The sequence below is a fragment of the Drosophila ananassae genome, assembly GCF_017639315.1.
Source record: "Drosophila ananassae strain 14024-0371.13 chromosome Y unlocalized genomic scaffold, ASM1763931v2 tig00000120, whole genome shotgun sequence".
NCBI lineage: Eukaryota > Metazoa > Arthropoda > Insecta > Diptera > Drosophilidae > Drosophila > Drosophila ananassae.
Genome location: NW_025319074.1, coordinates 25,801 through 97,889, shown reverse-complemented (window position 1 = coordinate 97,889; position 72,089 = coordinate 25,801). Strand labels below are relative to the sequence as shown.

At 43.5% G+C, this 72,089-nt stretch overlaps 1 pseudogene; it reads left to right on the top strand.

Annotated features, from left to right (window-relative positions):
- The first annotated feature begins 16,436 nt into the window (after nt 1-16,436).
- Nucleotides 16,437-53,776, top strand: LOC116656488 (annotated as a pseudogene).
- Nucleotides 53,777-72,089: the final 18,313 nt, after the last annotated feature.

Below are 72,089 nucleotides of genomic sequence, written 5' to 3'. Positions count from 1 at the left end.
TAGGAATGTTAAAATTTAAGCGTGTTAGTAAATGCTGGCTGTCTATATTTCCATAAATAAGATTATATAAAAACATGACACCCAGCATCGTTCTACGATTTGTTAATGATGGTAAGTTGATTAGTAAAAGTCTACTATGATAAGAGGGGAGGAAAAGATTTGCATCCCAATTAAGTCCCCTACAGTACAGATTCAATGTGATCTTGGTGTACTCCATATTGAGGACTCCAGACACACGATCCATACTCAAGAATCGGACTGACCAATGATGTATATAACGTTTTAGTTATGTACGGGTCATTAAATTCTTTTGACTATCTTTTAATAAAACCAAGCACACCCATAGCTTTATTAACCATGGTAGATACATGGTCGGTAAATTTAAGTTTCAAATCTAATAGGACACCTAGATCGTTAACCTGAGTTAATCGTTCTAAGGCGTTCCCATAGAGAGCCTGGTGAGGACTAGATCGGTAAAAAGACATAAGTTTACATTTCGATCCATTAAGCTTTAGGTTATTTGCTAAACACCAATTTTGAAGTTTATCCAAATCGGATTGAAGTCTAGACTGGACGCTAGTGAATTTATACTGAACGGCGCTTCATGAAGCCATGCTGGCACGGAGTTATTATTTAACTACTTAGGTGTTGCAAACGTGGAGTGATAAGTTTTTCAAAAAGCTTTTGAATTGCTGACAATTTAGAGATGCCTATATAATTTGCAGGGTCGAATTTTTCCCAGTTTTTATGCAGCGGATTAATGAAAGATTCCTTCCACATAAGGGGAAAGATCGAAGTTTCCAGCGATAGATTAAAAAGTTTAACGAGCGGTTTGCACAGAGCCTCGGCGCAGTTCTTCAGAACAGAGCCTAGTACTCCATCAGGGCCTGGCGAATACACGGGCTTGACCTTAAGAAGATCCGATAACACACCACTTTGATCGAAAGATGGGCAAAATATAAGGTTGGCTGATTGGATATTATAAGTGTAAGGCTGAGCTAAACTGCTGCTAGGTGAATAGGTAGTTTGAAAAAACTGTGCAAAGAGATCGGCCATTGCCTGATCGGTGTTCGCATAAGAGTTCTCAAACGTAAGCAGAGGGGGAAAAGATACATGTTTACGCTTAGTGTTTACAAAGTTATAAAACTGCTTCGGATCCTGAGTAAACTGAATCCTGCAGCGGCGAATATAACTCCTATAACATTCTGCGTTATGCACGGTGAAATTGGACCGAGCTACTAAGTATCTTGAATAACTAACTGTACAGCCAGATAATCTATGTTTGTTTAAAAGTCTACTCATACTATTCTTTAAATTTATAAGGTGCCTTGTATACCAAGGCGGATTCGTTGAAGCGGACGGATATTTCCACGGCACGCAAGCGTCGAAAAATATGTTCAAAGCGTAATAAAATTTTTGTAATGCGATGTTTATATCCTCGCATGCCAGTAAATCGGACCAATCAAATTCCAAAATTAACTTATTTAATTTCGTAAAGTCAGCCTTACGAAAGAAACGAACTTTCTGAGATTTAACTGTAGACTTAAGGTCAAAAAAGTAATTATTTTCGATTGAAACCTCAAGAGTGGGATGATATGGATCCTCAGGGTTAGAAAGGGGCAAAGTTCTGGAAAGAGTAATTCCATCAGGATCAGATACGAAACATAAGTCCAACAGCCGACCTAAAGAATTTCTAACGTGGTTAATTTGCCCGAGTGACATGTCCTCAGGAAAGTCATGGTGGGAGTGAGTTAAGCTGTAAAGACGGTGAATTATCAACATTTGACCACATAAGTTCTGGGATATTAAAGTCACCCAGAGCTATCAGCTGGTCACCATCAGACAGACGATCGAAAACCAAACGAATAGCGGACAAATGTTGCCAGTATGTTGGCGGTTCGGACGAAGGTGGTATGTACGAACAGGTAACATACAAAGATTGATCGGACAAAGTGATTTTGATGCAAAGAAATTCAATGTTACCAAACTCTTGTGATTTTACCTCTTCAGAAGCGAATTTGGAGTCTACAGAAATTAGCACTCCTCCTCCCCTTCGCAAGGTTCTATCACATCTAAAAGTGGTGTACCTACTAGGAAAAACTTCGGAGCTTAAGATCTCCGGCTTTAACCAAGTTTCTGTAAATACTATAATGTGGGATGCAAAAAAAGAACTATCAGAATACAGTTTGAGAAGTTTACTACGTAACCCTCTTGTATTCTGATAGGTAAGTGTTAATGAAGATATTAGATTTTTGAGATTGAGGAAGATGAGGTGGAAGGTTGATCAGTGGCCTTAACATGTGGGAGTTTTACACCCACAGGTTTGGTTATCTTTTTTTTCACCGTACTTGGTTGATGTTCTTGGACGAAAATGTTCTCTGGCCAAAAGCTGGCGAAACAGACCGTCTTGAACATCTGCAAGGGCACACGTATTTTGAAAGATGACGTGTGCCTGGTGTAGGAATATTTGAATTTTGTAATATCCACCACCTTTATGTCGGCCCTGATGTAAGCCGAGATATCAATCTCCGAAGTATCAGGGGCAAGCCATTACCCCATTTAGATAGCCATTACTTTTTGAAAATACTGCTTCTGCTTAACTGCAAGGTTATATCAACATCGGCTCCGCTCGAAGTTAGCTTTCCTTTTTTATTTTTATACCCTTGCAGAGGGTATTATAATTTTGGAGACATCTCGGACCCTATAAAGTTTATATATTCTTGATCAGGATCACCTCCTGAGTCTATATAAACATGTATATCTGTCTGTCGGTTTCTACTTTCATTGTCTCTCAGTTTTAAAGCTATCGAGTTGAAACTTTGCACACATCCTTCTTTTCCTTGCAGGTAGTACATAAGTCGGAACGGCCGGGATCGGTCGACTATATCCTATAGCTGCCATATAACTGATTGATCGGAAAGGCCATATCTTTAGTGTTTTTTAAGTTAGAAAGATGGGACTTGGTACTGATACCATTTTGGGCAAAATAATTTGCCAAATTTCATAGGGATCGGCCAACTATATCCAATAGCCGCCATATAACTGAACGATCGAAAATGGCAAACTGAAAGGGTATATCAACTTCGGCTCCGCCCGAAGTTAGCTTTCCTTTCTTGTTTCTGATAATTTATTATATAGAGAATTTTGGGCAAATTTTTAATTAAAATTTTTAAACTAATAAAATTCCAAAACCTTTGCTATCGAAAAATTCTTTACGTCTTTGGAAAGTGTAGCACTTGCCATTACGTAAAGCGACCCCTAGGAGCCGCAGTTGGCGGAGGGTGGCGCCATCTATGGAAAGGTATAGCCGTAGGTATTGAGGGAGCGGCTGGAACAAATGAATTCCGGTAGTTCGCCATTTGTGGACCCCAGGAGCCAGCCCGCCTAAAATCCGGCGTCGGCCTGGTTATGGGTGTAGGTAGGATCATCCCCAAGCGAGAGTCTCAGCTGGCTAGACGGTTGGAGCAAGGCTGCTTTGAAGATAGCACAAATATCCGAAGATCCCGCTGGCATTTAAGCCATTGAGTCAATTATTATTTGGGACGCGCAAAGGCTCCCAATTGTCCTCCGTCTTACTGGAGGTGTGAAAGTGGTGGATCGGAGAAAACCCCGGGGTGAGTGTTCTAATGGTCAAGGGATAGGACTTAGTCACCAATCCGAGTGTTAGCAGGCCCGAGCAAAAGTTCGTATTGGCTATTCCAAGTGTGGAGGCCAACGAAAAAGGACTCCATGTGGCTTGACGAAGACAGCCCAATTAAAGGCAATAGAGTTTTAAACGGAAAAAAAATACAAAAAAAAAGAAATCGGGAAAAAGTTAAGGAAAGCAAAGTACAAAAAAAAAAATGATTAACGTAATTGTCCTAATGGTTTAATCGGGATACCAGCCCTAATCAAAAATGTATTGTCTCTACAAATTGTGAAATTTTTTCTTGGTTTTATTTATTGATTAAAATAAGCCATAAATGATTGTAGAAGTTAGCATTCGTTACATAACCTTCTTAAATGTCAAAATCTATGGAGCTAAAAAAAAATAGTTTTGGTGTTTATCCTTACAATTAAAGTATTGCTATATATAAAAAATATTCTTGTTCGGCACGTGCAAAAAAAACAAAAAAAAATCAGTCACGTGCCGAATTAGAATATTTTTTATATGCAATTTTGTACACCTATCGTGCATATTTTCGTCACTAAAATTGATATCAGATATTTTTGGTTTTGCATGCAGGTTCGTCTCGCCTTTACCTCGTCAAGACGTTTTTTATATGATCTATTGTATTGGCAAATATTTACAATATTGAAACCGAGGGATAGGGGGCGACAGCGAGTTTCGAATAATTTATGCGTCTTTTGGCAATTGTTCATATGTATTGGCAATGTTCAGTTACCGAGCGTTTCGGGAGCTATATTTAATGTACGAAATTTTGGTTTTAGTAATTACTTAGAATTAGAATTAGAATTAATTAGAATATTTTTTATATGCAATTTAGTACACCTATCGTGCATATTTTCGTCACTAAAATTGATATCAGATATTTTTGGTTTTGCATGCAGGTTCGTCTCGCCTTTACCTCGGGAGCTATATTTAATGTGCGAAATATTGGTTTTAGTAAAAACAAGCACAGTTCAATTTCATACAATTTATTTAGAATGTTTTGTCTTTATACAAAGTTGTTTATGGATAGATTCGACTTCGAGTCGAATTAGAATAGAAAACGGGAGCGCGGCTCAAAGCTTGATGCTGCGGAGCGATCGAGAGAGCCCGGGAGAGAGCGAGACAAACGCTAGCGCATGACGGCAGGTGGCCGATCGAATGCACGAGAGCGGGCGACGCGAACATAAATATAAAAGAAAGTGACGTCACGAACTCAATAAATTATTGTCGGCCAAACTTCTTTCCGGCGGCTGCTTGACACGGCATACTCCCTCCGTTGGAAGATGGGCTTTAAACAGCATCATGAAGGGGCAGCAGACACAATTTGTTGACTGCCCGTCTCGTAGCTCCGGACGCCGTCCTCAGCAGCGCCACCCGACACACTCCGTCATCTCCGACGACCATTTTCGTCACCCTCGCCAGGGGCCACACTTCATTGGAGGCAAGTTTTCGTCCTTCACCAGCACAATGTCAATTACTGCTATGCCATGACCAGGGATGCGCCATTCGGACCGTTGCTGCAACAGGGTTAAATAATCTTCATTCCATCTGGACCAGAAACACTGCTGAAGAAAGACGACGCGTTGCCAAGCATCTTGTTGCGAACCTCCGACATATAGAAGAAAGGACCGCAAAAATCGATGCCGGTTACATCGAAGACTTGATAACCTTCCACTCTCTCCTTCGGAAGATCACCCACTACATGCTCCAGCAAACGAGGTTTCATCCGAAAGCATCTCACACATTTTTTTGTCGCTTCGCGTTACCGGGTGGCTCCGGAAAATTTACTGGGTGACGACCATCGTAATCCAAGGATGAATTCTTGAGACGCCCGTCTACTCGAAGCAATCCAATCTTATCCAAAAAGGGGGATAACGAAGCCAGCGAATCGGAGGAGGCAACCATTCCCTTTGTCTGCAACGTCCTTATTTCCTCACCCAAATGAGCGCGCTGAACTGCCCACAAAAGCATGCGAGTCCCCGCCTTGAGATCCTGAACGGTAATTCCTTTATGCCGAACCCGTCTGCCAAACTTATAGATAACATATAGTAAGCAAACATTCGCTGGAAGAGCTGGAAAGGAGTTAACGTACTTTCATGTCGCCACGATGTCTGTATATGGCGACTTCACCAATAAAACTGAGAGGCGAAGTTCTAATTCTGGCTTCTCGACTACTACCGCCACAGGCCAGTGCTCCTGTGTCTTTAACAGATAGGCCGGACCCTGACACCATAGTCTGGATCCGATCAACTCAGTAGGAAGGGCTCCACAAGACAAGATATCTGCTGGATTTTCCAACGTAGGTATATATATCGCCACTCCATGGAACTCGTCAGATTTTGGATGGTTGACACGCGGTTAGCGACAAAAACATTAAACCTGGCAGGCACATCTCGAATCCACGATAACACGGTTGAAGAGTCGCACCAACAAAAATACTTTCCTCTGTAAGCGCCTAGACTATGAACCTCTGCCATCATTCTCGCCAACAACTCATCTCCAGCCAGCTCCAACTTCGGCACAGTTAACGTCTTAAGAGGCGATACAGCCCCTGGCGACCTGGAAACTATGCTGACACATGCTCCGTAGGCTTTAATGCTGGCGTCACAAAATCCATAAATCTCCACAAGTGCTCCAGACGTAAGTGCCAGCCGAGGAAATTCTGCACGTTGGGAGTGACTGAAGCTCCGGCAGATCTCTTGCCACTCGGTGTAAAAACCCTGAGGTAAGCTTTCAACCCAAGAAGAGCATCTTTCTTTCGGCACAGCTTCTGCAAGAATATTTTTGCTTTAGTAACCACTGGACCAACAAGGCCCAGCGGATCGTATAACCACGCTATTGATGACAGGACAGAACATCGAGACGGCTTCGATGTGGACTGAAGAGAAGAAAACGAAAGCAGTAGCTGATCTGTGGAAGGATCCCAAGCCAATCCTAACGTTTTCGTGAAGTTGCTGCCGTCATCAAAAGTTAGATAAGACTCCCGATCCTCTTTAGGCCCGCCGTCCAACACGCTAGGGCCATTTCCATTTCCGAAGCACCATTTCCGCAGCTGAAATTCGCCCTTGGACAAACCAAAGTCCAGGTGCTAGCAGCACCACATCACCAAAACGATTTGGTTACAAAAGAATTGACGGAAGCGGACGCTGACCGAGAAACAGCCTCGCTAGATGCAGAAACCTCGGGAGAGGAGTGTTGGCCTTGAGCTGGCGAATTTTCACCAAAATGCAGCAAATTATAATGCCTGCGTCCACAAGCACGGCACCTTGACGAATTGCAATGCCGAGATAGGTGCCCAGCTCCAAGGCGTTTCCAGCATAAATCCAATCGCCTAACTTCCCCTAAACGATCCTCAGGCGACAAGCTTAAAAACCTTGGGCAGGAGTTTATTATGTGAGAATGGCCATCACAAATCATGCATGCGGACGAGTTGGTAATCACAAATGCAGAGTTACCTCGTTAAAAGGGTCTACGGTGGCCTACCGCAAGGTTTGGTGCATACGATGTCGTCGGCAAATCCATGCTCTCCAAAGTCCGGCATCTCTGCTCTAGAAAACTGGCGATGGACTCCCACGTTGGAATGGAATCTAAGGAATCCGAGTCAGCTTGTATTTCCACGTCATAATTTTTGTCCGTGAGCTCCAAAGATCGAACAGTCTCCAAGGCAGATTCACGAAGGCAGGACCGCAACCGTTGAAGCTTCTCGACCGGACTGATGAATGGGTTTGTGTCCGAAATTCAAGCCACTCAGTGGAAATTCAGTGGCAGTGGCGGCAAAGCCTGAAAGGTTCTGCCAAACGATGGAACGAAACTGGTGGCAGAAGATTCGTTGATCAGCGTCGAACTCGCCTCCGGAAATGTCTCCATTGATTTCAAGGAGGACAACAATCCTTGAAGATCCTCAAAAAGGACAGCTGCACTTTGGCTCAGGAATACTTTCCTTTCCGGAGAGGCACAATCGAAAAACGGATTCATTTTTGCACCAAAAAAATTATTTTATTTTGTTTATTTATTGTCAGCTCACGACCCACTGTGCCACTTATATATAACGGGGTAATATATGTATGACCGATTGTAGCACTCTGCAAACAGCGTATGTATGTATGTCAACAGTTGCTAATAATTAGCACAAATCACAAACCGAATAATGTTTTTTAATTTGTTTATGTTTATATGTTTTAAGCCGCGCAGCTCAAATTTTTAACGGAAAATAATTTAACAACTTATTTTCCTATGCACAATCACGTGGGGGTTCACCAAATGTTCAGTTACCGAGCGTTTTCGGGAGCTATATTTAACGTTCTAAATATTGGTTTTAGTAAAAACAACCACAATTTAATATCATACAATTTATTTAGAATGTTTTGGCTTTATACAAAGTGATATGATGTGATGTATAGATGCGACTGAGAGGGGGTGAATACCGGAGTTCCGGAGCGATCGAGAGAGCCCGGGAGAGAGCGAGACAAACGCTAGTGCATGACGGCAGATGCAGGTGGGCGATCGAATGCACGAGAGCGGGCGACGCGAACATAAATATAAAAGAAAGTGACGTCACGAACTGAATAAATTATTGCCGGCCAAACTTCTTTCCGGCGCACAGTAGTCGGGATTGTATGGAGCCGCGGCCATAAATACTTCTAGGTGTGCTATCGCTATGAAACTTTCACCAAAAATCTAGAAAAATATTATAAATATATTATAAAAAAATTTACCAGATCGTACCACTATATCCTATAGCTTCCATAGGAACGATTGCATCAGTGGTAACGCTTTCATGAGAGAGCAGTCATAAAAGCACTTCTAATTGTCAGATCAGGCTTATATTATATTATATATTATACTGTAAGTTATTTACAAACTTAGAACTATAACAAAAATATTGGAGTGATTGCTCAACTCCACACCCTAGCCAACCTCCTCAAAACAAAACAATAATAATATATTTAAGTAGAAAACGAACAATATTACAAAATCATAAACTCGTACATATGTAATTGTTAAATTGTTTCACTTAGTAAAGAAATGGTTGTTTCTAGTAACGGTGATCCCTCCAAGATAGAGCTACTGAAAAATGAGGTTACGTTTCATTTTGTAATGGCAAATGCGCATCCGCAGGCTTCCGCAGCTGAAGTAAACATTTTTATAATCTTTAAATATTAGTAAATCTCGGCATATATATTTCATTTGGGGGCAACCGGGGGAAAATACTTAGAACCTTACATAAACCTTGTAACGCCCAACGTATACAAACTAAAAAGACGCACTTTTTTAACAAAGATTTATCCGAAGCACAGCATAAATTATTTATATATTTATCAGTACAAATAAACTTTATACCTTTATTTACAATATCCATTCCAATCGTTTTTGGTTTAACAACGTTTTATGATATATTTAAGAATTTTTAATTTTGCGTGTGTACTCCACTGCGGACAAATTGAAAGTGCATAAATTTAAGTTCGCCTTTGCCATTCTATTTCTAGAAAGTCTCGTTAGAAAATCCAAGCAGACTATTTTGCATCGTAAATTTTGGAATAATTAGCTAATTACAATTAGCTAATAGTAAAACCGGTATCCGCTAGAATAACTCAAAATCAATTTTTTTATTTTTGGTCTATGGCAGCGACCACTGTGCGGCGGCTGCTTGACCCGACATGATTTCAATACTGTCTTTTTCAACAGTGTCCTTTTCATTACTGTCTCTTTCAACAGTTTCCTTTTCAGAACTTTCTCATTTAAGAGTTTCTCTTTACATACTTGCATTACTGTCTCGTTCAACAGTGTCTTTTTCATTACTGTCTCTTTCAACAGTTTCTGTTACAATTTTATCATTACTTAAATAACTATTACAACTTTCAAATTCAACTGGCATTTGCCCATCTGGCATTTTTCTGATGTCATCATGAGCATTTTTATATTTTCTATTATTTGTCAAAGACCTGAGCATATATCTATCCCCCTCTATCCCTAGTTATTTGAAAAGGCGCCCTAAACTTTGGATTTAACTTTGTTTGATGCCTCTCTTCATTTTTTTAACAATACGAAATCTCCAACCTTGCATCTCCAACCTCCAACCTTGCAAGTCGACTTATTCTACCATATCGCAGGGTTCAATCCCAATGGGAGGGCAACTTTACATATTAACAATTCTAAAAGGCATGCCTTTGTCACTCGACTAACCGTACAGTTCAAAGCTAATTGAGGCATCTTGCCAAGATCGATGCAAGTTTCAACGGCAGTTAATAAGTTCTTCAAGGTGCTCATAATGCGTTCAACTTGACCACTTACTCTACTTGAAATTGTCGGAATCAAATGCAATTTAATGTTTGTTGCTGTTTGGTACTCCAAACAGAGAAATAACCTTCCACTCTCTCCTTCGGAAGATCACCCATTACATGCTCCAACAAACGAGGTTTCATCCGAAAGCATCTCACACATTTATTTGTCGCCTTGAGCACAGCTTTTCTCCCCCCAATCGGCCAATACTGAGAACGTATCATCGCCAATAACGATCGAGGTCCAGCGTGCAGGTTGCGCTCATGAAAGCTAAAGATTATGCTTCGCGTTACCGGATGGCTCCTGGGCAAAATTACTGGGTGACGACCATCGTAATCCAAGGATGAATTCTTGAGATGCTTGTCGACTCGAAGCTATCAAAACTGATCCAAAAAGGGGGATAACGAAGCCAGCGAACTGGAGGAGGCAACCATTCTCTTTTTCTGCAACGTCCTTATTTCCTCACCCAAATGAGCGCGCTGAACTGCCCACAAAAGCATGCGAGTCCCCGCCTTGAGATCCTGAACGGTAATTCCTTTATGCCGAACCCGTCTGCCAAACTTATAGACGTAAGAAAACACTCGCTGGAAGAGCTGGAAAGGAGTTAACGTACTTGCATGTCGCCACGATGTCTGTATATGGCGACTTCACCAATAAAACTGAGAGGCGAAGTTCTAATTCTGGCTTCTCGACTACTACCGCCACAGGCCAGTGCTCCTGTGTCTTTAACAGATAGGCCGGACCCTGACACCATAGTCTGGATCCGATCAACTCAGTAGGAAGGGCTCTACGAGACAAGATATCTGCTGGAATTTTCATATCACACAATTTCAGCAGATATATTGTCTCGTACATATCGCATACTCCATGGAACTCGTCAGATTTTGGATGTTTGACACGCGGTTAGCGACAAAAACATTAAACCTGGCAGGCTCCTCTCGAATCCACGATAACTCGGTTGAAGAGTTGCACCAACAAAAATACTTTCCTCTGTAAGCGCCTAGACTATAAACCTCTGCCATCATTCTCGCCAACAACTCAGCTCCAGCCAGCTCCAACTTCGGCACAGTTAACGTCTTAAGAGGCGATACTCGAGATTTCGCACATAGAAGGCGGCTCTCAGCTCCTGGCGACCTGGAAACTATGTAGACACATGCTCCGTAGGCTTTAATGCTGTCGTCACAAAATTCAGGAATCTCCACAAGTGCTCCAGACGTAAGTGCCAGCCGAGGAAATTCTGCACGTTGGGTGTGACTGAAGCTCCGGCAGATCTCTTGCCACTCGGTGTAAAAACCCTGAGGTAAGCTTTCAACCCAAGAAAGATGCTCTCGGCACAGCTTCTGCAAGAATATTTTTGCTTTAGTAACCACTGGACCAACAAGGCCCAGCGGATCGTATAACCGCGCTATTGATGACAGGATAGAACATCGAGACGGCTTCGATGTGGACTGAAGAGAAGAAAACGAAAGCAGTAGCTGATCTGTGGAAGGATCCCAAGCCAATCCTAACGTTTTCGTGAAGTTGCTGCCGTCATCAAAAGTTAGATAAGACTCCCGATCCTCTTTAGGCCCGCCGTCCAACACGCTAGGGCCATTTCCATTTCCGAAGCACCATTTCCGCAGCTGAAATTCGCCCTTGGACAAACCAAAGTCCAGGTGCTAGCAGCACCACATCACCAAAACGATTTGGTTACAAAAGAATTGACGGAAGCGGACGCTGACCGAGAAACAGCCTCGCTAGATGCAGAAACCTCGGGAGAGGAGTGTTGGCCTTGAGCTGGCGAATTTCCACCAAAATGCAGCAAATTATAATGCCTGCGTCCACAAGCACGGCACCTTGACGAATTGCAATGCCGAGATAGGTGCCCAGCTCCAAGGCGTTTCCAGCATAAATCCAATCGCCTAACTTCCCCTAAACGATCCTCAGGCGACAAGCTTAAAAACCTTGGGCAGGAGTTTATTATGTGAGAATGGCCATCACAAATCATGCATGCGGACGAGTTGGTAATCACAAATGCAGAGTTACCTCGTTAAAAGGGTCTACGGTGGCCTACCGCAAGGTTTGGTGCATACGATGTCGTCGGCAAATCCATGCTCTCCAAAGTCCGGCATCTCTGCTCTAGAAAACTGGCGATGGACTCCCACGTTGGAATGGAATCTAAGGAATCCGAGTCAGCTTGTATTTCCACGTCATAATTTTTGTCCGTGAGCTCCAAAGATCGAACAGTCTCCAAGGCAGATTCACGAAGGCAGGACCGCAACCGTTGAAGCTTCTCGACCGGACTGATGAATGGGTTTGTGTCCGAAATTCAAGCCACTCAGTGGAAATTCAGTGGCAGTGGCGGCAAAGCCTGAAAGGTTCTGCCAAACGATGGAACGAAACTGGTGGCAGAAGATTCGTTGATCAGCGTCGAACTCGCCTCCGGAAATGTCTCCATTGATTTCAAGGAGGACAACAATCCTTGAAGATCCTCAAAAAGGACAGCTGCACTCGGTGTAAAACCCTAAGGTAAGTATTATGCTATTAGTAGTTTTTAATAGCAGCCGAATAAATACACGCGTTTCAAATCAGGGTTCAATATATTTATTTTTGGTTCAATTTAACCCTAATCTATGCGGCTCAAATCAACTCCAAATCACAACACACGCCAAACCAAGAGCTTGCGCAGAAGCTCAACCAAAGCTCCCCAAAGCGCATACGCTACAAAAAACAATAAAGCGCATGCGAAACTGGGGACAAAACAGAGACGAAACATGCTGATAACAACAGCTGCAGCTTAGCATATTATTATCATTTTATAAGCAATCTTTGGTGGCTGCTTGGCCCAACATCCTCCCCCATTGAAGGGTGGGCCTTCAATAAGAATTTTGGAAGGGGCAGCAGTCACATTATTGCAGAGGTTATTCCATGGGTTGTCCTCCCTACCACAGAGCGCCGACACATCCCGTGATAGTCCACCGTGGCCAGAAAACACCCAGCCAAATCGAGTGTTCTGAGCAATTGGGAGTCCGTGACCTAACTGGATTTGGCCAGCCGACAACAGGTCAAAGAATAAGCCGGCTCCAATCAGCAGGTCCACTCGCTGCGTTTTGTGGAAGTTGGGGTCAGCTAGGTCCATATTGCCAGGAATCTTCCAGCCCGAAGCATCTATGTACTGGCTAGGCTGATAGTCCGTTATATGTGAAGCCACAACAGCCTCAATTTCCACTGAATATGTGCTAAGGCGGGACTTCAAGCACACATTAACGGATGCTTCATCTGTTTCAAATCCAGCGCCGCCGAAACCGGCCACCGTTGTGGAGCATTTGGAGCGGCCAAGCTGAAGTTCATTCGCCAGCCGCGACGAGATGAGATGCACTTGTGAACCGGAATCCAATAACGCTCGGCAAGGCAGGAAGTCTCCAGATCGACCACGAACGAGTACATTTGCTGTTGGCAGGAGCACTAGCTCAGCATTGTGATCCTGGGTCACAACAGTGTTAATTGAGCGGGATGGGTTCGCACCAGCAACTGCACCGATGGGACGTGAGACTCGTGCGGGTGAAACCTGCCCCCGAGGGTGCAACAGAAAATGATGACGGTGATTGCACGTCGAGCAGCGGGAAGCTGAGCATCCGCGAGCGAGATGGCCATCCTCCAGACAAACAAAACAGCGAGCCAGACGCCGCACATCGTCGTACCGTTCCTCAATTGTCAAAGCACTAAACTTTGAACAAGAAGGAAGCTCGTGCACCGAAATACCACAGGGCGCATAGAGCAGGACGGGCGTTAATAACCATGCACGACGATCGGTTATTCGAATATCTACCACGGCCAACTTGGTTAGCTGGTGGATACGCCGCCAAAGAAAAGTCGACGCATTCAAGAGTCCGGCACCTTTGCTCCAAGAATCGTGCCATGGACTCCCAAGACGGAAGGCTGTCGTTGCTTCCGGCGAGAGTGTCTTCCCACTTGGCCCTTGTGGCTGGATCCAACTTCTGCAGGATAATCTGGATAAGCAAACATCCTTGGATCTCGGCAGCTGATCCGGAACTCATAAGAGCCCGCATATGCCCATTGAACCGATCCGATAGCTCCCGCAACGTAGCAACAGACCCTGGCTCGACCACACGAAGCTGCAGGATCTCATTAATGTGAGACTGAAATATTAAACGCCGATTACTAAAACGATTGCGCAATAGGTCAAGGGCCACATCGTAGTTCGCGTCAGTAATTTCCAGAGCTCTCACCGTATCCAAGGCTGACTCGCGCAGGCATGAAATGAGCCACCGGAGCTTTTCCGTTCTCGTTAGGTGGGGATGGCTGTCAATCGTGGTCTTAAAAAGGGCGCAGAAAGCCGGCCACTCGGCATAGTCGCCGCTAAATGTTGGCATCGGCAACGGTGGCAAGGAGGGGGCTGGCTTGTATGGCATTGGCGATACGCTGGCACCGTCGAGAAGTGTGGAGTGGGCAGCGATTCTAATGGAGCGCTTGGCAACCTCCACCTGAATTTCCACTTCCACATCAGTCGCCAGCTGCGAGAATTTCCAATACAGATCACTCCCGATCTCGCTAAAATTAAGCTCCTCCAACTCTTCTTGAAGCGCTGTGAACCGCTCACGCAAACGTCTCTCCACCGACTCCAGCGCCATAATGGAAGAATCGTCAGTTCCCGCTGCAGCCTTCACCTTATGATGCAGCGCCTCCATTTCCTGGCAGGCCACCTCTGCTCTTCTCCGCAGCATCCTTTCCCGGTTTGCGGCAGCAGCTCCAATAATCTCAGCTCCAGACTCCATTCAATTCAATTAAAATGCAACTTGTAGCAACAACAACAAGGGCGTTTTCTTTGCACTTTTAATGCTGATCACAATATTAAACCGGGATGAGATCACGTCGGGGTCACCAATATTATGCTATTAGTAGTTTTTAATAGCAGCCGAATAAATACACGCGTTTCAAATCAGGGTTCAATATATTTATTTTTGGTTCAATTTAACCCTAATCTATGCGGCTCAAATCAACTCCAAATCACAACAAACGCCAAACCAAGAGCTTGCGCAGAAGCTCAACCAAAGCGCATACGCTACAAAAAACAATAAAGCGCATGCGAAACTGGGGACAAAACAGAGACGAAACATGCTGATAACAACAGCTGCAGCTTAGCATATTATTATCATTTTATAAGCAATCTTTGGTGGCTGCTTGGCCCAACAGTAAGCTTTCATCCCAAGAAAGATGATGCTCTCGGCATAGCTTCTGCAAGAATATTTTTGCTTTAGTAACCACTGAACCAACAAGGCCCAGCGGATCGTATAACCGCGCTATTGATCATCAAAAGTTAGATAAGACTCCCGATCCTCTTTAGGCACGCCTTCCAACACGCTAGGGATATTGGAGCACCATTTCCGCAGCTGAAATTCGCCCTTGGACAAAAGCGCTGATATCTGCCCTAAAATGCCAACAACCTTCTCCTTGGAGCTGCCACCAGAAATGAGATCAACGTAAAAATCTCGAAGCAAGATTTCGGATCCCATTGGAAAGTCTTCCACCTCGTCCTTAGCCAATTGGTGCATCGCTCGTACGGATAGATAGGACGCAGGCTTTGTTCCATATGTAACAGTGTCCAATTTATATGTTTGTAGCTCCTCCACAGGGGAATCTCGCCACAGAATGCACTGCAAGAAGCTGTCAGACGACGCCATCCTCACACAACGGTACATCTTACAAATGTCGCCAGTCAGCGCTACCGGATGCGAACGAAACCTCAGCAGGATGTGAAAAAGCTTAGGTTGGATGACCGGCCAGCCATTAATATGTCATTCAAAGAATAACCGGAGGTGGTAACAGTCGAACACCACTCTAAGTCTCGTCCTTCTTTAGCACACAGTGATGTGGCAGAAAATATTTGCAATCTCGATGCCACTCCGGCGGAACCAGGGACATATGACCTAGGTTAAGATACTTCTTTATGAATGCCGAATACTGAGTGCGCAGTTCGGTCTGGAGTTGTGTTTAATTGGTAACCTGACTGTATAGGCAGCACCTTCTAACCGCACAAAGTTTTTAACAATTCGATCGTTGCAGGTTTCCACTTCCCAGAACTGTCGAAGAAGTTGATCGAACCGCTCATCTAAAGGCCCTTTGGGCAGATCAGTCCCGACCGCTCAGCAGCCATGAGAACTTTGCCATTGTCAGGACCTCCGCCTCCACAAACAACTCAACCGGGCCGAGTTTTTTTTGGATTGAGGGCAACCCAGGAGACAAATAAATTTGACCGACACAAAGCAGCTCGTAAAATAATCCAGCTCCAATTAGAGAGTCAACTCGCTGCGGCTGGTGAAAATTAGGATCTGCTAGCTTTACATTGACAGGAATTTTCCAAGAGCTGACGTCTAATGCAAAATTGTGCTGAAGGTCAGTGATGTTGGAGGCTAAGATCGCAGTTACTTGCGCTGAGTAGTCAGAGCATTGGGATTGCAAGCTGACTTGCACAGAAAACCCATCAGTGGAAAACCCTGCGTCACCTATGCCGGATACAGAAACCGGAGAGCTTATCTTCCGCAGCTGCAGCTGGTTCGCCAGCCTTGAGGTGACTAGATGGACCTGCGAACCAGAATCGAGCTGCGCTCGGCAGGGCAGTAGAACTCCGGAGCTGTTCCTGACCAAAATATTGGCAGTGGCTAGCAGCACCACATCACCAAACCGATCCTTGGCTACAAGAGAATTGACGGGAGCGGGCCCTGATTTGGCATAAATCCAATCGCCTAACTTCCCCTAAACGATCCTCAGGCGACAAGCTTAAAAACCTTGGGCAAGAGTTTATTATGTGAGAATGGCCATCACAAATCATGCATGCGGACGAGTTGGTAATCACAAATGCAGAGTTACCTGGATAAAAGGGTCTACGGTGGCCTACCGAAAGGTTTGGTGCATACGATGTTGTTGGCAAATCCATGCTCTCCAAAGTCCGGCATCTCTGCTCTAGAAAACTGGCGATGGACTCTCACGTTGGAATGGAATCCAAGGAATCCGAGTCAGCTTGCATTTCCACGTCATAATTTTTGTCCGTGAGCTCCAAAGATCGAACAGTCTCCAAGGCAGATTCACGAAGGCAGGACCGCAACCGTTGAAGCTTCTCGAACCGACTGATGAATGGGTTTGTGTAACCTCCACTAAAAGTGGGCAGTGGCAGTGGCGGCAAAGCCTTAAAGGTTCTGCCAAACGATGGATCGAAATTGGTGGCAGAAGATGCGTTGATCAGCGTCGAACTCGCCGGCAACTAACTGGAGCGCCTCAAAATCTCCTGATTCAGGATGAAACGTGCCTCCCTAGCCGCATCGTTGACAGCTCCTTATGTATGCTCTTGAAATCCCCAACGATTCCCTCTAATTCGCTGAGCCGCACATTTAACATCGCCTCCGGAAATGTCTCCGCTGATTTCAAGGAGAACAACAATCCTTGAAGATGCTCAAAAAGGACAACTGCAATTTGGCTCAGGAATACTTTCCTTCCCGGAGAGGCACAATCGAAAAACGGATTAATTTTCGCACCAAAAAATTTATTTTATTTTGTTTATTTATTGTCAGCTCACGACCCACTGTGTCACTTCTATATAACGGGGTAATATATGTATGAGCGATTGTAGCACTCTGCAAACAGCGTATGTATGTATGTCAACAGATGCTAATATTTCGCGCACAAATCACAAACCGAATAATGTTTTTTAATTTGTTTATGTTTATATGTTTTAGGCCGCGCAGCTCAAATTTTCATCGGAAAATAATTTAACAATTTATTTTCCTATGCACAATCACGTCGGGGTTCACCAAACGTTCAGTTACCGAGCGTTTCGGGAGCTATATTTAATGTTCGAAATATTGGTTTTAGTAAAAACACATTAAGTACTGTAAACACAGTTAGTAAGTAAAGCACAGTTCAATTTCATACAATTTATTTAGAATGTTTTGTCTTTATACAAAGTTGTTTATGGATAGATGCGACTGGGAGGGGGTGAATACAGAATTAGAATACAAAACGGGAGCGCGGCTCAACGCTTGATGCTGCGGAGCGATCGAGAGAGCCCGGGAGAGAGCGAGACAAACGCTAGTGCATGACGGCAGATGCAGGTGGCCGGTCGATGCGAACATAAGTACAAAAAGAGTGACGTCACGAACTCAGTAAATTATTGCCGGCCAAACTTCTTTCCGGCGGCTGCTTGACCCGACAGGCAATATTGTTATAAAATTTATATATAACTTTATTATTCACTTTAGCTCTACTATTTTTAAAGTATGTTTGCGCCAATAATTGAAAGGAGGGTGCAATATTCCAGCACAAGACGAATATTATTTTGTCTTTTCTCGACTTTCAATTTGTTGCATAAATACCTGCAGTTCTGATTTTGAATCCTTTAATCCTGCGGCTACTTCCCTAGGACAGTCGATGGAGGTGCAGGACATGGGGATGACGATGACGCCAGTTGTTGTCCAAATTGTTGTTTCGCGACGCGAACTTTAAATTGTTTTTTAAATGTTCACAACACTACCGTCGCGATCATCTTTTTATTATACACTTTATACTTTATGTTATAATTCGCTATATTTTAACCAAAAGAACTTAAGCCTAGCTAATCTATCGCGACGAAGCGGGCCGAATTCGCCAGAGAGCGCAACTGAGCTTTTATTTCGCTCCCGCTCCGCCCTATGCTAACTTAGACTAGACTTAAATTTTTTCTCGACTTTTAATTATGCTACTAATCTAATCTAATTATTCTACAACATTTGTTTACTTGTGACTGCGAAGGGTTGAAGACCGAATAGAATAAAGACGCGGGAGCGAGGCTCAAATCTTGATGCTGCGGTGCGACCGAGAGAGAGCGAGGCAAACGCTAGCGCATGACGGCAGATGCAGTTGGCCGATCAAATGCACGAGAGCGACGCAAACCTAAATACAAAAGAAAGTGAGAAGTGACGAAGTCACGAATTCAATAAATTATTGTCGGGCAAACTTCTTTCCGGCGGCTGCTTGACCCGACTTTCATATTTCTTTATGTAGGTGCTTTCTATATTTATGGTTCTTGTATTTTGTTGTGTGAAAATTTGTGATCTTGAGTTTTTTTATTGAATACTCATGACTAATCAAGGAGTAAGAATAACAGAAAGATATTTTCCCTTATATTAGATATTTCTCTTATCATTATACCCTTGCAGAGGGTATTATAATTTTGGTCAAAAGTGTGCAACGCAGTGGAGGAGACATCTCCGACCCTATAAAGTATATATATTCTTGTCCGGGCATGTCCGTCTGTCCGTTTCTACGCAAGATAGTTTCAAAGCTATCGAGTTGAAACTTTACACACATCCTTATTTCCTTTGCAGGCAGTATATAAGTCGGAACGGCCGGGATCGGTCGACTATATCCTATAGCTGCCGTATAACTGATTGATCGGAAATGCCATAACTTTGGTGTTTTTTAAGTTAGAAGGTTGGGACACACATTTTATATTTGTACAAAATTTCATAAGGATCTGACTCCGACATTTCATAAGGACGACTATATCCTAAGGCTGTCATAAAGCGATCGAAATTGGCATAACTTTGGTGTTTTTTAAGTTAGAAAGATGGGATTTGATACAGATTCTATTTTGGGAAAAACAATCTGATTTGTCGAATTTCATAAGGATTGGCCGACTATATTCTATAACTTCGTTGTTTTTTAAGTTAGAAGGATGGGAGTTTCAATGGATTCCTCTTTTGGCAAAATAATTCGATTTGCCAAATTTCATAAGGATTGGTCAACTATATACGATCCGCTATAAATCTAATAATATAAGATTCGTGGTTCCACCTAGCGGATTGCGACTCAACTGCAAGGGTATATAAATTTCGGCTCCGCGCGAAGTTAGCTTTCCTTTCTTGTTTTAGTTTGCATTTTTTCGTCACAAAAATTGATATCAGATATTTTGCGCTTAGCATGCAGGTTCGTCACAGGTATTTTACCTTGTCAAGAGGTTTTTTATATGATATCAGTTAAAACGTGATTATTTAAATCATGACCAAAATTGTAATACCATCTGCATATAATAAAGTAAAAAGCGAAACCCAAAATATCTTATATTAATTTTGGTGACGAAAATATGATGTATAGGTGTGTTTACTGAGATTAGTTTATCTCGTCGCGAAAAAACCGAAAGACAAAAAGGTGGCTGTAAAATTAAATTATTGCAAAAAAACGAACGAAAACGACAAATGCGTGCACTCTTTTCAACGTTATAAATTCGATTATATTCATATCAACAAAAACTTAGGCCTAGCTTATCTAGTGCTGCGAAGCGGGGCGAATTCATGGGAGAGCGCAAGTGAGAGCTTTACTTGCGCTCCCGCTCCGCCCTAAACTAACTTATACTAGACTTCATAAAATTCCACTTAATTATCTACATTAATTAAACATCGGCCCCGTTGAAGGCCTTCCTTAGGCTTCAACTACTGGCAACCTCGCCAGCTTGTGGACTGCTCTCCTAAATACTGCTCCTCTACTCGTCCTGACGTCGGTGATCCTGACCCTTCCGTCCGCGCCGGCGTGAGTCTCGACGACCCTGGCGGGGATCCACTGCTGGGGCGGCTGGTTGTCATCGGCGACCAGGACCAGATCGCCCTTCCTGGCGTCCTCCTGCTCCCGCTGCCACTTTGACCGCGCCTGTAGGACCAAGACGTACTCCCGGGACCAACGCTGCCAAAACGTTTGCTTGATTGACGAGAGAAGCCGCCATCGCCGCAAGCACGTTAGACCCTGCTGGTCCGGGGTCCGCGGTGCTAGTGGGGCGATGAGCGGCCCGCCTGTCAAAAGGTGCCCGGGAGTCAATGCCTCGCCGTCGCTTGGGCCCTGACTGAGGGGGCCCAGGGCCTCGAGTTCAGGATGGCCTCGACTCCAACGAGGACGGTCTGCAGCTCCTCTGCGGTCAACTTCGCGCTGCCCACCGCTCGTAGAAGTAGGTGCTTTGCAGACTTCACACCTGCCTCCCATAGTCCGCCCATGTGCGGATACCGCGGCGGTATGAACGCAAATACGCATCCTTTTCTTGATGCGTATTGCCGCAGTTCGTCCGCTTCGCTCTCGATCTGGTGCCGCAGTGCCGCGAAGTGGCGACTCGCTCCGACGAAGTTCGTCGCGTTGTCGCAGTGCACGATCTGCGGACATCCTCGGCGCCCAACGAACCTTTGAAAAGCTAATAGAAAGGAATCAGTTGACAAATCGGAAACTACTTCTAAATGTACTGCTTTAGACGCAAAATAAACAAACAGGGCAATGTAGGACTTGTATGGTGGCCTACCACGAATTTTCAACGTCGTTTCAATAGGGCCACAGAAATCCACGCCACATATGGAGACTGGGCGGAGAGCACGAACTCGATCTAAGGGTAAATCTCCCATGATTTGAGTCATCAGATGACGCTTGCATTTAAAACAGCGTATGCATGACCGCGCTATCTGACTGCAGACTTCCTGCGCGTTTACTATCCAAACGCGCTGTCGCAAGAGACTCACCAGAGTATCGGACGTAGCTCTGAACAAATTGAGAGCGCTCCATCAACATTACTGGAAACTTGCCATCGTACGAAATAGGAGCATTAGCTAGTCGCCCCCCGACCCGCAACAATGAAAAGATAAGCCCAGCCTGAGAGGTTTCATAGACAAATGTACTTAACTTCTGTAGGCTTGGGCTAACAATAAGATTTTTTATAATATTTTTAATCTCCTCCTGATACTTGTGCTCTTGGACTATCTGGACAATTTTTTTAAAAGCTTCTTCATATTTGACAGGCGAAGGTACATTATCAGAAGCAACTACTAATTTTTTACACTTCTTTATAAAGCGGACCATGTAAACGAACACTCGCAGCAGTTTTAAGTGAGAGGAAAATCCTTCTATCACTTCAAACAAATATGAGGTAGAGTCCATTGCAGTCAGTCCGACTGCATTCTTCTTTGCTTCCATCTGCAAGATCTCTGGTGACGGATCAAACCGGGGGCTCGTTGGGCACTTATCTTCCGGCTCCGTTAAAAACGATGGACCTGTGAACCAGATTGATTCTATCGTTTCCTTTACGTCTCCACCTCCTGACACAATATCTGTCAGGTTCTGTTTAGTTGGTGCCTGCCGCCACGTGCTATCCTCTGACCACTCTTAAATCTCAGCAACTCTATTTGATACGAACGTAGTCAACGACGATGGATGGGAACGAATCCAATGAAGACAAACTTCCGAATCTGACCAATATACACTTTGTTCAATCGGTGCTTTAATAAGAGGTTTTATTTTGCGACAGAGGTCCGCGAGAAGGTGAGCGGCACATAACTCAAGACGGGGGAGCGTCTTTGTCTTGAGCGGCGCTACTTTCGACTTTGCAGTCAATAATGAAACTTTACTACCTTCTGCAGATTTGCAACGGATATAGACGCAGGCTCCATAGGCTCTCATCGATGCGTCAGAGAAGGCATGAATTTCAATTGGTGACAATGGCTCACTCATCACAAATCTCGGTACTGAGATATCTTCTAACTGTGACAAGGCAAGCTGAATTTTGTTCCACGCGGTTTCCAAGTTCAGTGGAATCGATTCATCCCAGTCTAGCTTATTAAGCCAAAGTTCCTGCAACAGGATCTTTCCATTAATAAGGATCGGGCTTAATAAGCCAAGGGGGTCGAAAAGTTTTGATGTCACCGAAAGAATATTCCGCTTAGTCGCCCATTGACCCATGACTGACATATCAATTTCGAATTTAAACACGTCATCTTTAGGAACCCAAACGATTCCTAGTGTTTTTGTCAGCTCTGAGTCCGAAAGTGTTATTGGCTTAACCGTGCTCTCGGATGCAGTAACTTCAGGCGAATTTGAAAACCACTTACTGAATTCAAACCTAGCGTTTTGAAGAACCTGAGTTACTTCAGACTTAATTGTCTTTAGCTGCTCCACTGAGATTAGTTTATCTCGTCGCGAAAAAACCGAAAGACAAAAAGGTGGCTGTAAAATTAAATTATTGCAAAAAAAACGAACGAAAACGAAAAATGCGTGCACTCTTTTCAACGTTATAAATTCGATTATATTCATATCAACAAAAACTTAAGCCTAGCTTATCTAGTGCTGCGAAGCGGGGCGAATTCATGGGAGAGCGCAAGTGAGAGCTTTACTTGCGCTCCCACTCCGCCCTAAACTAACTTATACTAGACTTCATAAAATTCCACTTAATTATCTACATTAATTATACAAGGTGTACAAAATTGGATGTAAAAAATAATCTTCTTCGGTACATACAAGAAAACCAACAGAAAATCAGGCACGTGCAGAATTAGAATAACGCAGTGAAGGAGACATATCCGACCCTATAAAGTACATATATTCTTGAACAGGATCACCTCCTGAGTCAATATCAATTCCTCTCTTTATCTTAAAGCTGACGGACGTGTTTTTTTTGTGCGCACTACGTTTTTGTAAAACTTGCAATAAGCTATAAACAATCGGTGTTTATTTTCTTTACATTTACATTTATAAAAACAAATTACAATTTCGTAGATCCGTATCGCTTCGCGTGTGCAGTGATATATTTGGAGGTAAAAATATTAATTTGTTTAATTTACTTTCCAAACATAGCCCTGCTCTGCTTCTTCATCTCCAACGGTGTTGTTGCTATTCTTTTGCTTCTACTCTCGCTCAATAGAGATTCTTATCTCTATTTCTTTAAATCTTGCTAACTTGCTCTAACTGCTCTCTTTAATCTCCCCCTTTCGTTTCCTTGGTACAGTGGTTCAAGGTTCCTCATTAATAAATCAAATAATATTCTTAAATTAATTATTAATTTTTTTTAATAATTTTTAATAAATTAATTATTTAATTTTTAATAATTTTTAATAAATTAATTATTTAATTTTAAATAATTTTTTATAAATTAATTATTTAAATTTTTTTAATAATTATGGATTTTAAATTGGTCTGTGCATTAAAGTCTTGCAATAAGACAATCTCGTCTTCCCAGCCTACCATCCATTGCTGGCTCTGTGAGAACGTGTTACACGCTAAGTGTGCCGGGTTCACGGCCTCAGTGTCGGATGCAATCTCGCGTAGGTCTGGACTCCACTTTTGCTGTGACGGTTGTCGTGCTGTTCAGGACGAAATGAGGTCGTGAGGCAGACTAAACAGACTCTGAGGCAGACTCTTTAGGTCTTCAACTACTAAATGAGTCTCCAAAGCGTAAGAAATCCGCTTTTAGTGATGTGCTCGGGTCGAATAATCTTCAGCCAGCTCAGCCGACAAATATACAGCCGCTTATATCTCTGGCCACCCCAAGGGCCGGACCTGAGAAAAATTCGGCTTCCGAATGTCTCGGGATCAATGAGCAATTGTCCGATATGTCCTCTGTGGCATCGCTTTTAGTGGTCCCAGACCCAATAATTCAAACTCCTGTAACAGTCTCCAAACAGGGTAATAAACCGTCCGGACCGCCGGTACGCACTGATGCCGCAGTATTAGTTACGGCGGCACCAAAACCCTTGCAGGTGATCCCACCATCCAAACATATTTTTGTTTCCCGGCTTGCCCCTGATACTTCGGAGATTGATATCTCGGCTTACATCAAAGCCAAAGCAAAAGCCGACATAAAGGTGGTGGATATTACAAAATTCAAATATTCTTACACCAGGCACACGTCATCTTTCAAAATACGTGTGCCCTTGCAGATGTTCAAGACGATCTGTTCCGCCAGCTTTTGGCCAGAGAACATTTTCGTCCAAGAACATCAGCCAAGTACGGTGAAAAAAAAGATAACCAAACCTGTGGGTGTAAAACTCCCACATGTTAAGGCCACTGATCAACCTTCCACCTCTTCTTCCTCAATCCCAAAAAACTAATGTCTTCATTAACACTTACCTATCAGAATACAAGAGGGTTACGTAGTAAACTTCCCAAACTGTATTCTGATAGTTCTTTTTTTGCATCCCATATTATTGTATTTACAGAAACTTGGTTAAAGCCGGAGATCTTAAGCTCCGAAGTTTTTCCTAGTAGGTACACCACTTTTAGATGTGATAGAACCTTGCGAAGGGGAGGAGGAGTGCTAATTTCTGTAGACTCCAAATTCGCTTCTGAAGAGGTAAAATCACAAGAGTTTGGTGACATTGAATTTCTTTGCATCAAAATCACTTTGTCCGATCAATCTTTGTATGTTACCTGTTCGTACATACCACCTTCGTCCGAACCGCCTACATACTGTCAACATTTGTCCGCTATTCGTTTGGTTTTCGACCGTCTGTCTGATGGTGACCAGCTGATAGCTCTGGGTGACTTTAATATCCCAGAACTTATGTGGTCCAATGTTGATAATTCACCGTCTTTACAGCTTAACTCCCACCATGACTTCCCTGAGGGCATGTTTGACATGTCACTCGGGCAAATTAATCACGTACGAAATTCTTTAGGTCGGCTGTTGGACTTATGCTTCGTTTCTGATCCTGATGGAATTACTCTTTCCAGAACTTTGCCCCTTACTAACCCTGAGGATCCATATCATCCCACTCTTGAGGTTTCAATCGAAAATAACTACTTTTTTGACCTTAAGTCTACAGTTAAATCCCAGAAAGTTCGTTTCTTTCGTAAGGCTGACTTTATGAAATTAAATAAGTTAATTTTGGAATTTGATTGGTCTGATTTACTGGCATGCGAGGATATAAACATTGCATTACAAAAATTGTATTACACTTTGAACATATTTTTCGACGTTTGCGTGCCGTGGAAATATCCGTCCGCTTCAACGAATCCGCCTTGGTATACAAGGCACCTTATAAATTTAAAGAATAGTATGAGTAGACTATTAAACAAACATAGATTATCTGGCTGTACAGTTAGTTATTCAAGATACTTAGTAGCTCGGTCTAATTTCACCGTGCATAACGCAGAATGTTATAGGAGTTATATTCGCCGCTGCAGGATTCAGTTTACTCAGGATCCGAAGCAGTTTTATAACTTCGTAAACACTAAGCGTAAACATGTATCTTTTCCCCCACTGCTTACGTTTGAGAACTCTTCTGCGAACACCGATCAGGCGATGGCCGATCTCTTTGCACAGTTTTTTCAAACTACCTATTCACCTAGCAGCAGTTTAGCTCAGCCTTACACTTATAATATCCAATCAGCCAACCTTATATTTTGCCCATCTTTCGATCAAAGTGGTGTGTTATCGGATCTTCTTAAGATTAAGCCCGTGTATTCGCCAGGCCCTGATGGAGTACCAGGCTGTGTTCTGAAGTACTGCGCCGAGGCACTGTGCAAACCGCTTGTTAAACTCTTTAATCTATCGCTGGAAACTTCGATCTTTCCCCTTATGTGGAAGGCATCCTTCATTATTCCGCTGCATAAAAAAGGGAAAAAATCCGACGCTGCTAATTATAGAGGCATCTCTAAATTGTCAGCAATTCCAAAGCTTTTTGAAAAACTTATTACTCCACATTTGCAACACCTATGTAGTTCAATAATAACTCCGTGCCAGCATGGCTTCATGAAGCGCCGCTCCACCACTACCAACTTATTGGAGCTAACATCTTTTATCACGGATGGCTTCCGGAATGGTTTACAAACAGACGTCATATACACTGACTTCAGTAAAGCATTTGACTCTGTTAACCATTCGCTTCTTATAAGTAAACTCAGTCTTTTGGGATTCCCAACTGATCTTCTTATGTGGATTTCGAGCTACTTATCAGGGAGAACCCAACGTGTTTTCTTTAAAGATGTTACCTCGCGTTTAGTCCGCGCCACATCGGGGGTGCCCCAAGGAAGCCATCTTGGACCCCTACTCTTTACTTTGTTTATTAACGACTTGCCCCTTGCCTTAACTAATTCACTTGTACTTATGTACGCTGATGACGTTAAGCTACGCCTTCAGTATAAATTCACTAGCGCCCAGTCTAGACTTCAATCCGATTTGGATAAACTTCAAAATTGGTGTTTAGCAAATAACCTAAAGCTTAATGGATCGAAATGTAAACTTATGTCTTTTTACCGATCTAGTCCTCACCAGGCTATGTACTTTCTCTATGGGAACGCCTTAGAACGATTAACTCAGGTTAACGATCTAGGTGTCCTATTAGATTTGAAACTTAAATTTACCGACCATGTATCTACCATGGTTAATAAAGCCATGGGTGTGCTTGGTTTTATTAAAAGATGGTCAAAAGAATTTAATGACCCGTACATAACTAAAACGTTATATACATCACTGGTCCGTCCGATTCTAGAGTATGGATCGTGTGTCTGGAGTCCTCAATATGGAGTACACCAAGATCACATTGAATCTGTACAAAAAAACTTCCTTACTTTTGCTCTTAGGGGACTTAATTGGGATGCAAATCTTTACCTCCCCTCTTATCATAGTAGACTTTTACTAATCAACTTACCATCATTAACAAATCGTAGAACAATGCTGGGTGTCATGTTTCTATATAATCTTATTTATGGAAATATAGACAGCCAGCATTTACTAACACGTTTAAATTTTAACATTCCTAGTAGAAGGACCAGAAACTTTCGTCCTCTACTCCTCAGCCATTGTAGTTCGACATATGCCCAACACGATCCGTTCAGGGTATTATGTTCGGACTACAATGGTCTCTACCACATCTTATCACTTTGCTCTACTAACAATCTTAAATCGCTTATATTAACCGCCTTATCTATGCAACACCCTTCCTCGTAATATCTTTCTCCTATTCCTCGCTTATCTGTCTCGGATCTATTCCCGCGATTCGAGCCGTACGTTACGCGGCAGCGTCCCTCGGTCGGTTGGACGGAATGTGGGCTGTACGTATGCAGTGGGAACCGCGCAAAAAAAAAAAAATATGAGCATGTCCGTCTGTCCGTATGTCTGTCCGTGTGTGTGTCTGTTTCTACGCAAACTAGTCTCTCGGTCGACTATATCCTATAGCTGTGATGGGATGGGACTTTCTACGGATTCTATTTCGGGCACCCTAACCTACCCTAACTGGAAGGGTATATCAACTTCGGCTCCGCCCGAAGTTAGCTTTCCTTTCTTGTTTATTTGTAATTTTGTACACCTATAAAGCATACTTTCGTCACAAAAATTGATATCAGATAATTTGGGTTTCGCATAAAGGTTCGTCACCGGTATTTTACCTCGTCAAGAGGTTTTTTTATATGATAGAAAGATTTACATAATAGTAAATGAAAAATGAAAAGCTTAATCCACCGCGAATTTACCTACAGGAGAAAAGTTTTAATGCTCTTGTAAACTAAATACAATAAATTTCCACATAATTCGATTAAAAAATTGACGAAACAAACGTTCGGACTAATACGGAAATAAACTACAAAATTTTGTCGAAGTATTTAAACGACAACAATACAAACTTCTACACGTACCAATTAAAAAGCAGTAAAGGCCAGCAAGTAGTACTTAAAGGCATTAAACCGGAAGCAACACCAGCTGAAGTTACAAGCGCACTGAAGGAGAAAGGTTTTAATGTAAAAAATGTTATTACCATTTTGAATATAGAAAGGAAGCCTCAACCTCTTTTCAGGGTAGGTAGAACTTGAATCTGAAACCAAATCCAAGCCTCTGCAAAAGATGAAGTGCATCAAATTTTTATTTTCCAGTTCTAACCACACCGCAGAATAACCGTAGAAGAGCCGCACAAAAGAAATGAGCCTTTGCAGTGTAATAATTTTTTTTTTCAAACGTTTCTTTTATTTCCTGAATCTTTTCTTTGGGAGCCTAGCAAGAGGTGTGTCAAATCTTATATTTTTAACTTAGCTAAAAGTCATGTTGACTGATAGTTAGAGTTAGACGGCCCTAAAAATCGATTGGTGGGTTGGAAGGTTGTGGCGTCGCAAGATCTGCTAGAAACCCGAGTCAATCCCTGAGCGAGGAGATTTTGGTGTGAAGACAGTTTTTCAATCGGGAGGGAATGTTTGTCTATTAAGAGTAAACGTTACATGTTTACACTTTTGTTCGTTTATTTTAATGCGCCAATCGGACAGCCACCTTTCCACTACTATTAGATGCTTAGTTGGTTTGTTGCTTGCGTTGGGCATCTGGAGTGACTAGGGATAGCTGTGTCTTCGGCGAACGTCGACGTTGTTAGTTGTGCGTTTGGGTGTAAGTTGGCAAATACCTTTTAATTTTGTGCATGAGTCCATTAAGCAAAACTCGCTAAGCTTGAGATACGCCAAGAAAAATATCACTACAACATTCTCGCTGTTTGAAGGGTGAGCGTATTTCGGATGTTAATCTGTTCACTTGCGTGATGGTTCCGTGGTTTCTTCCGAAGCCAAATTGGTGTGCCTGGATAATTTTGCAAGCTTCCAGATGTGGTATTTAGACAAACAAGATAGATCATTATAATGATGGATTTTTTCCACTTTTTTGGGAAATTGCCAAGATTAATGATAACATTAAATAGTTTGCAGACGACCTCGATCATCATCTTTGGCGTCATTAGATCACCAAAGGGAGCCTTTTTTGGTTTTAGCCCTCTTAGGACTTTTCCGATTGCGATCCTAGCATCCCGAAGAGTTTCTTATCGGGAGATAAGAAACACTTTCTTACAGTCTCAAGTGCGGGATTTAATGCGAGTGCGCAAGGGTCTGCGATCCGTAGCTCCGTAGACCCCCCGTGGGTAAGTCCGACGACAGTCTCAAGTGCCGGATTTAAAACGAGTGCGCAAGGATCTGCGATCCGTGGCTCAAGGACCCCCTGTGTGTAAGTCCGGCGGTTGTACGCGAATCATCGAAGGAGTAGAAATCAAGGAGCAAGTGGGAAAAGGATCAAGAATCTGCGGCGGAACTGAAGCCCAAGGGTAAATCGAGTCGGGTTGGGTTATTCCCGGACACGACAGGTATCCTGGTGTCATAGCGATAGCGACGGATCGGTCTGGCGTACGCCTTGTGATCCTGTAAAGCGGGGGGTAGCCAGCTCGGGAACTCAAGCCCAACAATGAAACCAAATTGAGAAACCCCGGTAAAGTCAATAGAATCCGGATCTCCACAATCCATGAATCTCCCGAGCCGAGGAAATTCGGCTCGTTGGATGTAACTGATGCTATGGCATATCTTCTGCCACTCGGTGTAAAAACCCTTAGGTAAGCTTTCATCCCAAGAAAGATGCTCTCGGCCCAGCTTCTGCCAGAATATTTTTGCCTAGTAAGTAGTATTGATGATAGGACAGAACGTCGAGACGGCTTCGAAGTGAACTGAAGAGCAGAAAACGAAAGCAGCAGCTTCGAAATTGACAGCAGCAACATCACGAAAACGTTAGGATTGACTTTCGATCCTTCCACTGATCAGCTGCTGCTTTCGTTTTCTTCTCTTCAGTCGAAGTTCACTTCGAAGTTGACTGCCCTGAAATGCCAGCAACCTCCGCTTTGGAGATGCCACCAGAAATAAGATCATCGACGTAAATATAAAAGAAAGTGACGTCACGAACTGAATAAATTATTGCCGGCCAAACTTCTTTCCGGCGCACAGTAGTCGGGATTGTATGGAGCCGCGGCCATAAATACTTCTAGGTGTGCTATCGCTATGAAACTTTCACCAAAAATCTAGAAAAATATTATAAATATATTATAAAAAAATTTACCAGATCGTACCACTATATCCTATAGCTTCCATAGGAACGATTGCATCAGTGGTAACGCTTTCATGAGAGAGCAGTCATAAAAGCACTTCTAATTGTCAGATCAGGCTTATATTATATTATATATTATACTGTAAGTTATTTACAAACTTAGAACTATAACAAAAATATTGGAGTGATTGCTCAACTCCACACCCTAGCCAACCTCCTCAAAACAAAACAATAATAATATATTTAAGTAGAAAACGAACAATATTACAAAATCATAAACTCGTACATATGTAATTGTTAAATTGTTTCACTTAGTAAAGAAATGGTTGTTTCTAGTAACGGTGATCCCTCCAAGATAGAGCTACTGAAAAATGAGGTTACGTTTCATTTTGTAATGGCAAATGCGCATCCGCAGGCTTCCGCAGTTGAAGTTAACATTTTTATAATCTTTAAATATTAGTAAATCTCGGCATATATATTTCATTTGGGGGCAACCGGGGGAAAATACTTAGAACCTTACATAAACCTTGTAACGCCCAACGTATACAAACTAAAAAGACGCACTTTTTTAACAAAGATTTATCCGAAGCACAGCATAAATTATTTATATATTTATCAGTACAAATAAACTTTATACCTTTATTTACAATATCCATTCCAATCGTTTTTGGTTTAACAACGTTTTATGATATATTTAAGAATTTTTAATTTTGCGTGTGTACTCCACTGCGGACAAATTGAAAGTGCATAAATTTAAGTTGTCGCCTTTGCCATTCTATTTCTAGAAAGTCTCGTTAGAAAATCCAAGCAGACTATTTTGCATCGTAAATTTTGGAATAATTAGCTAATTACAATTAGCTAATAGTAAAACCGGTATCCGCTAGAATAACTCAAAATCAATTTTTTTATTTTTGGTCTATGGCAGCGACCACTGTGCGGCGGCTGCTTGACCCGACATGATTTCAATACTGTCTTTTTCAACAGTGTCCTTTTCATTACTGTCTCTTTCAACAGTTTCCTTTTCAGAACTTTCTCATTTAAGAGTTTCTCTTTACATACTTGCATTACTGTCTCGTTCAACAGTGTCTTTTTCATTACTGTCTCTTTCAACAGTTTCTGTTACAATTTTATCATTACTTAAATAACTATTACAACTTTCAAATTCAACTGGCATTTGCCCATCTGGCATTTTTCTGATGTCATCATGAGCATTTTTATATTTTCTATTATTTGTCAAAGACCTGAGCATATATCTATCCCCCTCTATCCCTAGTTATTTGAAAAGGCGCCCTAAACTTTGGATTTAACTTTGTTTGATGCCTCTCTTCATTTTTTTAACAATACGAAATCTCCAACCTTGCATCTCCAACCTCCAACCTTGCAAGTCGACTTATTCTACCATATCGCAGGGTTCAATCCCAATGGGAGGGCAACTTTACATATTAACAATTCTAAAAGGCATGCCTTTGTCACTCGACTAACCGTACAGTTCAAAGCTAATTGAGGCATCTTGCCAAGATCGATGCAAGTTTCAACGGCAGTTAATAAGTTCTTCAAGGTGCTCATAATGCGTTCAACTTGACCACTTACTCTACTTGAAATTGTCGGAATCAAATGCAATTTAATGTTTGTTGCTGTTTGGTACTCCAAACAGAGAAATAACCTTCCACTCTCTCCTTCGGAAGATCACCCATTACATGCTCCAACAAACGAGGTTTCATCCGAAAGCATCTCACACATTTATTTGTCGCCTTGAGCACAGCTTTTCTCCCCCCAATCGGCCAATACTGAGAACGTATCATCGCCAATAACGATCGAGGTCCAGCGTGCAGGTTGCGCTCATGAAAGCTAAAGATTATGCTTCGCGTTACCGGATGGCTCCTGGGCAAAATTACTGGGTGACGACCATCGTAATCCAAGGATGAATTCTTGAGATGCTTGTCGACTCGAAGCTATCAAAACTGATCCAAAAAGGGGGATAACGAAGCCAGCGAACTGGAGGAGGCAACCATTCTCTTTTTCTGCAACGTCCTTATTTCCTCACCCAAATGAGCGCGCTGAACTGCCCACAAAAGCATGCGAGTCCCCGCCTTGAGATCCTGAACGGTAATTCCTTTATGCCGAACCCGTCTGCCAAACTTATAGACGTAAGAAAACACTCGCTGGAAGAGCTGGAAAGGAGTTAACGTACTTGCATGTCGCCACGATGTCTGTATATGGCGACTTCACCAATAAAACTGAGAGGCGAAGTTCTAATTCTGGCTTCTCGACTACTACCGCCACAGGCCAGTGCTCCTGTGTCTTTAACAGATAGGCCGGACCCTGACACCATAGTCTGGATCCGATCAACTCAGTAGGAAGGGCTCTACGAGACAAGATATCTGCTGGAATTTTCATATCACACAATTTCAGCAGATATATTGTCTCGTACATATCGCATACTCCATGGAACTCGTCAGATTTTGGATGTTTCACACGCGGTTAGCGACAAAAACATTAAACCTGGCAGGCTCCTCTCGAATCCACGATAACTCGGTTGAAGAGTTGCACCAACAAAAATACTTTCCTCTGTAAGCGCCTAGACTATGAACCTGTGCCATCATTCTCGCCAACAACTCAGCTCCAGCCAGCTCCAACTTCGGCACAGTTAACGTCTTAAGAGGCGATACTCGAGATTTCGCACATAGAAGGCGGCTCTCAGCTCCTGGCGACCTGGAAACTATGTAGACACATGCTCCGTAGGCTTTAATGCTGTCGTCACAAAATTCAGGAATCTCCACAAGTGCTCCAGACGTAAGTGCCAGCCGAGGAAATTCTGCACGTTGGGTGTGACTGAAGCTCCGGCAGATCTCTTGCCACTCGGTGTAAAACCCTAAGGTAAGTATGCTATTAGTAGTTTTTAATAGCAGCCGAATAAATACACGCGTTTCAAATCAGGGTTCAATATATTTATTTTTGGTTCAATTTAACCCTAATCTATGCGGCTCCAATCAACTCCAAATCACAACAAACGCCAAACCAAGAGCTTGCGCAGAAGCTCAACCAAAGCTCCCCAAAGCGCATACGCTACAAAAAACAATAAAGCGCATGCGAAACTGGGGACAAAACAGAGACGAAACAAGCTGATAACAGCTGCAGCTTAGCATATTATTATCATTTTATAAGCAATCTTTGGTGGCTGCTTGGCCCAACATCCTCCCCCCATTGAAGGGTGGGCCTTCAATAAGAATTTTGGAAGGGGCAGCAGTCACATTATTGCAGAGGTTATTCCATGGGTTGTCCTCCCTACCACAGAGCGCCGACACATCCCGTGATAGTCCACCGTGGCCAGAAAACACCCAGCCAAATCGAGTGTTCTGAGCAATTGGGAGTCCGTGACCTAACTGGATTTGGCCAGCCGACAACAGGTCAAAGAATAAGCCGGCTCCAATCAGCAGGTCCACTCGCTGCGTTTTGTGGAAGTTGGTAAGAGCTAGGAAGCTGGAAGTAGCTAGGTCCATATTGCCAGGAATCTTCCAGCCCGAAGCATCTATGTCCTGGCTAGGGTGATAGTCCGTTATATGTGAAGCCACAACAGCCTCAGTTTCCACTGAATATGTGCTAAGGCGGGACTTCAAGCACACATTAACGGATGCTCCATCTGTTTCAAATACAGCGCCGCCGAAACCGGCCACCGTTGTGGAGCATTTGGAGCGGCCAAGCTGAAGTTCATTCGCCAGCCGCGACGAGATGAGATGCACTTGTGAACCGGAATCCAATAACGCTCGGCAAGGCAGGAAGTCTCCAGATCGACCACGAACGAGTACATTTGCTGTTGGCAGGAGCACTAGCTCAGCATTGTGATCCTGGGTCACAACAGTGTTAATTGAGCGGGATGGGTTCGCACCAGCAACTGCACCGATGGGACGTGAGACTCGTGCGGGTGAAACCTGCCCCCGAGGGTGCAACAGAAAATGATGACGGTGATTGCACGTCGAGCAGCGGGAAGCTGAGCATCCGCGAGCGAGATGGCCATCCTCCAGACAAACAAAACAGCGAGCCAGACGCCGCACTTCGTCGTACCGTTCCTCAATTGTCAAAGCACTAAACTTTGAACAAGAAGGAAGCTCGTGCACCGAAATACCACACCGGGCGCATAGAGCAGGACGGGCGTTAATAACCATGCACGACGATCGGTTATTCGAATATCTACCACGGCCAACTTGGTTAGCTGGTGGATACGCCGCCAAAGAAAAGTCGACGCATTCAAGAGTCCGGCACCTTTGCTCCAAGAATCGTGCCATGGACTCCCAAGACGGAAGGCTGTCGTTGCTTCCGGCGAGAGTGTCTTCCCACTTGGCCCTTGTGGCTGGATCCAACTTCTGCAGGATAATCTGGATAAGCAAACATCCTTGGATCTCGGCAGCTGATCCGGAACTCATAAGAGCCCGCATATGCCCATTGAACCGATCCGATAGCTCCCGCAACGTAGCAACAGACCCTGGCTCGACCACACGAAGCTGCAGGATCTCATTAATGTGAGACTGAAATATTAAACGCCGATTACTAAAACGATTGCGCAATAGGTCAAGGGCCACATCCAAGGCTGACTCGCGCAGGCATGAAATGAGCCACCGGAGCTTTTCCGTTCTCGTTAGGTGGGGATGGCTGTCAATCGTGGTCTTAAAAAGGGCGCAGAAAGCCGGCCACTCGGCATAGTCGCCGCTAAATGTTGGCATCGGCAACGGTGGCAAGGAGGGGGCTGGCTTATATGGCATTGGCGATACGCTGGCACCGTCGAGAAGTGTGGAGTGGACAGCGATTCTAATGGAGCGCTTGGCAACCTCCACCTGAATTTCCACTTCCACATCAGTCGCCAGCTGCGAGAATTTCCAATACAGATCACTCCCGATCTCGCTAAAATTAAGCTCCTCCAACTCTTCTTGAAGCGCTGTGAACCGCTCACGCAAACGTCTCTCCACCGACTCCAGCGCCATAATGGAAGAATCGTCAGTTCGCGCTGCAGCCTTCACCTTATGATGCAGCGCCACCATTTCCTGGCAGGCCACCTCTGCTCTTCTCCGCAGCATCCTTTCCCGGTTTGCGGCAGCAGCTCCAATAATCTCAGCTCCAGACTCCATTCAATTCAATTAAAATGCAACTTGTAGCAACAACAACAAGGGCGTTTTCTTTGCACTTTTAATGCTGATCACAATATTAAACCGGGATGAGATCACGTCGGGGTCACCAATATTATGCTATTAGTAGTTTTTAATAGCAGCCGAATAAATACACGCGTTTCAAATCAGGGTTCAATATATTTATTTTTGGTTCAATTTAACCCTAATCTATGCGGCTCCAATCAACTCCAAATCACAATAAACGCCAAACCAAGAGCTTGCGCAGAAGCTCAACCAAAGCTCCCCAAAGCGCATACGCTACAAAAAACAATAAAGCGCATGCGAAACTGGGGACAAAACAGAGACGAAACATGCTGATAACAACAGCTGCAGCTTAGCATATTATTATCATTTTATAAGCAATCTTTGGTGGCTGCTTGGCCCAACAGTAAGCTTTCATCCCAAGAAAGATGATGCTCTCGGCATAGCTTCTGCAAGAATATTTTTGCTTTAGTAACCACTGAACCAACAAGGCCCAGCGGATCGTATAACCGCGCTATTGATGACAGGACAGAACGTCGAGACGGCTTCGAAGTGAACTGAAGAGAAGAAAACGAAAGCAGCAGCTGATCTGTGGAAGGATCCCAAGCCAATCCTAACGTTTTCGTGAAGTTGCTGCCGTCATCAAAAGTTAGATAAGACTCCCGATCCTCTTTAGGCACGCCTTCCAACACGCTAGGGATATTGGAGCACCATTTCCGCAGCTGAAATTCGCCCTTGGACAAAAGCGCTGATATCTGCCCTAAAATGCCAACAACCTTCTCCTTGGAGCTGCCACCAGAAATGAGATCAACGTAAAAATCTCGAAGCAAGATTTCGGATCCCATTGGAAAGTCTTCCACCTCGTCCTTAGCCAATTGGTGCATCGCTCGTACGGATAGATAGGACGCAGGCTTTGTTCCATATGTAACAGTGTCCAATTTATATGTTTGTAGCTCCTCCACAGGGGAATCTCGCCACAGAATGCACTGCAAGAAGCTGTCAGACGACGCCATCCTCACACAACGGTACATCTTACAAATGTCGCCAGTCAGCGCTACCGGATGCGAACGAAACCTCAGCAGGATGTGAAAAAGCTTAGGTTGGATGACCGGCCAGCCATTAATATGTCATTCAAAGAATAACCGGAGGTGGTAACAGTCGAACACCACTCTAAGTCTCGTCCTTCTTTAGCACACAGTGATGTGGCAGAAAATATTTGCAATCTCGATGCAACTCCGGCGGAACCAGGGACATATGACCTAGGTTAAGATACTTCTTTATGAAGGCCGAATACTGAGTGCGCAGTTCGGTCTGGTGTTGTGTTTAATTGGTAACCTGACTGTATAGGCAGCACCTTCTAACCGCACAAAGTTTTTAACAATTCGATCGTTGCAGGTTTCCACTTCCCAGAACTGTCGAAGAAGTTGATCGAACCGCTCATCTAAAGGCCCTTTGGGCAGATCAGTCCCGACCACTCAGCAGCCATGAGAACTTTGCCATTGTCAGGACCTCCGCCTCCACAAACAACTCAACCGGGCCGAGTTTTTTGGATTGAGGGCAACCCAGGAGACAAATAAATTTGACCGACACAAAGCAGCTCGTAAAATAATCCAGCTCCAATTAGAAAGTCAACTCGCTGCGGCTGGTGAAAATTAGGATCTGCTAGCTTTACATTGACAGGAATTTTCCAAGAGCTGACGTCTAATGCAAAATTGTGCTGAAGGTCAGTGATGTTGGAGGCTAAGATCGCAGTTACTTGCGCTGAGTAGTCAGAGCATTGGGATTGCAAGCTGACTTGCACAGAAAACCCATCAGTGGAAAACCCTGCGTCACCTATGCCGGATACAGAAACCGGAGAGCTTATCTTCCGCAGCTGCAGCTGGTTCGCCAGCCTTGAGGTGACTAGATGGACCTGCGAACCAGAATCGAGCAGCGCTCGGCAGGGCAGTAGAACTCCGGAGCTGTTCCTGACCAAAATATTGGCAGTGGCTAGCAGCACCACATCACCAAACCGATCCTTGGCTACAAGAGAATTGACGGGAGCGGGCCCTGATTTGGCATAAATCCAATCGCCTAACTTCCCCTAAACGATCCTCAGGCGACAAGCTTAAAAACCTTGGGCAAGAGTTTATTATGTGAGAATGGCCATCACAAATCATGCATGCGGACGAGTTGGTAATCACAAATGCAGAGTTACCTGGATAAAAGGGTCTACGGTGGCCTACCGAAAGGTTTGGTGCATACGATGTTGTTGGCAAATCCATGCTCTCCAAAGTCCGGCATCTCTGCTCTAGAAAACTGGCGATGGACTCTCACGTTGGAATGGAATCCAAGGAATCCGAGTCAGCTTGCATTTCCACGTCATAATTTTTGTCCGTGAGCTCCAAAGATCGAACAGTCTCCAAGGCAGATTCACGAAGGCAGGACCGCAACCGTTGAAGCTTCTCGAACCGACTGATGAATGGGTTTGTGTCCACCATGGTCGAGAACAGTGACCGAAATTCAAGCCACTCTGCATAACCTCCACTAAAAGTGGGCAGTGGCAGTGGCGGCAAAGCCTTAAAGGTTCTGCCAAACGATGGATCGAAATTGGTGGCAGAAGATGCGTTGATCAGCGTCGAACTCGCCGGCAACTAACTGGAGCGCCTCATAATCTCCTGATTCAGGATGAAACGTGCCTCCCTAGCCGCATCGTTGACAGCTCCTTATGTGTGCTCTTGAAATCCCCAACGATTCCCTCTAATTCGCTGAGCCGCACATTTAACATCGCCTCCGGAAATGTCTCCGCTGATTTCAAGGAGAACAACAATCCTTGAAGATGCTCAAAAAGGACAACTGCAATTTGGCTCAGGAATACTTTCCTTCCCGGAGAGGCACAATCGAAAAACGGATTAATTTTCGCACCAAAAAATTTATTTTATTTTGTTTATTTATTGTCAGCTCACGACCCACTGTGTCACTTCTATATAACGGGGTAATATATGTATGAGCGATTGTAGCACTCTGCAAACAGCGTATGTATGTATGTCAACAGATGCTAATATTTCGCGCACAAATCACAAACCGAATAATGTTTTTTAATTTGTTTATGTTTATATGTTTTAGGCCGCGCAGCTCAAATTTTCATCGGAAAATAATTTAACAATTTATTTTCCTATGCACAATCACGTCGGGGTTCACCAAACGTTCAGTTACCGAGCGTTTCGGGAGCTATATTTAATGTTCGAAATATTGGTTTTAGTAAAAACACATTAAGTACTGTAAACACAGTTAGTAAGTAAAGCACAGTTCAATTTCATACAATTTATTTAGAATGTTTTGTCTTTATACAAAGTTGTTTATGGATAGTTGCGACTGGGAGGGGGTGAATACAGAATTAGAATACAAAACGGGAGCGCGGCTCAACGCTTGATGCTGCGGAGCGATCGAGAGAGCCCGGGAGAGAGCGAGACAAACGCTAGTGCATGACGGCAGATGCAGGTGGCCGGTCGATGCGAACATAAGTACAAAAAGAGTGACGTCACGAACTCAGTAAATTATTGCCGGCCAAACTTCTTTCCGGCGGCTGCTTGACCCGACAGGCAATATTGTTATAAAATTTATATATAACTTTATTATTCACTTTAGCTCTACTATTTTTAAAGTATGTTTGCGCCAATAATTGAAAGGAGGGTGCAATATTCCAGCACAAGACGAATATTATTTTGTCTTTTCTCGACTTTCCATTTTTTGCATAAATACCTGCAGTTCTGATTTTGAATCCTTTAATCCTGCGGCTACTTCCCTAGGACAGTCGATGGAGGTGCAGGACATGGGGATGACGATGACGCCAGTTGTTGTCCAAATTGTTGTTTCGCGACGCGAACTTTAAATTGTTTTTTAAATGTTCACAACACTACCGTCGCGATCATCTTTTTATTATACACTTTATACTTTATGTTATAATTCGCTATATTTTAACCAAAAGAACTTAAGCCTAGCTAATCTATCGCGACGAAGCGGGCCGAATTCGCCAGAGAGCGCAACTGAGCTTTTATTTCGCTCCCGCTCCGCCCTATGCTAACTTAGACTAGACTTAAATTTTTTCTCGACTTTTAATTATGCTACTAATCTAATCTAATTATTCTACAACATTTGTTTACTTGTGACTGCGAAGGGTTGAAGACCGAATAGAATAAAGACGCGGGAGCGAGGCTCAAATCTTGATGCTGCGGTGCGACCGAGAGAGAGCGAGGCAAACGCTAGCGCATGACGGCAGATGCAGTTGGCCGATCAAATGCACGAGAGCGACGCAAACCTAAATACAAAAGAAAGTGAGAAGTGACGAAGTCACGAATTCAATAAATTATTGTCGGGCAAACTTCTTTCCGGCGGCTGCTTGACCCGACTTTCATATTTCTTTATGTAGGTGCTTTCTATATTTTTGGTGCTTGTATTTTTTTGTGTGAAAATTTGTGATCTTGAGTCTTTTTATTGAATACTCATGACTAATCAAGGAGTAAGAATAACAGAAAGATATTTTCCCTTATATTAGATATTTCTCTTATCATTATACCCTTGCAGAGGGTATTATAATTTTGGTCAAAAGTGTGCAACGCAGTGGAGGAGACATCTCCGACCCTATAAAGTATATATATTCTTGTCCGAGCATGTCCGTTTCTACGCAAGATAGTTTCAAAGCTATCGAGTTGAAACTTTACACACATCCTTCTTTCCTTTGCAGGCAGTATATAAGTCGGAACGGCCGGGATCGGTCGACTATATCCTATAGCTGCCGTATAACTGATTGATCGGAAATGCCATAACTTTGGTGTTTTTTAAGTTAGAAGGTTGGGATCTGACTCCGACATTTCATAAGGACGACTATATCCTAAGGCTGTCATAAAGCGATCGAAATTGGCATAACTTTGGTGTTTTTTAAGTTAGAAAGATGGGATTTGGTACAGATTCTATAACTTCGTTGTTTTTTAAGCTAGAAGGATGGGAGTTTCAATGGATTCCTCTTTTGGCAAAATAATTCGATTTGCCAAATTTCATAAGCATTGGTCAACTATATACGATCCGCTATAAATCTAATAATATAAGATTCGTGGTTCCACCTAGCGGATTGCGACTCAACTGCAAGGGTATATAAATTTCGGCTCCGCGCGAAGTTAGCTTTCCTTTCTTGTTTTAGTTTGCATTTTTTCGTCACAAAAATTGATATCAGATATTTTGCGCTTAGCATGCAGGTTCGTCACAGGTATTTTACCTTGTCAAGAGGTTTTTTATATGATATCAGTTAAAACGTGATTATTTAAATCATGACCAAAATTGTAATACCATCTGCTAACCTAACCTCTGCAAGGGTATAATAAAGTAAAAACCGAATCCCAAAATATCTTATATTAATTTTGGTGACGAAAATATGATGTATAGGTGTGTTTACTGAGATTAGTTTATCTCGTCGCGAAAAAACCGAAAGACAAAAAGGTGGCTGTAAAATTAAATTATTGCAAAAAAACGAACGAAAACGACAAATGCGTGCACTCTTTTCAACGTTATAAATTCGATTATATTCATATCAACAAAAACTTAGGCCTAGCTTATCTAGTGCTGCGAAGCGGGGCGAATTCATGGCAGAGCGCAAGTGAGAGCTTTACTTGCGCTCCCGCCCCGCCCTAAACTAACTTATACTAGACTTCATAAAATTCCACTTAGTTATCTACATTAATTATACATCGGCCCCGTTGAAGGCCTTCCTTAGGCTTCAACTACTGGCAACCTCGCCAGCTTGTGGACTGCTCTCCTAAATACTGCTCCTCTACTTGTCCAGACGTCGGCGATCCTGACCCTTCCGTCCGCGCCGGTGTGAGTCTCGACGACCCTGGCGGGGATCCACTGCTAGGGCGGCTGGTTATCCTCGGCGACCAGGACCAGATCGCCCTTCCTGGCGTCCTCCTGCTCCCGCTGCCACTTTGACCGCGCCTGTAGGACCAAGACGTACTCCCGGGACCAACGCTGCCAAAACGTTTGCTTGATTGACGAGAGAAGCCGCCATCGCCGCAAGCACGTTAGACCCTGCTGGTCCGGAGTCCGCGGTGCTAGTGGGGCGATGAGCGGCCCGCCTGTCAACAGGTGCCCGGGAGTCAATGCCTCGCCGTCGCTTGAGCCCTGACTGAGGGGGCCCAGGGGCCTCGAGTTCAGGATGGCCTCGACTCCAACGAGGACGGTCTGCAGCTCCTCTGCGGTCAACTTCGCGCTGCCCACCGCTCGTAGAAGTAGGTGCTTTGCAGACTTCACACCTGCCTCCCATAGTCCGCCCATGTGCGGATACCGCGGCGGTATGAACGCAAATACGCATCCTTTTCTTGATGCGTATTGCCGCAGTTCGTCCGCTTCGCTCTCGATCTGGTGCCGCAGTGCCGCGAAGTGGCGACTCGCTCCGACGAAGTTCGTCGCGTTGTCGCAGTGCACGATCTGCGGACATCCTCGGCGCCCAACGAACCTTTGAAAAGCTAATAGAAAGGAATCAGTTGACAAATCGGAAACTACTTCTAAATGTACTGCTTTAGACGCAAAATAAACAAACAGGGCAATGTAGGACTTGTATGGTGGCCTACCACGAATTTCCAACGTCGTTTCAATAGGGCACAGAAATCCACGCCACATATGGAGACTGGGCGGAGAGCACGAACTCGATCTAAGGGTAAATCTCCCATGATTTGAGTCATCAGATGACGCTTGCATTTAAAACAGCGTATGCATGACCGCACTATCTGACTGCAGACTTCCTGCGCGTTTACTATCCAAACGCGCTGTCGCAAGAGACTCACCAGAGTATCGGACGTAGCTCTGAACAAATTGAGAGCGCTCCATCAACATTACTGGAAACTTGCCATCGTACGAAATAGGAGCATTAGCTAGTCGCCCCCCGACCCGCAACAATGAAAAGATAAGCCCAGCCTGAGAGGTTTCATAGACAAATGTACTTAACTTCTGTAGGCTTCGGCTAACAATAAGATTTTTTATAATATTTTTAATCTCCTCCTGATACTTGTGCTCTTGGACTATCTGGACAATTTTTTTAAAAGCTTCTTCATATTTGACAGGCGAAGGTACATTATCAGAAGCAACTACTAATTTTTTACACTTCTTTATAAAGCGGACCATGTAAACGAACACTCGCAGCAGTTTTAAGTGAGAGGAAAATCCTTCTATCACTTCAAACAAATATGAGGTAGAGTCCATTGCAGTCAGTCCGACTGCATTCTTCTTTGCTTCCATCTGCAAGATCTCTGGTGACGGATCAAACCGGGGGCTCGTTGGGCACTTATCTTCCGGCTCCGTTAAAAACGATGGACCTGTGAACCAGATTGATTCTATCGTTTCCTTTACGTCTCCACTTCTTGACACAATATCTGTCGGGTTCTGTTTAGTTGGTGCCTGCCGCCACGTGCTATCCTCTGACCACTCTTAAATCTCAGCAACGCTATTTGATACGAACGTAGTCAACGACGATGGATGGGAACGAATCCAATGAAGACAAACTTCCGAATCTGACCAATATACACTTTGTTCAATCGGTGCTTTAATAAGAGGTTTTATTTTGCGACAGAGGTCCGCGAAAAGGTGAGCGGCACATAACTCAAGACGGGGGAGCGTCTTTGTCTTGAGCGGCGCTACTTTCGACTTTGCAGTCAATAATGAAACTTTACTACCTTCTGCAGATTTGCAACGGATATAGACGCAGGCTCCATAGGCTCTCATCGATGCGTCAGAGAAGGCATGAATTTCAATTGGTGACAATGGCTCACTCATCACAAATCTCGGTACTGAGATATCTTCTAACTGTGACAAGGCAAGCTGAATTTTGTTCCACGCGGTTTCCAAGTTCAGTGGAATCGATTCATCCCAGTCTAGCTTATTAAGCCAAAGTTCCTGCAACAGGATCTTTCCATTAATAAGGATCGGGCTTAATAAGCCAAGGGGGTCGAAAAGTTTTGATGTCACCGAAAGAATATTCCGCTTAGTCGCCCATTGACCCATGACTGACATATCAATTTCGAATTTAAACACGTCATCTTTAGGAACCCAAACGATTCCTAGTGTTTTTGTCAGCTCTGAGTCCGAAAGTGTTATTGGCTTAACCGTGCTCTCGGATGCAGTAACTTCAGGCGAATTTGAAAACCACTTACTGAATTCAAACCTAGCGTTTTGAAGAACCTGAGTTACTTCAGACTTAATTGTCTTTAGCTGCTCCACTGAGATTAGTTTATCTCGTCGCGAAAAAACCGAAAGACAAAAAGGTGGCTGTAAAATTAAATTATTGCAAAAAAAACGAACGAAAACGAAAAATGCGTGCACTCTTTTCAACGTTATAAATTCGATTATATTCATATCAACAAAAACTTAGGCCTAGCTTATCTAGTGCTGCGAAGCGGGGCGAATTCATGGGAGAGCGCAAGTGAGAGCTTTACTTGCGCTCCCGCTCCGCCCTAAACTAACTTATACTAGACTTCATAAAATTCCACTTAATTATCTACATTAATTAAACATCGGCCCCGTTGAAGGCCTTCCTTAGGCTTCAACTACTGGCAACCTCGCCAGCTTGTGGACTGCTCTCCTAAATACTGCTCCTCTACTCGTCCTGACGTCGGTGATCCTGACCCTTCCGTCCGCGCCGGCGTGAGTCTCGACGACCCTGGCGGGGATCCACTGCTGGGGCGGCTGGTTGTCATCGGCGACCAGGACCAGATCGCCCTTCCTGGCGTCCTCCTGCTCCCGCTGCCACTTTGACCGCGCCTGTAGGACCAAGACGTACTCCCGGGACCAACGCTGCCAAAACGTTTGCTTGATTGACGAGAGAAGCCGCCATCGCCGCAAGCACGTTAGACCCTGCTGGTCCGGGGTCCGCGGTGCTAGTGGGGCGATGAGCGGCCCGCCTGTCAAAAGGTGCCCGGGAGTCAATGCCTCGCCGTCGCTTGGGCCCTGACTGAGGGGGCCCAGGGCCTCGAGTTCAGGATGGCCTCGACTCCAACGAGGACGGTCTGCAGCTCCTCTGCGGTCAACTTCGCGCTGCCCACCGCTCGTAGAAGTAGGTGCTTTGCAGACTTCACACCTGCCTCCCATAGTCCGCCCATGTGCGGATACCGCGGCGGTATGAACGCAAATACGCATCCTTTTCTTGATGCGTATTGCCGCAGTTCGTCCGCTTCGCTCTCGATCTGGTGCCGCAGTGCCGCGAAGTGGCGACTCGCTCCGACGAAGTTCGTCGCGTTGTCGCAGTGCACGATCTGCGGACATCCTCGGCGCCCAACGAACCTTTGAAAAGCTAATAGAAAGGAATCAGTTGACAAATCGGAAACTACTTCTAAATGTACTGCTTTAGACGCAAAATAAACAAACAGGGCAATGTAGGACTTGTATGGTGGCCTACCACGAATTTTCAACGTCGTTTCAATAGGGCCACAGAAATCCACGCCACATATGGAGACTGGGCGGAGAGCACGAACTCGATCTAAGGGTAAATCTCCCATGATTTGAGTCATCAGATGACTCTTGCATTTAAAACAGCGTATGCATGACCGCGCTATCTGACTGCAGACTTCCTGCGCGTTTACTATCCAAACGCGCTGTCGCAAGAGACTCACCAGAGTATCGGACGTAGCTCTGAACAAATTGAGAGCGCTCCATCAACATTACTGGAAACTTGCCATCGTACGAAATAGGAGCATTAGCTAGTCGCCCCCCGACCCGCAACAATGAAAAGATAAGCCCAGCCTGAGAGGTTTCATAGACAAATGTACTTAACTTCTGTAGGCTTCGGCTAACAATAAGATTTTTTATAATATTTTTAATCTCCTCCTGATACTTGTGCTCTTGGACTATCTGGATAATTTTATTAAAAGCTTCTTCATATTCGACAGGTACATTATCAGAAGCAACTACTAACTTTTTACACTTCTTTATAAAGCGGACCATGTAAACGAACACTCGCAGCAGTTTTAAGTGAGAGGAAAATCCTTCTATCACTTGCCACGTTCTATCCTCTGACCACTCTTGAATCTCAGCAACTCTATATGATACGAACGTAGTCAACGACGATGGATGGGAACGAATCCAATGAAGACAAACTTCCGAATCTGACCAATATATCGGTGCTTTGATAAGAGGTTTTATTTTGCGACAGAGGTCCACGAGAAGGTGAGCGGCACATAACTCATAACTCAGGCAGTCAACAATGAGACTTTACCACCTTCTGCAGATTTGCAACAGATATAGACGCAGGCTCCATAGGCTCTCATCGATGCGTCAGAGAAGGCATGAATTTCAATTGGTGACAATGGCTCACTCATCACAAATCTCGGTACTGAGATATCTTCTAACTGTGACAAGGCAAGCTGAATTTTGTTCCACGCGGTTTCCAAGTTCAGTGGAATCGATTCATCCCAGTCTAGCTTATTAAGCCAAAGTTCCTGCAACAGGATCTTTCCATTAATAAGGATCGGGCTTAATAAGCCAAGGGGGTCGAAAAGTTTTGATGTCACCGAAAGAATATTCCGCTTAGTCGCCCATTGACCCATGACTGACATATCAATTTCGAATTTAAACACGTCATCTTTAGGAACCCAAACGCTTCCTAGTGTTTTTGTCAGCTCTGAGACCGAAAGTGTTATTGGCTTAACCGTGCTCTCGGATGCAGTAACTTCAGGCGAATTTGAAAACCACTTACTGAATTCAAACCTAGCGTTTTGAAGAACCTGAGTTACTTCAGACTTAATTTTCTTTAGCTGCTCCACTGAGATTAGTTTATTTCGTCGCGAAAAAACCGAAAGACAAAAAGGTGGCTGTAAAATTAAATTATTGCAAAAAAAACGAACGAAAACGAAAAATGCGTGCACTCTTTTCAACGTTATAAATTCGATTATATTCATATCAACAAAAACTTAAGCCTAGCTTATCTAGTGCTGCGAAGCGGGGCGAATTCATGGGAGAGCGCAAGTGAGAGCTTTACTTGCGCTCCCACTCCGCCCTAAACTAACTTATACTAGACTTCATAAAATTCCACTTAATTATCTACATTAATTATACAAGGTGTACAAAATTGGATGTAAAAAATAATCTTCTTCGGTACATACAAGAAAACCAACAGAAAATCAGGCACGTGCAAAATTAGAATAACGCAGTGAAGGAGACATATCCGACCCTATAAAGTACATATATTCTTGAACAGGATCACCTCCTGAGTCAATATGAGCATGTCCGTCTGTCCGTATGTCTGTCCGTGTGTGTGTCTGTTTCTACGCAAACTAGTCTCTCGGTCGACTATATCCTATAGCTGTGATGGGATGGGACTTTCTACGGATTCTATTTCGGGCACCCTAACCTACCCTAACTGGAAGGGTATATCAACTTCGGCTCCGCCCGAAGTTAGCTTTCCTTTCTTGTTTATTTGTAATTTTGTACACCTATAAAGCATACTTTCGTCACAAAAATTGATATCAGATAATTTGGGATTCGCATGAAGGTTCGTCACCGGTATTTTACCTCGTCAAGAGGTTTTTTTATATGATAGAAAGATTTACATAATAGTAAATGAAAAATGAAAAGCTTAATCCACCGCGAATTTACCTACAGGAGAAAAGTTTTAATGCTCTTGTAAACTCAATACGGAATATAATCGGACTAGACAATTTCCACATAATTCGATTAAAAAATTGACGAAACAAACGTTCGGACTAATACGGAAATAAACTACAAAATTTTGTCGAAGTATTTAAACGACAACAATACAAACTTCTACACGTACCAATTAAAAAGCAGTAAAGGCCAGCAAGTAGTACTTAAAGGCATTAAACCGGAAGCAACACCAGCTGAAGTTACAAGCGCACTGAAGGAGAAAGGTTTTAATGTAAAAAATGTTATTACCATTTTGAATATAGAAAGGAAGCCTCAACCTCTTTTCAGGGTAGGTAGAACTTGAATCTGAAACCAAATCCAAGCCTCTGCAAAAGATGAAGTGCATCAAATTTTTATTTTCCAGTTCTAACCACACCGCAGAATAACCGTAGAAGTGCCGCACAAAAGAAATGAGCCTTTGCAGTGTAATAATTTTTTTTTTCAAACGTTTCTTTTATTTCCTGAATCTTTTCTTTGGGAGACTAGCAAGAGGTGTGTCAAATCTTATATTTTTAACTTAGCTAAAAGTCATGTTGACTGATAGTTAGAGTTAGACGGCCCTAAAAATCGATTGCTGGGTTGGAAGGTTGTTGCGTCGCTGGATTTGCTAGAAACCCGAGTCAATCCCTGAGCGAGGAGATTTTGGTGTGAAGACAGTTTTTCAATCGGGAGGGAATGTTTGTCTATTAAGAGTAAACGTTACATGTTTACACTTTTGTTCGTTTATTTTAATGCGCCAATCGGACAGCCACCTTTCCACTACTATTAGATGATTAGTTGGTTTGTTGCTTGCGTTGGGCATCTGGAGTGACTAGGGATAGCGGTGTCTTCGGCGAACGTCGACGTTGTTAGTTGTGCGTTTGTTGGAATATCCGCAGAATACAAAACATATAGACACGGGCCGAGTGCGCTTCCTTTTGGAACTCCAGCTTCGATGATGTAGTCGCCTGAACTAGCTGCGTTACATCTCACTGAGAATACCCTCTGTAGAGGTATGATTCCAGTAGCTTATGGGTGTAAGTTGGCAAATACCTTTTAATTTTGTGCATGAGTCCATTAAGCAAAACTCGCTAAGCTTGAGATACGCCAAGAAAAATATCACTACAACTTTTTGCTGTTCGAAGGGTGAGCGTATTTCGGATGTTAATCTGTTCACTTGCGTGATGGTTCCGTGGTTTCTTCCGAAGCCCAATTGGTGTGCCTGGATAATTTTGCAAGCTTCCAGATGTGGTATTTAGACAAACAAGATAGATCATTATAATGATGGATTTTTTCCACTTTTTTGGGAAATTGCCAAGATTAATGATAACATTAAATAGTTTGCAGACGACCTCGATCATCATCTTTGGCGTCATTAGATCACCAAAGGGAGCCTTTTTTGGTTTTAGCCCTCTTATGACTTTTCCGATTGCGATCCTAGCATCCCGAAGAGTTTCTTATCGGGAGATAAGAAACACTTTCTTACAGTCTCAAGTGCGGGATTTAATGCGAGTGCGCAAGGGTCTGCGATCCGTAGCTCCGTAGACCCCCCGTGGGTAAGTCCGACGACAGTCTCAAGTCCCGGATTTAAAACGAGTGCGCAAGGATCTGCGATCCGTGGCTCAAGGACCCCCTGTGTGTAAGTCCGGCGGTTGTACGCGAATCATCGAAGGAGTAGAAATCAAGGAGCAAGTGGGAAAAGGATCAAGAATCTGCGGCGGAACTGAAGCCCAAGGGTAAATCGAGTCGGGTTGGGTTATTCCCGGACACGACAGGTATCCTGGTGTCATAGCGATAGCGACGGATCGGTCTGGCGTACGCCTTGTGATCCTGTAAAGCGGGGGGTAGCCAGCTCGGGAACTCAAGCCCAACAATGAAACCAAATTGAGACACCCCGGTAAAGTCAATAGAATCCGGATCTCCACAATCCATGAATCTCCACAAGTGCTCCAAACGTAAGCGCCACCCGAGGAAATTCGGCTCGTTGGATGTAACTAATGCTATGGCATATCTTCTGCCACTCGGTGTAAAAACCCTTAGGTAAGCTTTCATCCCAAGAAAGATGCTCTCGGCCCAGCTTCTGCCAGAATATTTTTGCCTAGTAAGTAGTATTGATGATAGGACAGAACGTCGAGACGGCTTCGAAGTGAACTGAAGAGCAGAAAACGAAAGCAGCAGCTTCGAAATTGACAGCAGCAAAATCACGAAAACGTTAGGATTGACTTTCGATCCTTCCACTGATCAGCTGCTGCTTTCGTTTTCTTCTCTTCAGTCGAAGTTCACTTCGAAGTTGACTGCCCTGAAATGCCAGCAACCTCCGCTTTGGAGATGCCACCAGAAATAAGATCATCGACGTAAAAATCTCGAAGCAAGATTTCGGATCCCACTGGAAAGTCTTCAATCTCGACCTTAGCCAATTGGTGCATTGCTCGCACATATAGATTGGATGCCGGCTTTGTTCCATATGTAACAGTGTCCAATTTATATGTTTGCAGCTCCTCCAGAGGGGAATCCCGCCACAAAATGAACTGCAAGTAGCTGCCGGACGAAGCCATCCTCCCACAATCTTACAAATAACGCCACACATAAAGTGACTCTCGCAATCCAGTTCTTTGAGCCCTTGATACCATCACAATCGGATCGGTAAAGGTTTCCATTTCCCAGAACTGTCGAAGTAGTTGATCGAGCCGCTCATCTAAAGGGCCTTTTGGGCAGATCAGTCTTGACCGCTTCGCTTCCATGAGAACCTTGCCATTGTTAGGGCCTGCGCCTTTACAAATAATCCAACCGAGCCGATTTTTTTGGATTGAGTGCAAACCAGGAGACAGATGAATTTGCCCCACATAAAGCAGCTCGTTAAATAATCCAGCTCCAATTAGCAAATCTTCTCGCTGAGGCTGGTGAAAATTAGGATCCGCTAGCTCTACATTGGCGGGAATTTTCCAAGAGCTAACATCCAAGGCAATATTGGATGTTGGAGGCTAACATCGCAGTTACTTACGCCGAGTAGTCAGAGCATTGGGATTGAAAGCTGACTTTCACAGAAAACCCATCTGTAGAGTTCCCTTGAGGTGACTAGATGCACCTGCGAGCCAGAATCGAGCAGCGCCCGGCAGGGCAGTAGAACTCCGGAACGGTTCTTGACCAGAAAATTGGCATTGGCTAGAAGCACCACATCACCAAAATGATTTTATAATTTATTTTGTATTTTAAGACGCACCGTGAAAATTTTTAATGGAAAATAATTTAACAAATTACACAGGCCAACAGCAAAAAATCTCCACGCATAAATTGCTGCTCCATAACCTTTAAGCTACCCTGAACCAAAGTCCAGAACAAACATAGGTTCTATCACCCACAGTTTCAGCGGTACACTTAATAGAAGAAATTGATCAAATTTTACCATATATTGAATTATGTAGGCCGTGTAATTGCGATGACCATCACTGTTTCTAGTACATATCAATTTTAAAATGTATCTGTACCAACTAAAATTAAAAAATGGTATCTAGCAGTTACCACATCTTTGGAATACTTATCCAAAGTTGAAATCTCAGATTTTCTACATTAATCTTTGGTCTTCTATGATTTTTCGCCAAACATTTTTCTATGGAATATTTTTATTTTCTTATTGAAATCAGTAGGTCATACCAAGTTTTAATTTTGGATTTAAGGAAAAACTCGAAATAATTTTATTGAATTTTATTGAAGTCAATTAAATTGAAGTTTTTAAATTTTTAAAAAGTCATGGCTATCTACAACTTTTGTAAAGCTTTACTAAACAAGCAAAAAAAAGCCGGATTTCTGCGCCCTATTTAGGAAAACCATTGACAGTCACCCGAACTTGACCAAGATGGAGAAGCCCAGGTGGCTTATTACCTGCCTGCGGGACTCGGCCCTGGAGACTGTGAGGGCGCTTGAGATTACCGACGCTAACTATGATGTTGTCCTTGAACTTTTGCGCGTCCGTTTCAGCAACCGTCGGTTAATCTTCCAGGCTCACATCAACGAGATCCTACAGCTAAGGGTGGTTGAGCCGGGATCCGTTGCTACTCTTCGGGAGTTATCCCACCGATTCAATGGACATATGCGGGCCCTCATGAATTCCGAGACGTCGGCCTAAATTCAAGGGTGCCTCCTCATCCAGATCATCTTCTAAAAGCTGGACCCTGCCACCAAGGGCAAATGGGAAGACTCTTTGGCAGGAATCACTGATGACAGCCTGCCAACTTGGGAATCTATGGCTCGGTTCCTGGAACAATGGTGCCGTACCCTGGAGGCGGTGGATTTGGGCTTAGCTCTGCATTTGTCAGCGAATCAGGCGGGCCGACGTAGGCCGACTTGCCCTTTGCTTTGTGTGCCTCAAGTCTGAGCACTTACCCCGCGGATGCTCTTACTCCCGCTGCCCAACTTGCAATCGCCGACATGCATCCTTGCGAGCAATTATGTAGCGCCACTTCCGTTCTCGCTTCCGGTTTGGATCCGGCCAATGAAGCTGAGCTCCATGGCAGATCAGGAGCCTTTCTTCCTTGTCGAGCGCTACTTGACTACGGCTCACAAATTCATCTTATCACATTACGGCTGGCCAGCCAACTTCAGCTTCATCGGTCCAAATGTTCTGTAGCAGTGACTGGCCTTGGAGACGCTGAACTCACTACAGATGGAGCATCGGTTAACGTTTGCCTGAAGTCACGCCTATCCACATATTGTGTGTACATTTGTGGCGTCTCACATCATAGAGCGTCAACCGATGTAGTTCTAGCTGATCCGAACTTCCACAGAGCTCAGCGTGTGGATCTGCTGATTGGAGCAAGCCTGTTTTCTGATCTGCTCTCAATAGGACAAATCCAGCTATCAGACGGTCTGCCTCTGGTGCAGAAGACACGTTTTGGATGGGTAGTTTCTGGAGGAGGTGGCACCCCAGGAAAACCTCGTTTGGCCGCCTCATGTAAAATGACTCCTGCTCACTCTGCAAACCCTTTTGACGATCGCCTCGATTATCTTCTTACAATTCTGGGAACTGGATGCCTGCACTGCGCCTATCGTTCAGGCTACTAAGGAGGAGCTCGATTGCGAGGCCCACTTCGTCATACACCACGTCCGTCTTCAATCAGGCCTTCCAACCAAGCTCAGTATGGAGCCAAGGCAATGAAACGGCGTTATGTTCCTACTGCTTTTAATCCAGCTGATCTAATGTTAAGAGATCTAATGTTCCTCCCAGTGCAGCGATGTTGAGGGTTGATGACACCAATTGTAGTCCCAGTGTGGTGTCAGCCATTCTTCTGGACATATTGCTCGAAAATTTAAGCAACTTTTCCCCAGCATAGATTATGAAGAGTTCAGAAGAAAACTTCAGAACAATTGCTTTCAGTCTGGCACAGCGCGATCGACCGAATCGTCTGGTTCTTGTGGACAAAATGTCGATGTGGAATTGCCCGTATTTAGGCATCTAAGTTACGAGATTAGATCTCAGTTGCCAACGGTGACGCCCAAAAGAACAAGTCTTCGTTCCATCTCTGCTCTGCAGCCTGCAACTGATGAATCTCCAGACATTTCTACACAGGTGGATGTGGTGGATCACGATCCCTTAAAACCAGTGCAAATGATTTTAGGGGAATAAGATAGCACAACCAAAATTATCCTTCCTACTTCCGGCAAGGACGGGAATTACTTTCTTAAAATACTTAAGGATGAGCAAGCTCGCCTGTTAGCGCTGGCCCCCTCGCACACAAATACTCGGATGCTTTGGTTAATAATCCCGATATATCAGAGGACACATTCGGGCTTCTCCGATCTGCGTCGGGAAAGGCCAGTCTTTTAGTATCACAGAAAATGAAGCAGTTTGAGGGGCTTTGTCACAATAACCTAAATCGCTCGCCCGAGGACGAATTTTCCACGACAGCGAACGACCTACAGGGCTTTTGGAACATTGTTTATTTAAAAGTTACTCATGTGGAAAATATATTTTCTGATATTGACCACGTAAACGCTAATGATTGGAAGCGTAATATTGATTTGCTAAGGGAGGAAACCTTAATAAAAACGATAAAAACCGCAAAAACCGCAAAAACAGGAGCTTTAAAAGCGAAAACTTCTGGAACGAGTAATACTATACCCGGATCAAAATTGGCACCAGCGAACACGGCAGCAGCATTAAAGCGCGAGGCTCAAAGAGCGCAGCTGCTGGAAATGGAACGTCAGCGCCGAGAGGCAATGGCCGCGGCGGCCAAATTAACTGAAACCGTTTCTGATGGAGCCATTGAACTTTCAGATACAATACGTGATAGTTCTCCAAACATCAAGAACATCAGCTAAAAAATGCTCCTTGGGAAAAGAAAGCGTGCTCTCTAAATGTAAATGTATGTTATTTTAACTCGCAAGAATAAACCACACCAATATAAAAAAAAGCTGAGAAATTCTTAGTTGAATTAAATATTAACTAGTCCCAAATAAAATGCACATGGTCCGCAAATTTATATGAGTCACAAATTTTTGAAGAACTCCGGCTGAAAAATATATTGATGCATAGGAAATATGTCATTAATATGTCAAAATGTTTGTTAACGTTGCCTTATTTGGGGGAAATTTACCTGTTGGGCCAAGCAGCCACCAGAAAGTGCATTTAAAATAATCATAAAATGTTTAGCTGCAGCTGTTGTTGTCAGCATGTATTCTTCTTTGTTTTGTCTCCCAGTTTCGCATGCGCTTTATTGGTATTTGTAGCGCATGCACTTTGGGAGCTTTGGCGGAGCTTCTGCGCAAGCTCTTGGGTTTTAGGCACTTGTAATTCGGCATTGTTTTGGTTCGGCCGCGGAATTTGTTTTGGGGTTAAATTGACCCACAATAAATTGAATTATAAAATTGAACCTTGTCTATTAATTCGGCCGCTATCAAAACGCTGATAGCTCAACATTACCGTTTCCAGTTAAATAGTTGAAAATAGGTGCACTCTGGAAATTTTTTTTTGTGATTGATTTTTGTCCTTGTGTAATATTATTTAAAGTTAACAAAAATTCAAATTAATATTTTAATATCTTTTTATACTCATTTTTTTAAATAACGAATATAAATATATAAGGAATTATAAAATTGTCTCATGTAGTTACTGCATTGAGGTGAAATAAAATCTTTTTTCGACTCCTCTGTGCCGGGTTGACCCTGAGGGTATTCCCTCCAAAAATATGGCTTCATATTTTTTGGCAAGGGGTGTGAGTGCCTTGGATTATTTTCATTGCCAATTTCTTATAGAGCCTCCTAGTCAGCAGCCGGACTCGGCATAGATGCCGCTATTAACATGAAAATTTCCCAAAACATATTCTCAGTTTAACATATTCATACCCGAGAACCTAAAACTAGTAATCATTTCGTTTATCATTTCGCCTCTTGCCAGCGAAATGATAAACAAATGCATTGTTCTGAGTTTCTATTGCTAAGCTTTGATTTACTTGTATTTTTGGCACTGATTTGAGCGGCTGCGAGTTTGATTAGATTGAACCCTCGAATAAAAACATTGAAATTTGATTGAAAATGATTTCTGAAATGATTTTCTTCAGCTTTATCGGTCCAAATGTTCTGTAGCAGTGACTGGCCTTGGAAACGCTGAACTCACTACAGATGGAGCATCGGTTAACGTTTGCCTGAAGTCACGCCTATCCACATATTGTGTGTACATTTGTGGCGTCTCACATCATAGAGCGTCAACCGATGTAGTTCTAGCTGATCCGAACTTCCACAGAGCTTAGCGTGTGGATCTGCTGATTGGAGCAAGCCTGTTTTCTGATCTGCTCTCAATAGGGCAAATCCAGCTATCAGACGGTCTGCCTCTGGTGCAGAAGACACGTTTTGGATGGGTAGTTTCTGGAGGAGGTGGCACCCCAGGAAAACCTCGTTTGGCCGCCTCATGTAAAATGACTCCTGCTCACTCTGCAAACCCTTTTGACGATCGCCTCGATTATCTTCTTACAATTCTGGGAACTGGATGCCTGCACTGCGCCTATCGTTCAGGCTACTAAGGAGGAGCTCGATTGCGAGGCCCACTTCGTCATACACCACGTCCGTCTTCAATCAGGCCTTCCAACCAAGCTCAGTATGGAGCCAAGGCAATGAAACGGCGTTATGTTCCTACTGCTTTTAATCCAGCTGATCTAATGTTAAGAGGTTCTCTTCCCATTGAGCTATTAAACTCCCAGCTTTGGTCCAAAGGCCCTCAATTCCTTCGTGGTTCCAAAGATGATTGGCCCATAGCTATTGTGGCTGAAAAGGCAACCATTACGGCTCTACCCAGGGATATCGCCGCATTGTCAAAGTTTGCCAACTCGTTTCCCTCCCTGCAGAGAGTCCTCGCCTACATTTACAAATTTTGCCGCCGCATCCGTCACGAAGGGATTTCTGTCCAGGATCTTGTGCGTCGTCCAGCTTACCGAGTTTAAGGAAGAGATAAGCTTACTAAAATTGCGCACATTGGTTCCGCCCTCAGACCCGCTTGACAGAGACTCGGAATAATGGCCCTATTAAATGTTTTGTGAGCGAAGGCGACGTAAAACCAGATAGATGTGGTCGGATTACGCCACCAATATTGTGGGTGCCAAGAACGAGCGATTATGGAGTTGAAACAAAAATTCCTCATTCAGGATCACCAGGCTTCTCTGCACGATTTTTGCCTGTCGCACTCTATTGAGTGGCGGTTTATTCCTAAACGCTCTTCCCATTTTAGCGGTCTGTGGGAAGCATAAGTAAAGAAACACCACCTTTATCGGGCAGTTAGTCCCGCAGTTCTTGGCTTCGAAGAATTGAGGACTTTGTTGTGCCTCAACCATTAATTCTAGTCCCCTTGTGTCGATTTCAGAAAATCCTGTGGACCTAGATGTGCTAACTCCGGCTCATTTTCTAAATGGCGGGCCACCTTCAACGTTCATCGAACCGGACGTAACTGCCCTAAACTTCAATCGTCTAGATGGGTGGCAGAGAGAGTCTCCTTCTTGCAGCAAGTTTTCTGGACCCGTTTCAAGAAGGAGTATCTCACGCTGTTGCAGCAGCGTTTCAAATGGCACACCCCTGTAATTTCTGTTGGGGACACAGTCCCCAACTAGAAGGATGAGAATCTACCCCCAATGAAGTGGCCTCTGGCCAGGATACTGGAGCTGGTTCCTGGGCGTGACTAAGTGAACCGTGTAGCCATACTTAAGACAGCGGTTGGAACGACTAAGCGTGCGGTGACAAGGTTGTGTCTGCTGCCTCTCAAGGATTCTATTGAAGATCCAGCCTTCAACGGTGGGAAGATGTTGAGCCAAGCAGATAAAGGCGAAGCTATGTAAAATAATTTATATTCTAAATCTGAGGAGCAGCGGCGGGGTATCGGCAGTTCTGGTTTCGTTTATTTCTCCCCCGTTCGCATGCGCTGTGCTGGTATTTGTAGCGCATGAGATTTGGGGAGGTTATTTGTAGAGCTGCTGCACACCAGCACATCTTGAATTTGTGTGCGAGTGCAATTTCTGTAAAGCTTTAACAAACAAGCGGAACCTGCAATAGATACCTTTTGAACATAGAAACAGTTTTGCGCGGTTCCCACTGCATACGTACAGCCCACCTCCCGTCCAACCGACCGAGGGACGCTGCCGCGTAACGTACGGCTCGAAACTCGGGAATAGATCCGAGATAGATAAGCGAGGATTAGGAGAAAGATATTACGAGGAAAAGTGTTGCACAGATAAGGCGGTTAATATAAGCGATTTAAGATTGTTAGTAGGGCAAAGAGACAAGATGAGGTAGAGACCATTGTAGTCCGAACATAATACCCTGAACGGATCGTGTTGGCAATATGTCGAACTACAATGGCTGAGGAGCAGAGGACGAAAGTTTCTGGTCCTTCTACTAGGAATGTTAAAATTTAAGCGTGTTAGTAAATGCTGGCTGTCTATATTTCCATAAATAAGATTATATAAAAACATGACACCCAGCATCGTTCTACGATTTGTTAATGATGTTAAGTTGATTAGTAAAAGTCTACTATGATAAGAGGGGAGGAAAAGATTTGCATCCCAATTAAGTCCCCTAAGCGCAAAAGTATGGAAGTTTTTTTTTACAGATTCAATGTGATCTTGGTGTACTCCATATTGAGGACTCCAGACACACGATCCATACTCAAGAATCGGACGGACCAATGATGTATATAACGTTTTAGTTATGTACGGGTCATTAAATTCTTTTGACTATCTTTTAATAAAACCAAGCACACCCATAGCTTTATTAACCATGGTAGATACATGGTCGGTAAATTTAAGTTTCAAATCTAATAGGACACCTAGATCGTTAACCTGAGTTAATCGTTCTAAGGCGTTCCCATAGAGAGCCTGGTGAGGACTAGATCGGTAAAAAGACATAAGTTTACATTTCGATCCATTAAGCTTTAGGTTATTTGCTAAACACCAATTTTGAAGTTTATCCAAATCGGATTGAAGTCTAGACTTGGCGCTAGTACGCTATGAAGGCATAGCTTAACATCATCAGCGTACAAAAGTACAAGTGAATTAGTTAAGGCAAGGGGCAAGTCGTTAATAAACATTGTAAAAAGTAGGGGTTCAAGATGGCTTCCATGTGGCGGGGACTAAACGCGAGATAACATCTTTAAAGAAAACACGTTCTGTTCTCCCTGATAAGTAGGTAGAAATCCAGATAAGTTGGGAAACCCAAAAGACTGAGTTTACTGGTTAATAGAGTCAAATGCTTTACTGAAACAGTGTATATGACGTCTGTTTGTAAGCCATTTCGGAAGCCATCCATCTGCCTTTAGTATAAATTCACTATCGCCCAGTCTAGACTTCAATCCGACTTGGATAATCTTCAAAATTGGTGTTCAGCAAATAATCTAAAGCTTAATGGATCGAAATGTAATAATTCTTTTTGGGTTTTTGGTATTGGAAATTTTTGTATTGCTTCAATTTTTTGGGGGTTTGGCTTTATTCCTTCTGTTGTTATTATTTGTTCAAGGAATTCGGTTTCCTTTTTCATAAATTCACATTTGTCAAGTTGAAGTTTGAGATTAGCTTCTCGAAGTTTTGAAAACACCTTTTTTATCGACAATATGTGTTCCTCTAATGAAGTAGAAAATACAATTATGTCATCCATGTAAGCAAGGCAATGTAGGTATATTAAATCTTTTAATAAATTGTTCATGCAACGTTGGAAAGTTGCAGGCGCATTTTTCAGACCAAATGGCATTTGTGTGAATTCGTAATGTCCATTTTTAGTTGAAAAAGCTGTTTTTGAAATAGAATTTTCATCTATTTGCATTTGATGAAAACCCTTGGCAAGGTCAATTGTTGTAAAATATTGACACTTTCCAAGTTTGTCAAGTATTTCATCCATATCTGGTACCGGATACTTATCGTAAATAGTTATTGTTGGCACCTAGTGCCAAGACCTACTACCCTATATGCACACTCCAATCAAAATACATTAGCATGTCGCAATATACAAACCCACTAACCGATTTTCTCACCTATAAACAATTAGTAATAAGCATAAAACTATATCCAACCTATTAACCCAGCACTAGTAGACGGCGCCAAAAGCAGAAGCAGCATATCAGCGGGAAGAATGACCGACTGGCCGATGCAAGTAAAAACCAGCCAGCTAAGCCGAAATGCGCAAGCAGTACATGAACAAACAATCTGAAACAATCAGCAGACTCAGAGGTCCCTGTCCAGAGGACCCTGTCATTAACATTAGTTTTAGCACGTCCATAACATTGACCTTTTAATTTAGCATCTTATATAAGAGTTGTTCTTCTGAAATAAAGACAGTTCCGAAATCAGAGTCAATCGTCTCGTTACTCAGTGTCTGAACCACGGCACTTAAAATCAACCTACTTCGAGTGAGTAAAAAGTAGGGGTCCAAGATGGCTTCCTTGGGGCACCCCCGATGTGGCGCGGACTAAACGCGAGGTAACATCTTTAAAGAAAACACGTTGGGTTCTCCCTGATAAGTAGCTCGAAATCCACATAAGAAGATCAGATGGGAATCCCAAAAGACTGAGTTAAATTATAAGAAGCGAATGGTTAACAGAGTTAAAAGCTTTACTGAAGTCAGTGTAAATGTCGTATGTTTGTAAGCCATTCCGGAACCCATCCGTCATAAAAGATGTTAGCTCCAATAAGTTGGTAGTGGTGAGGGCGCTTCATGAAGCCATGCTGGCACGGAGTTATTATTTAACTACTTAGGTGTTGCAAACGTGGAGTGATAAGTTTTTCAAAAAGCTTTTGAATTGCTGACAATTTAGAGATGCCTATATAATTTGCAGGGTCGAATTTTTCCCAGTTTTTATGCAGCGGATTAATGAAAGATTCCTTCCACATAAGGGGAAAGATCGAAGTTTCCAGCGATAGATTAAAAAGTTTAACGAGCGGTTTGTACAGAGCCTCGGCGCAGTTCTTCAGAACAGAGCCTAGTACTCCATCAGGGCCTGGCGAATACACGGGCTTGACCTTAAGAAGATCCGATAACACACCACTTTGATCGAAAGATGGGCAAAATATAAGGTTGGCTGATTGGATATTATAAGTGTAAGGCTGAGCTAAACTGCTGCTAGGTGAATAGGTAGTTTGAAAAAACTGTGCAAAGAGATCGGCCATTGCCTGATCGGTGTTCGCATAAGAGTTCTCAAACGTAAGCAGAGGGGGAAAAGATACATGTTTACGCTTAGTGTTTACAAAGTTATAAAACTGCTTCGGATCCTGAGTAAACTGAATCCTGCAGCGGCGAATATAACTCCTATAACATTCTGCGTTATGCACGGTGAAATTGGACCGAGCTACTAAGTATCTTGAATAACTAACTGTACAGCCAGATAATCTATGTTTGTTTAAAAGTCTACTCATACTATTCTTTAAATTTATAAGGTGCCTTGTATACCAAGGCGGATTCGTTGAAGCGGACGGATATTTCCACGGCACGCAAGCGTCGAAAAATATGTTCAAAGCGTAATAAAATTTTTGTAATGCGATGTTTATATCCTCGCATGCCAGTAAATCGGACCAATCAAATTCCAAAATTAACTTATTTAATTTCGTAAAGTCAGCCTTACGAAAGAAACGAACTTTCTGAGATTTAACTGTAGACTTAAGGTCAAAAAAGTAATTATTTTCGATTGAAACCTCAAGAGTGGGATGATATGGATCCTCAGGGTTAGAAAGGGGCAAAGTTCTGGAAAGAGTAATTCCATCAGGATCAGATACGAAACATAAGTCCAACAGCCGACCTAAAGAATTTCTAACGTGGTTAATTTGCCCGAGTGACATGTCCTCAGGAAAGTCATGGTGGGAGTGAGTTAAGCTGTAAAGACGGTGAATTATCAACATTTGACCACATAAGTTCTGGGATATTAAAGTCACCCAGAGCTATCAGCTGGTCACCATCAGACAGACGATCGAAAACCAAACGAATAGCGGACAAATGTTGCCAGTATGTTGGCGGTTCGGACGAAGGTGGTATGTACGAACAGGTAACATACAAAGATTGATCGGACAAAGTGATTTTGATGCAAAGAAATTCAATGTTACCAAACTCTTGTGATTTTACCTCTTCAGAAGCGAATTTGGAGTCTACAGAAATTAGCACTCCTCCTCCCCTTCGCAAAGTTCTATCACATCTAAAAGTGGTGTACCTACTAGGAAAAACTTCGGAGCTTAAGATCTCCGGCTTTAACCAAGTTTCTGTAAATACTATAATGTGGGATGCAAAAAAAGAACTATCAGAATACAGTTTGGGAAGTTTACTACGTAACCCTCTTGTATTCTGATAGGTAAGTGTTAATGAAGATATTAGATTTTTGAGATTGAGGAAGATGAGGTGGAAGGTTGATCAGTGGCCTTAACATGTGGGAGTTTTACACCCACAGGTTTGGTTATCTTTTTTTTCACCGTACTTGGTTGATGTTCTTGGACGAAAATGTTCTCTGGCCAAAAGCTGGCGAAACAGACCGTCTTGAACATCTGCAAGGGCACACGTATTTTGAAAGATGACGTGTGCCTAGTGTAAGAATATTTGAATTTTGTAATATCCACCACCTTTATGTCGGCTTTTGCTTTGGCTTTGATGTAAGCCGAGATATCAATCTCCGAAGTATCAGGGGCAAGCCATTACCCCATTTAGATAGCCATTACTTTTTGAAAATACTGCTTCTGCTTAACTGCAAGGTTATATCAACATCGGCTCCGCTCGAAGTTAGCTTTCCTTTTTTATTTTTATACCCTTGCAGAGGGTATTATAATTTTGGAGACATCTCGGACCCTTTTGAGCAACCGTTTTAGCAGCCGACGGTTAATCTTCCAGGCTCACATCAACGAGATCCTACAGCTAAGGGTGGTTGAGCCGGGATCCGTTGCTACTCTTCGGGAGTTATCCCACCGATTCAATGGAAATATGCGGGCCCTCATGAGTTCCGGGACGTCGGCCGAAATTCAAGGGTGCCTCCTCATCCAAATCATCTTTCAAAAGCTGGACCCTGCTACAAAGGCCAAATGGGAAGACTCTCTGGCAGGAAGCACTGATGACAGCCTGCCAACTTGGGAATCCATGGCTCGGTTCTTGGAACAAAGGTGCCGTACCCTGGAGACGGTGGATTTGGCCTTAGCTCCGCATTTGTCAGCGAATCAAGCGGGCCGACGTAGGCCGTTTAACAACCGATCTAACTAAAAGTCATGTTGACTGATAGTTAGAGGTAGACGGCCCTAAAAATCGATTGCTGGGTTGGAAGGTTGTTGCGTCGCTGGATCTGCTAGAAACCCGAGTGAATCCCTGAGCGAGGAGATTTTGGTGTAAAGACAGTTTTTCAATCGGGAGGGAATGTTTGTCTATTAAGAGTAAACGTTACATGCTTACACTTTTGTTCGTTTATTTTAATGCGCCAATCGGACAGCCACCTTTCCACTACTATTAGATGATTAGTTGGTGTCTTCGGCGAACGTCGACGTTGTTAGTTGTGCGTTTGTTGGAATATCCGCAGAATACAAAACATATAGACACGGGCCGTGTGCGCTTCCTTTTGGAACTCCAGCTTCGATGATGTAGTCGCCCGAAGTAGCTGCGTTACATCTCACTGAGAATACCCTCTGTAGAGGTATGATTCCAGTAGCTAATGGGTGTAAGTTGGCAAATACCTTTTAATTTTGTGCATGAGTCCATTAAGCAAAACTCGCTAAGCTTGAGATACGCCAAGAAAAATATCACTACAACATTCTCGCTGTTCGAAGGGTGAGCGTATTTCGGATGTTAATCTGTTCACTTGCGTGATGGTTCCGTGGTTTCTTCCGAAGCCAAATTGGTGTGCCTGGATAATTTTGCAAGCTTCCAGATGTGGTATTTAGACAAACAAGATAGATCATTATAATGATGGATTTTTTCCACTTTTTTGGGAAATTGCCAAGATTAATGATAACATTAAATAGTTTGCAGACGACCATTAGATCACCAAAGGGAGCCTTTTTTGGTTTTAGCCCTCTTATGACTTTTCCGATTGCGATCCTAGCATCCCGAAGAGTTTCTTATCGGGAGATAAGAAACACTTTCTTACAGTCTCAAGTGCGGGATTTAATGCGAGTGCGCAAGGGTCTGCGATCCGTAGCTCCGTAGACCCCCCGTGGGTAAGTCCGACGACAGTCTCAAGTCCCGGATTTAAAACGAGTGCGCAAGGATCTGCGATCCGTGGCTCAAGGACCCCCTGTGTGTAAGTCCGGCGGTTGTACGCGAATCATCGAAGGAGTAGAAATCAAGGAGCAAGTGGGAAAAGGATCAAGAATCTGCGGCGGAACTGAAGCCCAAGGGTAAATCGAGTCGGGTTGGGTTATTCCCGGACACGACAGGTATCCTGGTGTCATAGCGATAGCGACGGATCGGTCTGGCGTACGCCTTGTGATCCTGTAAAGCGGGGGGTAGCCAGCTCGGGAACTCAAGCCCAACAATGAAACCAAATTGAGACACCCCGGTAAAGTCAATAGAATCCGGATCTCCACAATCCATGAATCTCCACAAGTGCTCCAAACGTAAGCGCCACCCGAGGAAATTCGGCTCGTTGGATGTAACTGATGCTATGGCATATCTTCTGCCACTCGGTGTAAAAACCCTTAGGTAAGCTTTCATCCCAAGAAAGATGCTCTCGGCCCAGCTTCTGCCAGAATATTTTTGCCTAGTAAGTAGTATTGATGATAGGACAGAACGTCGAGACGGCTTCGAAGTGAACTGAAGAGCAGAAAACGAAAGCAGCAGCTTCGAAATTGACAGCAGCAACATCACGAAAACGTTAGGATTGACTTTCGATCCTTCCACTGATCAGCTGCTGCTTTCGTTTTCTTCTCTTCAGTCGAAGTTCACTTCGAAGTTGACTGCCCTGATATGCCAGCAACCTCCGCTTTGGAGATGCCACCAGAAATAAGATCATCGACGTAAAAATCTCGAAGCAAGATTTCGGATCCCACTGAAAAGTCTTCAATCTCGACCTTAGCCAATTGGTGCATTGCTCGCACATATAGATTGGATGCCGGCTTTGTTCCATATGTAACAGTGTCCAATTTATATGTTTGCAGCTCCTCCAGAGGGGAATCCCGCCACAAAATGAACTGCAAGTAGCTGCCGGACGAAGCCATCCTCCCACAATCTTACAAATAACGCCACACATAAAGTGACTCTCGCAATCCAGTTCTTTGAGCCCTTGATACCATCACAATCGGATCGGTAAAGGTTTCCATTTCCCAGAACTGTCGAAGTAGTTGATCGAGCCGCTCATCTAAAGGGCCTTTTGGGCAGATCATTCTTGACCGCTTCGCTTCCATGAGAACCTTGCCATTGTTAGGGCCTGCGCCTTTACAAATAATCCAACCGAGCCGATTTTTTTGGATTGAGTGCAAACCAGGAGACTGATGAATTTGCCCCACATAAAGCAGCTCGTTAAATAATCCAGCTCCAATTAGCAAATCTTCTCGCTGAGGCTGGTGAAAATGAGGATCCGCTAGCTCTACATTGGCGGGAATTTTCCAAGAGCTAACATTCAAGGCAATATTACCTTATCCAAAGTTGAAATCTCAGATTTTCTACATTAATCTTTGGTCTTCTATGATTTTTCGCCAAACATTTTACTATGGAATATTTTTATTTTCTTATTGAAATCAGTAGGTCATACCAAGTTTTAATTTTGGATTTAAGGAAAAACTCGAAATAATTTTATTGAATTTATTATAGGTGGTTAAGCAATATTTTCGTCAATTAAATTGAAGTTTTTAAATTTTTAAAAAGTCATGGCTATCTACAACTTTTGTAAAGCTTTACTAAACAAGCAAAAAAAAGCCGGATTTCTGCGCCCTATTTAGGAAAACCATTGACAGTCACCCGCACTTGACCAAGATGGAGAAGCTCAGGTGGCTCATTTCCTGTCCGACGCTAACTATGATGTTGCCCTTGACCTTTTGCGCAACCGTTTTAGCAGCCGACGGTTAATCTTCCAGGCTCACATCAACGAGATCCTACAGCTAAGGGTGGTTGAGCCGGGATCCGTTGCTACTCTTCGGGAGTTATCCCACCGATTCAATGGACATATGCGGGCCCTCATGAGTTCCGGGACGTCGGCCGAAATTCAAGGGTGCCTCCTCATCCAAATCATCTTTCAAAAGCTGGACCCTGCTACAAAGGCCAAATGGGAAGACTCTCTGGCAGGAAGCACTGATGACAGCCTGCCAACTTGGGAATCCATGGCTCGGTTCTTGGAACAAAGGTGCCGTACCCTGGAGACGGTGGATTTGGCCTTAGCTCCGCATTTGTCAGCGAATCAAGCGGGCCGACGTAGGCCGTTTAACAACCGATCCTGCATGCTCCTGAAAGCTCCACCTGCTACGTGTGCCCTGTGCGGCATCCTCGCACACGCTGTGCCTTCTTGCCCAAAGTTCCTCCCCTTGTCAGTTGAGGAACGATACGATGAGGTCCGACGTCTTGCCCTCTGCTTTGTGTGCCTCAAGTCTGAACACTTAGCCCGCGGATGCTCATCTACCCGCTGCCCAACTGGCAATCGCCGACATCATGCGCTATTGCATCCTTGCGAGCAGTCATCTGGAGCCACTTCCGTTCCCGCTTCCGGTTTGGATCCGGCCAATGAAGCTGGGGTTGTGACCCATCAAGCTCCTCCCGCTAACACTCTTGTTGCCCAGGATCGCTGCGCTGAAGTATAGTTATTGCCCACCGCCAACATTCTTTTCTGTTCGCTCAATGCACCATCTGGCTAAGGATGAAGGTGCCGGGTTTCCCGTTGGCTCTCGTGCTGTTCTCCAGGATTTTTATGTGGACGACCTTATATCTGGTGGACCAACGAAGACTGAAGCGCTTGAGATAATAGCACAGACATCGAGCCTGTTGAACAAGGGTCAGATTCAATTAAGGAAATGGTGCTCCAACATAATATAGGAGATCTATATTATCTTCCGTCGCTCGGTTTTATGACCCGATGGGCGTGGTAGGGCCTGTCGTCACCAAGGCAAAGATTTTATTGCAGAAGCTGTGCCGAGACAATTTAGCATGGGATAAAAGCCTTCCTCAATCCCTTCTCTCCGAGTGGTTACAATTCTGTTCCAGTTTTGACCAAACTCAGCGAATTAAGTTTCCTCGTTTAGTCATTCCCTGCCAAGAAAGGCTGGAGGTCCACGGATTCTGTGACGGCAGTTTGGATGTGTATGGAGCTTGCGTGTATGTATTGTCAGGGTCTGATTGTCGGCTTTTATGCTCAAAGAGACGAGTGGCTCCCATTAAAACTCAGACAATACCGAAGCTGGAGCTATGTGGAGCTGAGTTATTAGCAAGACTGATGGCTGAAGTTGCTGATCTTGGAACATATAAAGGAGATTATTATTGTTGGTGTGACTCCTCGGTTGCCCTATTTTGGAATCAAGATGAACCTGCTCGATTTAAAGTGTTTTTTTCTAATCTCGTCTCTTCCATACAGGAGCTCACCAAGGCAATAAAATGGCGTTATGTTCCTAATGCCTTAAACCCAACCGATCTACAGTCAAGAGGTTCTCTTCACACTGAGCTATTAGGCTTCAAGCTTTGGTCCCAAGGCCCTCCATTTCTTCGTGGCTCCAAAGATGATTGGTCCATCGCTATTGTGGCCGAAAAGGCAGCCATCGAACGTCGCGCCAGGACTTTTTTGAGTTTCAGTACGAAGGCAATCCATTTGGAGTTAGTTAAGGACCTTTCCACCGCTTCGATCCTGAGCGCCCTCCAACGGTTTATTTGTACGCGACGTAAACCCAGACAGATATGGTCGGATAATGCCACCAATTTTGTGGGTGCCAAGAATGAGCTTATCGAGTTAAAGCGAAGATTCCTCTGCCAGGACCACCAGGCTTCTCTGCACGATTTTTGCCTGTCGGAGTCTATCGAGTGGCGGTTTATTCCTTCACGCTCTCCCCATTTTGGCGGTCTGTGGGAAGCAGCAGTAAAGACGGCGAAGCACTGCCTTTATCATGCAGTTGGTCCCGCAGTTCTTGGCTAAGAGGAATTGAGGACTTTGTTGTGCCGCATAGCCTCAATCATAGCCTCAATCTCAGTGTCGATTGCAGAAAATCCTGCGGATCTAGGAGGAAGGAGGAGTATCTCACGCTGTTGCAGCAGCGTTCCAAATGGCGCACCCCTGGACCTGTAATTGGAACGATTAAGCGTGCGGTGTCACGGTTGTGTCTGCTGCCTCTCGAGGATTCAGTTGAAGATACAGCCTTCAACGGCGGGAGGATGTTGAGCCAAGCAGAGAAAGTCGAAGATTTGTAAAATAAGTTATATTCTAAATCTGAGCGGCAGCGGCGGGTTTATCAGCAGTTCTGTGTTTTGTTTATTTCTCCCCCGTTCGCATGCGCTTTGCTGGTATTTGTAGTGCATGCGCTTTGAGGGCTTTTTTATAGAGCTGCTGCACACTAGCAAATCTTGCAATTGTGTGCGTTCTCGCCTCGCCTCTTGCCATCGAAATGAATAACATATTCATTGTTCTGAGTTCATATTGCTATGCTTTGATGACTTTTATTTTTGACACTGATTTGAGCGGCTGCGATTTGGGTTAGAATTGAACCCTCGAATAAAACATTAAAATAGAATTGTGGATGCTTTATTAATTCGGTCGCTATTAAAACTCTGATAGCTATTTAACAATCAAACATTAAAGCAGAATTTGACAAATCACATAAGTCACTAACACAAATATAGAGATATTAGTTAAACGCTGTAATGAAGCTCGAATACTAATATATGAACAGAAAAACAAGTTAAATAAAGATCATCGGTCTCGAGTATAAAAGTTTTTGATCAGACTAAGATCTAATCTAACATCTATTAGAGAAAGGTTCAAGCTTGGTATTTAAATACCTAATATTCTTAATACTTCAATAATAATTGAAACTGGTGACGAAACAGAATCGAAAGAAGTTATTGACCAACAAGATTTGGAAGAGGAAGAAATAAATAATCCCACTATCCCAGCTATACTAATTTCTGAATTGGACAATTTTGGAGATTCAGACAATAGCTCGAGCATTGAAGGAATTTTTTTACAATGGTAAAAAATGGTAAAAGCAATGGTAAGTGATAAGGTAAAACTTATCAATGGCATAATCAAATACTGATTTTAGCAACACTGCATCAAACCTTATACCAGTATTTGATGGTAAAGCAGAAAATTTAGCAAGTTTTCTCGATGCACTGGAGATTATAGAATCAATAAAAGGCGAACACGAACAATTAGCTATTTCAATAATAAAATCAAAGCTAAAAGGTGTCGCCAGAAACTTAGTCGGAAATGAAACAACTAAAGCTGAAGTCATTTCCGGACTAAAGATAAATGTCAACGGCGAAACTGTAAAAGCTTTATCAGCTAAACTGAAAAATCTTCAAGCAAAGTAACAAAAATTTTTACAATTTAATGGAATTACAATGGAATTATTACCAGAACGGTTTGTTATTGGAACATAAATTGGGAAATTCTAATTATTTGGTCTCATTAGGAGCCAATCTTCAATTGAATATCTTAATGAAGTCAATGCCTATTATTCCATCACAAGGTATTGCGAAGTGCAAGTGAAAATCGTGTGGAATTATTTGCCTGTCTGTATCTCTATTGAAATCAGACCGTTCGACTGTATTATTGATATTGATATTGCCTTGGATATTGATTTTCTTATTGATTTGGATATCAGAATTTTCCTTTAACAGAGATATTTACCAGTATCTATTAAAAATACAAGCTTTTTATTCGTCTTTAAATTGTTAAAAAATTTTGTTTTACCAGCAAAATCCCAAGTTGTCCAAAAGATTCATCTATCATCAGATGAAGAAAATATTTTAATGTTCGTTTATTTAAATAACACTATATACATTTACTTAAAACTAAGAAAAAGTAACAGGAACGTAGCAGTAGCGGGGCATGAGGCTGTCAATGTCGTTAGGCGAATGTGTGTTTTATTACTAGAGATGGCCTCCAGCGTTATCGATACTCCCGTGAGTTCTCGAGTTCGATTGTGCTATCGTAAGCTGCTAATGGTTGCCACAGTATATTAATACCTAATCAGGAAGTTGCGAACACGGTCGCAACAACCAAAAATGCCAGTAATGTTCAAATAGTAAATATTCACAGTTTAAAATATGAACCACTTTCAAAATCCAGAAAAAGAAAAAAAACTGTTGATATAAGACAGCTAAAAAAATTTCCCACCACAATTCAAAAACGAACTGTCTAATTATGACTGGAAACCGAATCAATCACTACCAACAATTTCTACAAGCCAAAGCTAAGATTGAAGGATGATGAACCAGTTTACATAAAGAATTGATGATATTTTGGATCAACTAAGAAGAGCAAAATATATCTCGTCTGGACTTAATGTCTGGCTTTCATCAAATTGAACTTGAAAAAGGTTCAAGGGATATAACGTCATTTTAAACGAGCAATGGCTCGTATCGTTTCCCACGATTACCTTTCGGTTTAAAAATTCATTTCAGAGGATGATGACTATTTCATTGTCTGGATTAGAACCTTTGGAATCATTCCTTTATATGGATGACTTAATACTTATAGGTTGTTCCGAAAAACATATGCTTAAAAACTTAACTGATGTTTTTAAGAAATGTAGGGAATACAACCTTAACCTGATTGAAAAATGTGCATGCATGAAGGGACATAAATGCACTGATAAAGGAATCTTGCCAGTCCCTCATGAAGCGGACAGCGCTAGAAGATTTGTTGCGTTTTGCAATTACTATAGACGTTTTATAAAAAATTAATTATTTTAAATTTATCAAAAAAAAATATATGTTAAATTCGAATGGACAACTGAATTCCAGAATGCCTTTGAACATCAAACATCGAAATCGGTAAATCCGAATTTATTGCAATACCCAGATTTCAGCAGGGATTTTGAATAATAATGGATGCAAGTAAGCAAGTAAGCAAGCGTGTGTAGCGGTTTTAACTCAAAACAAAATTGGACTCCAACTTCAAGTTTCTTATGCATCAAGATCGTTTACTAAGGGTGAAAGTAATAAAAGTACAACAGAACAAGAATTGACATCAATTCATTGGGCAATAACTTATTTCAGACCATATGTTTCCATAGACCATATGGTACACACTTCACTGTCACGACTGATCATAGACCTTATTAATTTACCTGTTTTCAATGATTAATCCAAGCTCTAAGCTAACGCGCATGCGACTTCAGCTGGAAGAATATAATTTCACTGTGGAATATATGAAGGAAAATGACAACTATGAATGTTGAGCTATCAGCGTTTTGACAGCGACCGAATTAATAAGACGAGGTTCAATTTACAATTCAATCTATTATGGGTCAATTTAACCCCAAAAACAAATGAAGCGGTCGATCCAAACAACGCCGAATATACAAGTGCCTAAAACCTAAGAGCTTGCGCAGAAGCTCCACCAAAGCTCCCGAAGTACATGCGCTACAAAAGAAGAACAAAGCGCATGCAAATCTGGGAGAAACAAAGAATATGGAACAGCTGATAACGAGCAATTAGTGGACCGCTGCGGCTAGTTACACTGAAGAATTGAATATAAATAATTATGATGATGGAACAAGTCCCAAAATCCTCCCCCCGTTAAATTCCATCTTTCAACAAAAAATCTATAGGGGCATGGGACAGCTGCGTCACGTAATATTGCTGATGATCTCAAGGTCCATAATTCTCAGTTGCAGGCTGCCGTGTCCATTCAGATCCAGAGAGCGTTCGAGCCAGGCGTCAATACAGTGGTGAGAGTGGAAGGAAACTTTCTTCCGAAATTGCGCGTAGGGGCACCTTTTGATTGCAGGATCGGGAGCCTTCACGGCTGGAGCAGCAGCCACCTTGGCAGCTGCAGACGGCGGCAGCAGCGATGCGGACGACCTCCCCCCATTGGAAGGGTGCAGGCTAGAGTCAAGAATGGAGTCAGACCTGGGCGCCGACTTAATCGGCAATGGTGACAATAATCCAAATCCCGGGCCAGATGAGGGATTAAGTACCGCAGCCTTAAGTAATCGCAGACAACTGCCAGATGCGACGTGGAAATAGCGACCACGGGGGGAGCGGTGGATGGCAGGGGCACTGATGAATTGATTTAATTTCAAATCCTGAGAACCCGATTGGATGTCGCGGTCCAGCGAAGAATCCTGACTGCATGAGCGACGATTTTCCAACAGACCACCATGCACTTTCGTAGCCTCTATCAAGAATGGAGAATGGAACAGAGTCAAGAATGGAGTCAGACCTGGGCGCTGACTTAATCGGCAACGGTGACAATAATCCAAATTCTTCAGAAAATCCATCGCAGACAACTGCCAGATGCTACGTGGAAATAGTGACCACGGGAGGATGGCAGGGGCACTGATGAAACGCAAATGGACACGTCCTGTCTATCGTGATCGTTGTTCAGGTTTCGCTCCAATTTCAAATCATCCTGGAGTGTGGGGAATTTCTTGCGCAAGTCAGACCTGGGTGCTGACTTAATCGGCAACGGTGACAATAATCCAAATCCCGAGCCAGATGAGGGATTAAGTTCAGCAGCTTCAGAAAATCCATCGCAGACAACTGCCAGGTGCGACGTTGAAATAGCGACCACGGGGGGAGCGGTGGATAGCAGGGGCACTGATGAGACGCAATTGGACACGTCCTGGCTATCGTGATCCTTGTTCAGGTTTCGCTCCAATTTAAAAACCTGAGAACCCGATTGGATGTCGCAGTCCAGCGGGTAATCCTGACTGCATGAGCGACGCTTTTCCAACAGACCATCCTGCACCTTCACCACCGCTATGGTTGGTTCTGCCATTGACGAAGCAGTGGGACCATTGGGGCCGTCGAGACAAGTGGAGTGTGCAGGTACCCTCATGGAGTATTGCCTTGCCATTCCCACCTGAATATCAACGTGCACATTAGCGGCAAGCTGGGAGAACTTCCAGAATAATTCGCTCCCAATTTCACTAGAGCTCAATCGCTCTAACTCATCCTGGAGTGTGGTGAATTTCTTGCGCAACGCAATTTCCAACGGCTCCAGTACCATGATGGTCAAATCGTCCTTCTGCACTGCATTCTTGACCTTATTATGCAGGGCTTCCATCTCCTGGAAGGTCACCTCTGCTCTTCGCCGCAAAGCCTTTCCCTGCTTGCAGGAACCGAGGCACTAAATACGTCTCTAGACTCCATTAAGTAAGATTTTGTGTAAGGTGCAATGTAATGGAAACAACAGCAACAAATTTTCCTT